The following is a 72089-nucleotide window of genomic DNA, read 5'->3' as shown; positions in this document are numbered from 1 at the left end:
TTCCACTTAGGCCTGCTGCCTGTGAGCCTGTTCACGCCCATTAGCAATGGAGGAAGGACTTCAAATCAGGCCCTGAGCTGGGGTAGCCAGCTGTGGGCTCCTTGTTTCCTCCTGTTGTGGAGTGGTGCAAAAATTAAATTGTGTTCCATACTTGCCCCTCTCTTTTTCACCCCCATCCTGCCCACAGTCTCTTAATTTGAAAGCACTCTGTGTTATGCTATGTTTGGGCAGGGACAATCTCTATATGTTGCCAGCTTGTACTTCCCAAGCACTTAGTACAGTGCTCTGCACACAGTAAGTGCTCAATAAATACGATTGATTGATTGATTGATTGTCCTAGAGACCTGCCTGAATCCCAGCCTGAAAGATGATGTCTGAAACGGGGGACTTCAACCCTTATGGGTCCTCAGCAGAAGCAGCAGTAATATTTGAAATTACTGAGAACTTACTCTGGGTAGAATACTGTATTAGAGGCTTGGGAGCATACAACAGATATGGTGGCCGTCCACAAGGAAGTGTGACCTTGGGCAAGTCGCTTCACTTCTCTGTGCCTCAATTCCCTCATCTGGAAAATAGGAATTAAGACTCTGAGCACCATGTGGGACAGGGATTGTGTCCAACCTGCTTCGCTTCTATTCATTCATTCAATCGTATTTATTGAGCACTTACTGTGTGCAGAGCACTGTATTAAGCGCCTGTAAAGTACAGTTCGGCAACAGATACAAACAGTCCCTACCCAACAACAGGCTTACAGTCTTGTATCTACCCCAGTGTTACTACAATGTCTGGCACATAGTAAGCACTTAACAAATACCACAATTATTATTATTATTACCATTATTATGATAAGGACATTATTAACATCTAAGGGGGAAGATGAGGGGGTCTGACTAATTTTAAATCTTAGAGGTTAAGAGCAAAAGGTACAAGGGACCCAAAAAACCCTCTTAAATGAGCAATCAAATGATCAAATAAAAAGGATAAACAGATATGCCAGTGACTTCCAAGTTGGCTAATGGAGTAGTATGACCAGAAAGATGGGGGTTAGTCAATTAATACTTCCTTATTATCTTTTATCTAAGACCTAAATTATCTTGTATCTACCCCGGGGCTTAGTACAGTGCTTGGTACATAATAAGTGCTTATCAGAGCTAGCAAAAAGCGGAAAAGAGAATGTACAACACTGGATCCTCTAGAATGTAAGCTCCCTGTGGGCAGGAATTGGGTCTACAGAGTAGAATGGTCTAGTGGAAAGAGCATGTCCCTGGGAGTAGAAGGCTCTGGGTTCTAATTCCGCCTCTGCCACATGTCTGCTGTGTGACCTTGGGCAAGCCACTTAACTTCTCTCTGCTTCAGTTCCCTCAAATGTAAAATGGGAATTAAGACCACGAGCCCCATTTGGGACAGGGACTGTGTCCAACCTATTTAACTTTCATCTACCCCAGTGCTTAGAACAGGGCTTGGCACATAGTAAGTGCTAAACAAATACCACAATTATTACTATTATTGCATTGTACTTTTTCAAGTGCCTGTACAGTGCACTGCATTGATTGAATTGATTGACTGATAGATCCCCTAAGAGGCTTGGGCCCCTGTACTAGAGTAGGTTTCCCTCTGCTCCGAGGAATTCAACAAGTTCCTAGGGTGGCAGCGGAGGGGAAGGACAGAAGAGGACATGTTGGGAGCTTAAAAAAAGCCCCCTAAAATAGGCTGTATGTCAATCAGATGACTGTGCTGACATCAGCATTCAGACATGGGAAGGTTGGCGTGGGATGAGAGATGCTTCCTGATGGTGCCATTGGTATATGATTCTGGAAGTATTATTCTTATCTGCGTTGGGCAGTCCTTTTGAACATTATGTGGTGATTAACATTAGATCTGCCCCCCGCAGATTCAGTCTGAAAGATCTTTCTTTAAAGATACACCCATCCTGGGTTTATATAGAGTGAAAGTGAGGCTTTAGGTAGGTTTGATATTTTTACTGGAGAGATCCAAACCCTTTCATGCCCAACCAACTCAGAAGTCCAGCCTCCCAAGAGCAAACAGAAGTTTTTCCCTCTTCACTATGTGGGTCCTGAGTACAGAAATGAAATTTTCTAGGGCACACAGTGACTGGATCTGGAAATGGTTTTGAGAGCTACCAATTGAATGCAGACACTGGTGTTGGAATCTTTCTGTTTCTTTTTCAGGGTACAACCAACTTTGATCAGCGTCAGATGTATGGCTAGACCCTCTCCTTCTCTCCTCTCTCTCTCTCCCCTTCTGATCTACTTGGTCCTCTTATAGGCAATTATTTTGTGCTTATCTGTCCATCCTGTTGAAGAGTAAGTTCTTCATGGCCAGGGATTGTGTCACTTTGTGATTCTTTGCTTCCCAAGTGCCTAGTACAGAGCATGCTACATAGTACACTATTACACTATGCTACTACTTCTTCTTGTCTTATGCTGTCGAGTCGTGTCCGACCCAGAGAGATGACATAGATGCATCTCTCCCAGAATGTGTCGCTTCCATCTGCAATCGTTCTGGTAGTGTATCCATAGAGTTTTCTTGGTAAAAATGTGGAAGTGGTTTACCATTGTCTCTGTCTGTGCAGTAAATGAATCTCTGCCCTTGACTCTCTCCCATGCTGCTGCTGCCCAGCGCAGGTGAGGTTTGACTTGTAGCAGATTGCCTGTCACTCGCCAGCCACTGCCCAAGCCAGGAAAGGAATGGGTATGACTCCGTTTGACTCTCTCTCCTGTAGTTTTGACTGGTAGAGTACTGGAAACTCTCCAGGTGCGACCCTGGGAGGGGACTGTTACTACCACTGCTACTCTAAAGGCTGGTCAATTAATTATTCGATCAAAGTGATTATTGAGTGCTTAATGTGGGCAGAGCACTGTACTAAGCAGTTGGGAAGTGGCAAAGTTGGTAGACACGATCCCTGTCCACAGGGAGTTTACAATTTAGAGGGGAAATCCTGACACCTCTCAAAAAGATGGAACCTTAGAATGGATGGCCTGCCATGGGCAGAATGCTTATCATGGCTCTAAACTGAATTTCATACTTGTCTTTCTCATGGAGGCTGGAACTCATTGTTCCATTCCAGCCCCACAGGGATTTCTAAAGCGATAGTAGAAAGAAGAATGGGCCGGGAGGATGAAATAACAATGCGTGATGAACAAAGGACTCAAGACTTGGGTTTTCCTAATTTCGGCCTTCATCCTCCACAGAATTAGGGCAAGGCATGTGGCCATGGATCAGGTTTCTAACCTGGTGATATCATGTTGACAAACTCATTTTGGGCTTGCCTGAATCTCCTGACATCTGTGTTCTATTACAATTGCTACAATCAGTCTCTGTCCACCAAGCCTGTCTGTGGGCCAGGAGCGAAAGCTTCAAATAACCACTGGGCTATGCAAAAGGGACTTAGGCCACAGTGGAAAATTTTGAGGTATGTTAACATGAGAAACAATTCCTTGGCTTTCCATAGTCCTGCATTTTAATTCCCTCATTTTTTAGTATTAAGAATGTCCATATGGAAACAAGATCTTTGACCTTTAAAAGGAAAAAAAACAGAATGGTTTGGTTAAAAAAAAATAATAATAGAGACCTCAAATGAGTAACAGAATCCATGTGCAGTCTCGAGCCTGACAAACCTTCATTCCACTTGGGTCTAGCAGTGTAAGAGCAGGAGGTCAAGAGTGGAGTCATGCAGAAGCTCAGGAAAAACTCAGATCTTTTACCCGCTGTGAGTGGTGAAAGAAGGACGGGCAAACTTTCACCAACTCCTTAGAAACGGTGGTTGGCAACTTCTTTCACACTGGCTTCTTTCCTTCCCTCCAGAGAAGCAGCAGGGCCTACTGTAGAGAACATGAGTCTGGAAGTCAGAGGGACTGGGTTCTAATTCCTGCTCTCCTACTTGTCTTTTGTGTGACCTTGGTCAGGTCACACAACTTCTGTGTACCTCAGTTACCTCATCTGTAAAATGGGGATTAAGACTGTGAGCCCTATGTGGGACAGGGACTGTGTCCAACCTGATTATCTTGAATCTACCCCAGCACTTAGCGGGTAAGCATAATAAATGCTTAACTGAGACCATAAAAAAAGAATCTGGGTGCATGTATAAATATACATATTCATATATATATATATATTCATAAAGTGGGTATGTGTTAATGCATGTCACCCAATGCATGTAAGTGTGTGTGTGTGTAGACTTCCCTCTCTATTCAATTCCTACACGTTCCACTTTATTCCTTTCTTCCCTAATGGGAAGAGAGATAAAGGGATATTTGGTCAAAGTTCTTTCCTAGGAAGGTGTGTGTCTGTGTGTTTGTTCAACTTGTCTCTATCTTGTTTCTTCTGTAGTGGAAGATTCTTCAGGGCAGAAGTTATTTTCCTGTGGTTATTGTATGCTGGCAACAGTATGTGGAGTATTGAAAAATCATTTGGTAGATTTCCACAATGGGGACAGTCAACCTGGGCCATTCAGGCCAAAAAATACATTCCTCTTTTGCCTCAGTAGTGGCTTTTGGCTAGAAGCATCACTGCTTATTGTGTGTGTGTAGACACGTTCATGTTATTTAAGTAGGGGCTCTTAAGGATAATAGTAATCAAAATAAGACCATCTGTTTTTAACATCATCATTTGGCTGCATTACTATCAAATATTATTTTATTTTACACTTAATCTAGTTGAAGCATGGGCCTGAATTATGTTTTTATACAAGGACTGTGAAGCAGCATGGCCTAGTGGATAGAGCACAAGCCTGGCAGGAAGAAGGACCTGGCTTCTAACCCTGGCTCCTTCATGCGTTTGCTGTGCGACTCTGGGCAAGTCACTTCTTCTCTGTGCCTCAGTTACCTCATCTGTAAAACTGAGATTCAGACTGTGAGCCCCATTTGGGACATGAACTGTGTCCAACCTGATTAGCTTGTGTCTACCCCAGTACTTAGTACAGTGCCTGTCACATAGTGAACACTTAAATACCATAGAAAAGGACTCTGATATGATGTATTAGTCCACATTGAATTTTCCAGAATTTTAGCCACAGACCTGGCATGGGTGCACTTGATGTCCATACTTAACGATTGCTCATGGTGTTCGGGATGTAGAAAATCAGTGTTTTCTTAGGAAGGCCCCTGTTCCTTCTGCCTTCAAGCCTGTTGAAGGAACCCTGATTGGGAGAGGGACTCTGGGAACATTTTAAGCTTTCCAGGACCTTTGCCTCTCCATACCCATCCTGCTGTCATGTTGGGTGGCCTAGGTGATGTCCCTAGAATCTGTGCAGACGCTCACTAGCGTGTGAGGAAGAAGGGCAGGACTGCCAGTACTTCTATGGATCTGTTCCCTCCTACTATAACCCAACCCGCACCTTTCACTCTGTCAACCTTCTCACTGTACCTCCATCTCGTCTATCTTGTCACCAACCGCTTGCCCATGTCCTGCCTCTGGCCTGGAATACCCTCCCTCTTCATCTCCAACACTTCCCTTATTGAAGGCACACCTCCTCCAAGATGCCTTCCCTGATTAAGCCCTCCTTTCCTCTTCTCCCACCTCCTTCTGCATCGTACTGACTTACTCCCTTTATTCATCCCCCTCCCAGCCCCGCAGCACATATGTCCATATCTGTGATTTATTTATTTATAACTGTCTCCCCTTCTAGATTGTAAGCTCACTGTGGGCAGGGAATGTGTCTGTTTATTGTTGTATTGTAGTCTCCCCTGTGCTTAGTACAATGCTCTGCACCCAGTAAGCTCTCAGTAAATATTATTGACAAACTTGGAAGACCAACTTGGAAATCTGAACCAAGATGAACTCCCTCATCTTCTTAAGTCCAGTCTGTCATCAGGAATTGGATCTTGTAGAAGGAGCTTGGGCCTGGGAATCTGAAGATCTGGGTTCCAAACCCAGTTTTGCCAGTGACATGCTGTCTGGCTTGGGGCAAGTCACTCAATCAATCAATCAATCAATCAATCGTATTTATTGAGCGCTTACTGTTTGCAAAGCACTGTACTAAGCACTTGGGAAGTACAAGTTGGCAACATATACAGTCCCTACCCAACAGTGGGCTCACAGTCTAAAAGGGGGAGACAGAGAACAAAACCAAACATACTAACAAAATAAAATAAAGATTGTTCTGGTATTCAGTTTCCGCCATGATAAAATGGCAATAATTCCACCTGTCTCTCCCTTTCTCACAGGGATACTGTGAGGGTAAAACTGGATATGTGATGTGAAATCCCCTTGGAGAAATAAAAGCATCATACAAATTCAGAGTATCATTATTATTATTTTAATTTACAATCTCCAGCGCTATTTGTCTAGAAATTAGTTTAGCTTACTCTGAAGTGCAGCCTTCCATGAGGGTTGTGATACTGGCTGTGTCAATAGTTAAATGCAAAAACACCAGCTGCTCTCTTAATAATGAAGGGGCAACCAGAAAAAACACAAAAAGGCAGCAGCCTGGGTGAATACTTTTTTTTTCCTTTACTGCACCAGCAGTATTGAACACGATAAACAACGAGTGAGTTGGGTTTGAATTCCAAGCAATTTCAAAGTGAATTGCTGGTTTCTTCCCAGAAAGCAGAGTTACCAAGTGGATAGCGCCTGGGCCTGAGAGTCAGAAAGATCTGGGTTCTAATCCCTCTCTGCCACTTATCTGCTGTGTGACCTCAGGCATGTCACTTCACTTCTCTGTGCCTCAGTTACCTCATCTGTAAAATGGGGGTTAAGACTGTGAGCCCCAGGTGGGACAGGGACTGTGCCCAACCTGATTAGCTTGTATCCACCCCAGTGCTAAGAACAGTGCCTGGCACTTAGTAAGTGCTTAACAAATACCATTAAAAAATAACAACCCATAGATGCAGAGGTCTCCAAGTCTAAGAACGGGATTTTCCAGGCCAATTCCCAGTGATTAGGCCTGGACTTTATGTGACTGAACCTCCCTAGACAATCAATCAATTGTTCAATTATAGAGACCTTGTGCTGTGCAAAGCACTATAGTAAGCACTTGGAAGGGAATAGTAGTTAGTAGACGCGATTCTTGCCTTCAAGGGGCATAAAATCTGCAAAGCAGTGGAGAGGGTTATGAAATTACCTAGTAAACATAAGCAGGGTAAGCAGTCAACATGTATATATAAGCCCCCAACTGATTTTTTTTTCAAGTTGTAGGATCTAAATTAGCTAACTACATTTCTCTCTAGTACCAACTAAGCAACCAGTCAAACAACCAGAGAAGCAGCATGGCCTAATGGATAGAGCATGGACTCGGGAGTCAGAAGGACCTGGGTTCTAATTCCCATTCTGACACGTTTGCTGTGTGACCTTGGTCAAGCCACTTCACTTCTCTTTGCCTCAGTTTACTCATCTGTAAAATGGGAATTTGGACTGTGAGCCCCACTTGGGATATGGTCTAAGTCCATCTTGATTACCTTATGTGTACCCCAGCAGTTAGATCAGTGCCTGACGCATAGTAGGTTTTTAACAAACGCTATTAAAAAAAATCAATCAATGGTATTTACTGAATATTTACTGTGTGCAGAGCACTATACTAAGTGCTTGGGAGAGTGAAATGTGACAGAGTTGCTAGACACGTTCCCTGCCCACATAATAATAACAATGATGATGGCATTTGTTAAGCACTTACTATGTGCAAAGCACTGTTCCAAGTGCTGGGGGGGATGCAAGGTGATCAGGTTGTCCCATGTGGGGCTCAGAGTTTTAATCCCCATTTTACAGATGAGGTAACTGAGGCCCAGAGAAGTTAATTGACTTGCCCAAAGCCACACAGCCGACAAGAGATGGAGCTGGGATTAGAACCCATGACCTCTGGCTCCCAAGCCTGGGCTCTTTCCACTGAGCCACGCTGCATCCAGCTTACAGTCTAGGGGGAACTAATAGAACTCTCCTCATCTAAATTTGGTTAGGTAGACTTTCTAATCTGATGATTTTGTATCTGCCCTAGCACTTGGAACAGTGGTTGACACATGCTTAACATGGACTGGGGTTAAGATTGGATGCCTCGAAAGTGCCCAACACATATCCAAGGTGATCCATGGGAAACATGGTTCTCCATTCAGACGAGTTTGAACCTCTTCTACTCAACACTGTCTGCAAACAGCTCAGGCTGGTCCAGTCTTGGAATTCTGGAGAGAGCAGGTGAGAGAGAGAGAGAGAGAGAGAGAGAGACAGAGAGAGAGACAGAGAGAGAGACAGAAAGACAGACAGAGACCGAGAGAGAGAGAAACCACTTCTCCCTAGGGGACTCCCACCAATTTAACAATAGATATCTGGTTTGCTTTGGGTAGAGCAGATCTCTTTCCTCTCCTGTCAGTAATGAACTGCAGGATCAGTTCCAGTCCATCTCCTTCCTATAAATCCTCCAACAGCAGAGACTTCTATGCCCAGCGGCCCTATAGAACTAACACTGTCAGAGAGGCTGTGAGCGCTCAGTCTGCCTCATTGTGTGTTTGCGCAACAAGAGAACAATTCTGCTTACAGAGAGTGGAATACCCAGTGGGCCCATAACCTGAGGACGTCATTAGTGCGCTGTTCCTCCTTTTTACTGTTCTAAAGAAAAGAGTCCGCTCAGCAATAACTCTCCGTGAGCCTGGGACTGAGAAGATTGGGGTTGGGGGGTGGGGGAGCTACAGTATGTGGAGAAAAACTGATTAATTAGAAAACCTGGACAATGTAGCATTAGAGACCTCATTAGAATAATTCTGCATTTTTGGTTTTTCTGCGTGTTGAACATATAAAGAAAATAACACCTTGTTCCTCTGCCTTCTCTGGGCTAAGTGGTTGCCATTCTATCCTCAATGGAAATCAAAGTTTTGCTTCTTTTTCACCCCCTCAAGATGATTCTCTGTTTACTTTTTTCTATTTTCAGTAGTCAAAATAAAGGAAATTGATCAACATTTTCCAAACATGCACAGGCCAGTCTCTCCCCTTAAAAATGCACAGAGACACATTTCAGAAATGAGAGACTCAAAGGAATAACCCTCTCCTGATTTACTGAGATCTGTAGCAGAAACCCAGGAGAGGGCTGGGACATAGGGTGAGTAAGGCTTATGAATATAAAAGGCCAGGGTTTCCAGAACTCCAACTCCCAACAGCCTCTCTTCTTTGTATCAAACCTGTTGAAGAGATTGAGGAATGTGTACATGGGTGGAATAGTGGAAAGTGCATGGATTTGTAGTCCTGGCTCTGCCACTGCCCCACTGGGTGGGAAAATCCCTTAACCTCTCTGGGGCTTAACTATCTTCATCTGCAATATGGGGATAAGGCAGATTGTGAATCCTGTGAGGGAATGTATTGACCCCAGTGCTTAGGATGTAGTAATTCTGTAATAGAGAGAAAACCAGAAGTACTGTTAGTCTCCCTGTGGTTACCTGTTTATAGATCATACATCTTTTAGTCCTGATCTCTAAATGTGTCTGTTTCAGGGAAGTCTATCGTAATTTGTTGTAAAGTATATTTTCTTTGCTGTTTATTGTATAAGAAATATGGCAGAGGGGAGCAAAATGCAATTAGCTGAATGAGGTAGACTTCATTGGTCATTGTAGTGGAACTATTGAAAGAAATGACCCAGCAGGCAATCAATCAATCGATCCATTACATTTATGGAACGCTTACTGTGTGGAGAGCACTGTACTAAGTGCTTGGTAGAGTACAATATAATAGAGTCGGTAGACACATTCCCTGCCCACAGTGATCTCACAGTCTAGAGGGGGAGACAGACATTAATATAAATAAATCATGGATATGGACATAAATGCTGTGGGGTTAATGGAGGGGTGAATAAAGGGAGCAAATCCAAGCATGAGGGTGAAGCAGAAAAGAGTGGGAGGAATTGAGAGCTTAATCAGGGAAGGGCTCTTGGAGGAGTTGTGCCTTCAAGAGACTTTGAAGGTGGGGAGTTTAATTGTCTATCGGATATGAAGAGAAGTGTATTCTAGACCCAGAAGCAGGTTGCGGGCAAGAGGTTAGTGGGGAGATGGATGAGATCAGGGTATAGAGACTAGGTTGTCATTAAAAGAGCAAAGTGTGTGGGCTGAGTTTTAGTAGGAGAGCACTGAGGTAAGGTAGAAGGAGGCAAAATGATTGAGTGCTTTAAAGCAGCAGCTCAGTCATTTGAAAATTTGTGATGGTCAACAAGCAGCATTGGGAAGACAAATAATGAAGAGAGAAAATCAGTGTGGCCCTAGTGGAAAAAGTTGAGGATTGGGTGGCAGGAGATACGATGTCTTAATCCCAGCTCTGCAAGACACTTAGCTTCTGTATGTTTCAGTTTCTTCTGTAAAATGGGATCAAATACATCTCTGAGCCCCATGTGGGAGAGGAATTATAACCAATTGTATTACATTGACATGAAGTGGCACGATAGAGCAAAGGCCTGGGAGTTGGAAAGTCATGGGCTCTAATCTCAGCTCCCCCACTTGTCTGCTATGTGACCTTGGGCAAGTCACTTCACTTCTCTGGGCCTCAGTTAGCTCATCTGTAAAAATGGGATTGAGACTGTGAGCCCCTATGTGAGACAGGGACTCTGTCCAACCTGATTAGCTTGTATACACCCTAGCACTTAGTACAGTGCCTGGCACAAAGTAAGCATTTAACAAATACCATTATTATTATTATTTACCTCAACACTTAGCAAAGTGCTTGGCACCCAGTAAGCAAATTAGAAATACCATACGTTGATCCTCATCTTGCAATAAATACTGCAATATTATTATTATTCTAAAAATATTATTTTTACCAAGAAAACAATATGGATACACTACCAGAATGATTGCAGATGGACATAGGGGCATTCTGGGAGAGAGGTGTCCATGGTGTTGCTATGGGTCAGAAACAACTCGACGGCAAAAAACAAGACAAATATTTATTAGAAGAAGAGGGGGCAGGAAAGAGCAGGGGAATAGGAAGAGTATTTGATTTAGTATAGGGCTTGAACCAGGAAAAACTGGGGACTCAAGGCAAGTCTGACTCAAGGCTAGCCTCTCTGTAAGCTCACTATGGGCAAGGAGTTTATCTGCTAATTCTGTTGTACTCTCTCAAGCACTAAGGACAGTGCTCTGCACGTAGTAAGTGCTCAATAAATACCACGAATGCCCCCTCTTGTTCTCTATGCAATCCTCTTCATCTGCGGCCCCCAGGTGAAATTTCCTGACCTAATCCCCACCTAGGAGAGCAGACTGAAATGCCAAATTGTCATTTTGTCGGCTATTGTGCCCGTGAGGAATCCTGCCAGGAGAAAGCCCCACTGAACCAGAAATGAGCTTAGGGCACGATGACTTAGGGCTCCCTTCTGAAAAGTGCCCTCAGACAGGCATAAGCCATTTCTGGACTGCTGAAACTCAAGCCCCAGTAGCCCAAAATGAGCAATGGAACCCAGAGGACGCAGCACTCTTCAAGTTAGGTAGGGACCATTTCTGATTTGGCCTGGCCTCACTTCTGTATTATTGTGCCTAGTAGTAATAATGTTTATTGTTATTATTATTATTATTGTTCATAATAATAGCAGTATTAATAGTGAACATAATAATAATAATAGTGGCACCCTGTGGGGCTCACAGTCTCAGTAGGAGAGAGAAAAACTTTTTTCTTATGGCATTTGCTAAGTGCTTATTGTGTGCCAGGTACTGTTCTAAGCACTGGGGTAGATACAAGGTAATGAGGTTGAACGCAGTCCATGACCCACATGATAATAATAATTATGGTATTTGTTAACCACTTACCCTGTGCCAGGCACTGTATTAAGCTCTGGGGTGGATACAAGCAAATCGAGTTGGACACAGTCCCTGTCCCACATCGGGCTCACAGTCTCAATCCCCATTTTACAGATGAGGTAACTGAGGCACAGAGAAGTCGAGTGACTTGCCCAAGGTCACATAGCAGAAAAGAGGCCAAGGTGGGTTTAGAACTCTGGTCCTTCTGATGCCCAGGCGCAAACTTTCATGAATCCCCTTTCTACAGAGAAGCAGCATTGCTCAGTGGAAGGGGCACAGGCTTTGGAGTCAGAGGTCATGGGTTCAAATCCCGGCCCCGCCTCTTGTCATCTGGGTGACTTTGGGCAAGTCACTTCTCTGGGCCTCAGTTACCTCATCTGTGAAATGGGGATGAAGACTGTGAGCCCCCCTGTGGGACAACCTGATCATCTTGTAACCACCCCAGCACTTAGAACAGTGCTTTGCACATAGTAAGTGCTTAATAAATGCCATCATTACAGATGATTAAACTGACCACAAGGAAGTTGAGTGACTTGCTGAAGGCCATACTGCTGGTAAGTGGCAGAGCTGGGATTAAAACCCAGATCCTCTGGCTCCTGGGCACAAGTTCTTCCATTAGGACACACTGCTTCTCTAAGCACTTACTGCATGCAGAACACTGTGCTAAGTGCTGTGAAAGAATACAGGGGTGGGAATGAGATACTTGCTGAAGTGGCTTGACCAGGACATGGATTTGGGGCCTGTGGAGGGCTCTTTTCCGCCCTTCGGTGGTTTTATTGGCACATCAAAATGGCTATCAATATCAGCACCAACAGTGTTTTGGACTTAACATTGTAGAAAAAAAACTATACTAGACACTCGGGACCCATGCAGAAGGAACTGAAGGCACAGTAGTACTGCCTGTCCTGCCATCATGGACATTACAATCTAGTGGAGAAGCAGCATGGCTGGATGGATAGAGCACGGGCCTGGGTTCTAATCCCAGCTCCACCACTTGTCTGCTCTGTGACCTCAGGCAAGTCGCTTAACTCTTCTGTGCCTCAGTTACCTCATCTGTAAAATGAGGATTAAGACTGTGAGCATCACGTGGGACAAAAACTCTGTTAATCTGATTAATTTGCATCTACTCCAGTGCCTGGGCACATGGTAAGTAATAATAATAATAATAATGATGGCATTTGTTAAGTGCTTACTATGTGCGGAGCATTGTTCTAAGTGCTGGGGGAGAGGATACAAGGTGATCAGGTTGTCCCACGTGCGGCTCAGTCTTCATCCCCATTTTACAGATGAGGCAACTGAGGCTCAGAGAAGTTAAGTGACTTGCCCAAGGTCACACAACAGGCGTGTGGCGGAGCCAGGATTAGAACGCATGACCTCTGACTCCCAAGCCCGTGCTCTTTCCACTAAGCCACGTTTGACAAAATAAGTGATTAACAAATACCATAAAAAAGGAGAAGGCAAATATAGAGTGAGACGGTAGTTAGAAATAATATACAATTTAAAGATATGTACATATGGAGTTGGAGGTTTGGGGAAATTGGAAGTCCAAAATTCTCTGAGGTATCTTTACCTCCAGCCGAGGATGGATCCCAAACCAGATTAGACCCTCTTGAACTCCAGGAGCTCAAAGCAGAGATACCAACCCCTCCCCTGTCCGCTTTGGCTCTCTTTGAAAATGGGAGGTTTTTGTAATCAGAATATGCCCTTCCAGGGTTATTGTGAGACTTCATTAGTGCTGCTCCTTTAGGGATTAAGCCATTGTGATATTGTGTTTATTTGGGAGGCTGGAGGAGGTTTCCAGGGAAAACTAACTCCTCATTCTTCCTCGAGATTGTTAAATATTTTAGTGAATGGTGCAAGCGACCAACGTCCCCGAGGTTCACTTAACAGGCTGGTTCAATTGAGCTTCTAGAGGCAGGAGTGAGATCAATCCTTTGTGGAGAGAATTGGTTGCCCCTTGGCAACCAGCACTTGGATGTTAGTGTTTTCCTGTACTTTTTCTCCCTGTTTATTCCATTTTCCTATTACACGGACAAAGGGAGTTTTATTCAGATGGGTAAGAGTGAATACAACGGCCTGATTTCCAATTGATGGCCACACACACGTAGATAGGTAGATAATAACCCCCCCGCCCCCAACCCCCACAACTAAGTTAGGAAGCAGCATGGTGTAGTGGATAGAGCACGAGCCTAGAATTCAGAAGGTCATGAGTTCCAATTCTGGCTCCACCACTTGTCTGCTCTGTGGCCTTGGGTAAGTCACTTCACTTCTCTGGGCCTCCGTTACCTCATCTGTAAATTTGAGATTGAGATTGTGAGCCCCATGTGGGACAGGGACTATGTCCGACCTAATTTGCTTGTATTCACCCCAATGCTCAGTAAAGTGCCTGGCACATAGTAAGCACTTAACAAAAACCGCAATTATTATTACTATTATTAATTAATATGGTGTGGCTAAATGGGTCTAGAATGAATCTTATGAACTGTATCATTTGATGGCATGATGTGTCTGGTATTTTGTCAAAGGTTTTTGTTTGTAACTGCTTTTGGCCAATCACACAGTATGGAAATTGAAGAGAAAGAAAAGTGGGGGAAAAAAGAATCAGGCGCCCCAGTAAGTGTTTACTCTTTAATAGGAAGACAGGTGATCAATTGCTAGACCATAATGTGGATCATTGCTATATTGTTCCAGAAATATTACCAAGAGCCATGTTGATTATTTGTCATCCACCAGAGCTGTAAATCAGAGCACACATGAGCATTACTTGCAAGTAGGCATCCTTCTCTCCTGAGGCCAGGATAATTTTCGGTGGGGCAGAGAGGGATCTTTTATTAGGTTGTAGTAATTGGAGGGGCACAAGCTTCTGTCTGGAAATTCTCTTTTAGGACCAAGACATTGAAACAGAAAGGATTTTTGAAACAATGAGAAGAAAATGTTATATATTCCTATGGTTTATCTCACCCTTTCCATTTCACTTCTCTAGACATGATCCCCAAATTCAACCTTCTTTTGATTCTCACTTTTGATTCTCCCATCTCTGTCCCCTTGCTCATGATCTTCTCCCAGCTTGGAACTCCTGACCTCCCTACTTCAGACCCACTACAGCCCCACATGGGGCTCACAATCTCCATCTTCATTTTACAGATGAGGTAACTGAGGCCCAGAGAAGAGAAGTGACTTGCCCATGGTCACACAGCAGGCAAATGGCAGAGCCGGGATTAGAACCCATGTCCTTCCGACTCCCAGGCCTGTGCTCTACTGGGCCATGCTGCCTCCCAATAAGAATTGTTACCTAATGTTTCTTAAACTCCAATCCTATACAATACAGAAAAACATGTTCATTATCTAATTGCTCTGACTTTCCTTTCAGTGACCCTAGTCCCCATCAGTCTAATTTGAGATCCATTTATTTCAACACAAAGAACCCTCCTTACTTCTTAATTCTATATGTCAATGAGCCATATGGTAATGATTTGTTAAGCTCTTACTATGTGTCAAGCACTGTTCCAAGTGCTGAGGAAGATACAAGCTAATCAGGTTAGACACAGTCCATGTCCCATATGGGGCTCACAGTCTTAATCCCTATTTTACAGATGAGGTAACTGAGGCACAGAGAAGTTGTGACTTGCCTAAGGCCTACCAGACAAGTGGGGAGCTGGGATTAGAATCTAGGTCTTTCTGATTCCCAGGCCTGTGCTCTATCCAGTAGGCCATGCTGCCTGTCATCTTTTAGTGAAGTAGTGGGAAAGCTACTTTTGTCCTCTGCTGGACAGGCAAAAAGATGGATGTAGTAGAACTGGAGGGTGGGTGGAAGTTGCCCCAGAAAGGAATTGGAGAGTCCCAGAGGGAAGAGTTTGCAGGCCAGGGAAGGCAGGGGAAGGAACTGGGGAGCTAGTCAGGGCTGAGTTTGGAATGTCGGGGCTGAATCCTGATGGAGTTGGAAGGAAAGAGGGCAAAAACAACTGCCAACAACAACGCACAAATTTGGCTTGTGACTTAAACTTGACGATACCTGACTTTTAGCTAGCAAATGTGAAGAGGTTTGGCTCCTGGTGCTTTCTGGCAGAATTTAGCCCAGAAGAGTTGAGGAGCGGGAGGCAGAGATGGGCAGCCGGTACACTTGCTGAGCAGACATCCTTGTGCGAGCTTCCGAATCTGCTCCACTGGCACCGTTGTATGGGGCTCTTGGCATTCTGCTGCCCCTTGCCCTGGCAAGCAGTCTGCTCTGACTCCCGGGACTTTCCCTGAAGCTACCCCATGGGACAGTGGAAAGGTGGGCAGAGGAGCCATGGAACAGGGGAGGATGCCAGCCAGAAGGAGGGCTGATTTTCTGGGGAGGTTGTGGGTCATGACTCTAAAACAACAGTCTTTGTCTGTACAGTCCTATGCTGTAGGATTAATGCTAGGTGGCATTTGTTAATAATAACTGTGGTATTTGTTAAGCACTTTCTATGTGCTAGGCACCGGCACTACGTGAGGCTCACAGTCTCACTCCCATTTTACAGATGAGGTAACTGAGGCACAGAGAAGTGAAGTAATTTTCCTAAGGTCACACAACCGACAAGTGGAAGAGCCAGAATTGTGGCTAGGTGGGCCATTAGGCTCTGGCTGGACAGGTTTGGATCCTAATCAGTTTTAATAATGCAAAAAGCACACTTGCCCCTTTCAAACTTGGTATCGGTGTGATCCCAGCAGATTTGCTTGTCTTAGAGGCTGATGGGAATAATAATTGCTCTGGGTAACATCCTTCCCCAACTTGGGCAGCAGAAATGCTCATTCTGGGGGAAACTGAGAAGTAACCTGCCCTAGTAGAAAGAGCACAGACCTAGGAGCTAGAGGACCCGTGTTCTAATGCCAGCTCTGACAAATGTTTGCTGTGTAACAGTGGGCAAGTAATTTAACTTCTCACAGCCTCAAGTTCTCTTGTTCTCCCTCCTACTTAGACCGTGAGCCTCATGTGGGACAGGGACTGAATCCAACATAATTCACTGGTAACTACCCCAAAGCCTAGAACAGTGTTTGACACATAGTAAGCACTTAAATACCATTTTTTTTTTTAAAGAAACAAAAAACTGTCCTTTCCAGCACCAGAGCCAGTGACTCACGGGTAAGGAACATGTGACTTTTAGGCATCGGAAATATGACATTGCTAGCCAGTCCAGAAGTCATATTGCTCCAACAGCCAATATAATCCTGGTCATGCACCCTTTTAGGAACATCCCCGGATCTCAGAACATCATTTAATTTCTTTGCCTCAGTTTCCTCATTAGTAAAATGAGGATAATACGAAGCTCTCCATTCCAGCATCCTAGAATGGAATGGATGGATAGAAGAGGTTATGGAGGAAGATAAAGAGGCAATGAGTCTAGAGTATTCTGAGGTAAATGCCATCCATGCTTTTCATTGGAAGACTTTGGAAAAAACCTAGCCCATTGTTCTGATTCTTATTAACCAGTGTGTTGATGCAATAATGTCTCTCTCCGTCTCCGGGTTGAGGGATGCTACTTTAATAATAATTATAATGATAATAATAATAATGCTATTTGTTAAGTGCTTATTACATTCCAGGCACTGTACTAAATACTGGGGTGGATACAAGCAGATTGGGTTGGACACTGACCCTGTTAATGTGGGGCTTACAGTCTCAATCCCCATTTTACAGGTGACGTAACTGAGGCACAGGGAAATGGTGTGGCTTGCCCAACATCACACAGCAGACAAGTGGCAGGGGCAGGATTAGAACTCATAACCTTTTGATTCCCAGGCCCGTGCTCTGTCCACTACACCATACATTCCCTTCTGGCCCCATTGATGAGAAATCACTGTAGAGGATGCAAAATGTTCCAGCACTTAGAACAGTGCTTCACACATAGTACACGCTTAACAAATGTCATCATTATTATTATTATTAAAATGTCATGCCAAGTTAATGACAGTGTTAGGACGGAGGATGCAGCTGAGAGTTGATGGGGAGCCATGAGGAGGTTTTAAAAAGGAACCTTTAAAAAACTGCTATTCTTCAGGTAGTCTTCCTCGACGGTGTAGTCTTCCTAGCCATTTTATATAGGCGAGCTATAAAACCTTTCCTGGAGATGGGAACTGTGAATAGTGAAAATGGCACATCGGTGCTCATCAGCGAGGCCAAGACCTTTATGTCAATGTTCATTTATACTCTGCAGGCTCCTCTGAGCAGCTGCAGAGAAGCAGCATGGCTCAGCGGAAAGAGCACGGGCTTTGGAGTCAGAGGTCATGGGTTCGAATCCTGGCTCTGCCAATTGTCAGCTGTGTGACTTTGGGCAAGTCACTTCACTTCTCTGTGCCTCAGTTACCTCATCTGTAAAATGGGGATTAAGACTGTGAGCCCACATGGAGCAACCCGATCACCTTGTAACCTCCCCAGTGCTTAGAACAGCACTTTGCACATAGTTAGGACTTAATAAATGCCATTATTATTATTAATATTATAAATATCCCTATTGTCCTAATGGGAGGGAGGAAGGCTGTGGCTGGAAACTGCAGACCAATTCAGATAACAGCGCTAGCTGGATATATGCTGGGAACGTTTCTGCTAATTCTGTTGTATTGCACTCCCCCACCCACTTAGTACAGTGCTCGGCACAAAATACGTACTCAATAAATACCATCAATCGATTGATTGATTGGAATTAACAGATCCAACTCATCCATTTGTCATCAGCTCTGAATGATTTTGAAGCCCAGGCCCCCCGGTCACTCTTAAAGTTCAAACACTTGGCGCCTGAGATTTCGTGGCCTTCAACATTAAAAAAAAATTCCACTGGAGACTCCTCCTTCCCAGAGTGGTATAAATGGGGGATGGTAGGAAGGGAGTTATTTTATAAGTTCCCTCATCTGTAAAATGGGGATTAAGACTGGGAGACCCATGTGGGACAGGACTGCATCCAACCTGATTATCTTGTATCTACTCCAGCTCGTGGTACAATGCCTGGCACATAGTAAAAGCTTAAAAAAATCTCCCTGACAAAAAAGGAGTGGTGCAGGGTTGGAAGGATGGTGGGGAGGAGGAATAGAGGCAGAAGGTCATTAACAAGAGCAGTGAGCGATCACTTTCTACAGTGCTCTGCACACAGTAAGTGCTCAGTAAATACCATGGATTAACTGACTGATGGGCTGACTGTATCTCGGCCCTCCAACCTGACTGGTCCCATTTCTGACCCTGAGTTGGTCAGGAATCCCTGACCCAATCATTACTCTCCCCACCAGCCACTCCCACCTTTTTATGGTATTTGTGAGGTGCTTACTATGTGCCGGGCACTGTACTAAGCACTGGGGTAGATACAAGCTAATCAAGTTGGACAGAGTCCATGTCCCAGTTGGGGATCCCATTATTCATCCCCATTTACAGATGAGGGAATAGAAGCACAGAAAAGTGAAGTGACTAACCCAAAGTCACACAGCAGGCAAGTGGCAGAGGCAAGATTAGAACCCATGATCTTGTGACTCCCAGTTCTGTGTTCTACCCATATTGCTTACTCCCCTTACCTTAAAGGGTTGGGAACTGAGCAATTGCCCAGAGCTACTGTTTCATTCTGAAAGGGGGTCTCAGCTGAAATTCTCCAGGCCCCTCCCTCCTACAAAGTCAGACACAGGGAATGCTCATTTAAGATTTGGAGAGGACAGGCTGGATGGACTGTAAGCTGTAATCTAGGTGTCAGCTCACTGTGGTCAGGGAATGTACTCTCCCAAGCACTTAGTACAGTGTTCTGCACACAGTAAGTACTCAATAAATATCACTGACTGAGTGAGGTGGTAACCTCCCAGAGTGGGGTTAATCACCCTGATCTCTTCTCTAGTCCCTCCACGGCCCTCCCCTTCCCCAACAATGACCAAGGCATGAGGAGGCTTGGCAAGTTGGCTGATTCCCTCCCCTAGTGCTTCCTTGCCAAGTGACCCTTAAACACCCCTGGTTTTGGGGGGGCTCAACTGTGAAATGGGAAGAAGTGCCATTTTTGCCCTTCACACTCTCAAGCTCATTACGAAACTGATGAATGATCATCAATACCCTTCCTGGTCAATCATTCAATAAATCATATTTATTGAGAATTTACCATCTGCAGAACACTGCACTGATAACTTGGGAGAGTACAATAGACCAGAGTTGGAAGAAACATTCCCCATCGACAATGAGCTTACAGTCTTATGATCATGCCTGATTTGTGCTCAGTTGGCTCTTTCTCTTTCCTCTTTTTCAGGAACTTTTCAGTATTTTTCATGTATTCCTCATGAGATGAGTGAACACTGCTATCCTCATTAAACCCATGGAAAGAGTAGAGCAGAGAGGTTAATCAACTTTGTCCAAAGCCCCACAGAGGGTGAAGTGGCATGGCTAAGAAAGGCAGATTCTGAAAGGGTCTTTTGCAAGCCCTATTAAGTGCTTAGTGCAGTACTTTGCACACAGTAAGCAGTCAATAAATGTGACAATAAAGAATGGGGCATCTGTGACATCTCCTGCCTATATAAATTATTCTCTTTAACGTTGAGCTCCTTACTTGGTTACCTCTAGCACATAGAACAGTATTCTGCACAGAGTAAGTGCTCATTAAATATGATTTTTAAAACAGATATTTGTTAAGCACCTACTATATGCCAGCACTCTACTAAGTGTTGGGATAGATACAAGCTAATTGGGTTGGACACAGTCCCTGACCCACATGGGGCTCACAGTCTTAATCTACATTGTACAGATGAGGTAACTGAGGCACAGAGAAGTGAAATGAGTTGACTGATAGATAAATTAATTTCCTGTTCCACTACCCCTGCATCTTTTCCAGGCCTTGCTGTGCAGAGCTGTGGAGGGAAGGCTCTGTGGGTAAATTGCTCTACTCCATCTCTGACTCAGCTGCAGGCAATGAGCAGAGTCAGGTGAGTATGGCAGCTGAACTGGGTGCATTTGGGCAGAAGCAGTGTGGCCTAGTGGAAAGAACACAGGCATGGGAGTCAGGAACCCTGGGTTCTGATACCAGACTCATCACTTACTTGCTGTATGAAATGGGACCAGTCTTTTAACTTCTCTGGGCTTCACTTTCCTCTTCTATGTAATTAGGGATCAAATCTTTTCTCCTCAGTCTGTAAGCACCATGTGGGACAGGGACTGTGTCTACCCTAGCACACAGTTGGCCGAGGCCACAGTTATTATTATTGTACTCTCACTTATGTAGAGACTCATCTACATAATCTCTACAATTTGGCAGTATTGCCCCCCAGCAATTCAACTGGGACTACTAGGTTAGGGTAATTGGGGCAGATACTCTGGCCCCATGTGTTTTAGAGGGTCCATTTTTAGAGGTAGGTGGTCCATTTGCACTTTGGTGGTAACCTGTACAGAAGAGGTGTATTTATCCCACTGCCTTGAACAGTGCTTGGTACATGGTAAGTACTTAACAAATACAATTATTATTATCATCCTTGTCCTTATGCTGTTTTAATGTTTTATCATTTCCTGACTCATGATATGTGCATCTCTAATCATCACTCCAACCTATACCTTTAGAATGTGAGTCACTCGGGCTATGGAGTCTAATTCCCACCTGTCTCCTCTTTCACAACATTCAGTAAAGTGCTCTGCACACAGTAAGTGCATAAGTAAGCACTACTGCTACTAATAGCTCTGTCCGAAGCAGTTGCTGAGACGTAAGATGTAAGGGCATTAGGGAGCTTTCTGCCTCCAGTTTCCCAGTTACCGTATATTCATCTGCACGTACTATTTTTGTAGAACACTGATTACAGTATATCACCGCTTTTTCTCAAAAATTTCCAATGGCTCCTCATTGCTTCTCATTTCAAAAAATAACAGCCTCCTAAACCTTCAGGCTTCAAGATGCTTCACCGTTTGACTTCCTCTTATCTATTTCTCTTCTCCCACTTTACTAGCTAGAACTCCTAGTTTTCCTGAAGCACATCCCTTATCTGTCCCTCATTCTTAAGTAAATAATGACAATACTATCTGTTAAGTCTTACTATGTGCTAAGTGTTGGGGTAGATCATCAGAATCGATAGAATTGAGAGCTTACTGTGTGCAGAGCACTATACTAAGAACTTGGGAGAGTACAATGCAATGGAATTGGTAGATATGTTCTCTGCCCACAAATGAGTTTACAATCTAGACTGTGAGCCCACTGTTGGGTAGGGACCATCTCTATATGTTGCCAACTTGTACTTCCCAAGCACTTAATACAGTGCTCTGCACACAGTAAGAGCTCAATAAATACAATTGAATGAATGAATGAATGAATCAAGAAGGGCAGACAGGGAAGTTACACTGGGCAGAGTCCCTGTCTATCATGGAGCTCACCATCTAAGGGAGAGGAAAAACAGGCATTTTAGTCCCATTTTACAGGTGAAAACTGAGGCAAAGAGAAGTTGTGACTTGCCTTTCCCAATTACCTCCCAGTTCCTACCTGGCTCAGTGGAGGTACGTTCCATTTCTCCAGCAGGATGCTTTCCGCTGTTACTACAGCTTTCGTTCTCCAACAATTAACAAGCTGGGAAATATATAGACCATTACAGTCCATCTTATAAAAGATTTAATAAAGGAATAAATGTGTTCAAGGAGCACATCTTGCCCAGTGTCCAATTATAATGATGCTGAATGCAAAGAAACTCCTCTTCAATAAGCACTTGATAACCTGGAATAAATCTGTTTGAGAGAGTAACTGCAGATTTGCCATTCACAATGGTTGCACATTTTTGAGATCTCCACTACGCCTTGAAAAGCTGCGGACATTATGGATGGGATCTTTTGTGTTCTCTTGTGGAGAACTAAGTTTGGATTGTTTTTCTGAATTAATCAGCAGCAGCCGGGAGTTTTCCCCTGATGAGGCGGAAGAGGGAATGACAAGGTCCCTTGGGAAATCAGACCTTTGAACTCTTTGGGAGAGTTTTCTAGTCATGCTGGGTAAGGCCAGGAAGTTAGCCCCTCGGTCCTCCTCACTTCCTGCAGAGTTGTGTTGTGGACAAGGCAGTGCTGAACCGATATCTTAATTATTTTGATCGTTATTATTACTACATCATTATCATTATGCCCCTCTAGACTGTAAGCTCGTAATAGGCAGGGAGCGTGTCTGCTAATTCTATTCTACTGAACTCTCCCAAGCACCTAGAACAGTGCTCTGCACATACTAAGGGCTCAATAATTGATTTATTGATTGATTGATGGAGGGTTAATTTTGGTCCATGTTGGGGAGCGGAGAGGAGGGCAGAGAGACCAGATGGCTTCTGGGTGGGCTCGTAGGCCATTTAGTTCATTAGCAAAGGAACCTGGCTACCTTAGTTATTCAGTCCTATCTCCTGCTCCTCTCTGTCTTTCTTTGACAGGATCCCAGTGGCAGATTGCAGCAGCTATGTAATAGCCATCCAGCCATGCCACACAGCAGTTTAGGGCTGGAAGTGACAAGACTCCCAATCCAACTGGAGAGGGAATACCAGTCAGCAGAAGATGCCATTCCAGACCCATACTCTCTCAAGGAGCCTCTCGAAGCATCTTGGCTTTGGGCCCAGTCAACTGTGAGTCGGGCCTGCTCTTTATGTCTCCTTTGCTTGCCCTCACATTTTTCTCCCTGAAGGCAGCAGAGCACCCCTGTGTCTTTCAAAGATGAAAAGAGGGGGTTACTTCGAAGTTTTGTATGAGTAGGTGTCTTGATTTCTCTCATGGGCTAGCCTCATGCAAAATACATCCATACCACCTTAGGGAAAAGCTGAGCGATTCCCAAATCTATTGGAACCAAGTAAGAATTTTGTTTCTTCCTGCTTTCTGATCTGGGTACTCCAGGTGTGGAATGGGGAGGAGCTGGTATTGGCTGTTGGAGATGGTAAGGAACGCTGAACATGTTCTTTCCAGTGGGCTCTGATAATTTTTTTTAATGATATTTGTTAAGTGCTTACTATCTTTCCAGCACTGTTCCAAGCATTGGGGTAAATACAAGCTAATCAGGCCCTGTCCCACATGGGACTTACAGTATATGTAGGTGGAAGAACAGATATTGAATCTCCATTTTGCGGTTGAGGAAACAAAAGCACACAGAAACTAAGTGACTTGCCCAAGGTCACACAGCAGTGATTAGCACCCAGGTCATCTGAATCCCAAGCTTGTGCTTTAACTAGTAGACCATACCACTTTCCACTGAATAGAGTTTGGGTGTTGTCTCCTCCCTAGGCATGGGAGAAGGTTTGGTGTAAATCAGATGGTCCACAGCCAGGGGTTGCCTTGGGTCGATGTCCTTGGGGAATAACCAAAAGGGCAGTGAGAGAGGAAGAGATGGGGATGGAGAAAGGGGTCCGGAAATGAGGAGTGGGAATTGTTCAATTTAAGTGCCTCGGGGGGTACCAGTCAGCAAAACCAGAAAGTAACACTTGTAAGGCTCCGTCTCTGCTTGGATAAATCTTTTCTTTTCCTCGTCATTATCTGTCTCCCCCTGCAGATTAATTGCTGCTCTTATGTGATGTTTTCCTGCTTCTCCCTAAGAGAGAGAGAGAGCCAAGGAGAGAAAGTGAGCAGTGCAGCCATGCTAATCCAGAGCTTGTACCTGGACAGCTGGTACTTTTCACAGCGCCTTCATTTTAAAGCTATCCATCACGCTCCCACTGTAGCAGTCAGGCCCCAAATCGCAGAACTGGCACCTCGAGGGCTGTTCAGCTGTGAAACCTGGCTTGGCGTGCAGAGCAACTTTGCTGTGCCACATGAAAAGAAAAAAAAAAAGAAACGTTCTGACTTTTTAATTTTATTTTTTGTCAGAGAAGGATGAGGGGGCAAATGGGGAGTCCAGAAGGGACCTCATCCTTCTCAATCCTTTCTTTCCTTTGCCAACCCAAGGGGTCCTAGGAAACACAAAGGTTGCTTTAAGAGCCCAGAGGGTAGGCTGGAGACCCCCTCTGTGGGACTCACTTTGAGGTAGTTTGATACTCTGACATTTAAATGGAGGAGTTGGTCCTTGGGTTTCCCTCATCTCGTAACCAAGGGGCAAATATGTATGGGCCACTGAGATGGTCCCAGATGGTAAAGACTTTCAGTCACACCCATACTTGCTCAAAGACCCACGCTGATCTGTTCTGTCCCGGGAGTCGGTATATGTCAGTGCTCAGTGGGCTGGAGAGCCCCAGGGGATCCTTCTGATTGAAAGGTAAGTTGCTTTTATGATGGCTGCTGCTATTATTTCCGGTCACCAATCCCCAGAGCAATCCCGTTCCCCAATAAAAGCCACTGATTTAATCAGAATTCAGTGTTCAAAACCTTCGCAAGTAGAAGAATAAATAAAACCATTTCAGGAGTTGATCATTTATTTATTAATCTATTTACAATCTACACTTTGCATGTTAATCAAATCTTTCTAGGTGTCAGTTCCTTATTAAGAGCCTATTTTGGGGGAAGGGAGAGCTCTTTTTTCCCTAGATAATATGCAAGAAATTAGATTAGGGATAGATTTATAAATAAATGATCAACTGCTGCCTTGGTTATCCGTTCACATGGAGGTGCTCTTGGGAGAATTAGGTTTTCCTAATGCGCCAATGGCCCGAAGGAGCTCTTGGATTTTACCCCACGGACTTTGGATTTTGGCAGGAAAATCACTGGCTGGCACCCAAGAGTAGACTTGTCAAGGCCTGATTCCAAGATGTCCCTCCCAGAGAGCAGGATGAACCAGAGAATATTCTCTCACATTCTGGGCAGGGCTTCTATGGAGAGAGCCCCTCTGATGGCCTTCCTGGATGGCAAGAAGGGGATTTCAAAAGTGTTCAGTTTGCATAGGTGAGAGCAAGAAGCACAATTCAACAGTGCAAGTAAGAAGTCTACGGTCTGCCTATGCTTGCTGCTTTCACATCTGACAAATCATTGAATCTTTCTGAGCCTTAGTTTTCTCATCTGTAAAATGAGAATAACCCTTGCCTCTTCCCTTTTTACCCTGGCATTAGCGAAGACATAATGAGATAATTGATCAGGAACCTTTTTGAGAAAATTCAAGGGCTCTGCACATTCTAGAAACTGTCTATAATTGTGGACCCTCCTTTTGCTCCTTGTTTCCAGTGATTGCAGTTAGGAAAAGGAGAGGGATAAAAATAATAATTGTGGTACTTGCTAAGCATTTATTCCATGCCAGACACTGTAATAAGAACTGGGGTGGACACAAGTAGGTCAGGTTGGACACAGCCCCTGTCCCACATGGAACTCGCCGTCTTAATCTCCATTTTACAGATGAAGTAACTGAGGCACAGAGAAGTGAAGTGACTTGCCCAAGGCCACACAATAGACAAGTTGTGTAGCCGGGATTGGAATCCAGGTCCGTCTGACTCCCAGGCCCAAGCTCCATCCACTAGACCCCACTGCTCCTTAATTTGGGGGCCTAGAGAAACTAGAAGACTGTAATTTCAAAGACCACGAAAGGCCCTAATTAGGGTTTTGGAGCTTTCCAGGGTGATTGTGTCTTTGAATCCCATCTTGTGTGCGGCTGTGTGACCTCACTGGAAAATAGAGACACTTGGGTGGAGGCGCATATGGGAAATAAAAGCATTTTTTAGTAAAATCTGTTGCGAGTTCTAAATGGATGAAAAAAAATAACAACCTATGAATCAACCCCGCCCCCCCATCTTTCCCCCAATCCCCATGGCTTCCCCTTTCCTTTCATGTGTGATTATAATCTCTGTGGGGAAATTGAGTAAAAGTATTATTATTATTATTTTTAATCATTGGATTGGTATTGCACCTTGGGTGAGCTTCTAAGGCCATCAAGCTTCTTGTGGGAAGGGAATGTGTCTAACCAATTCTGATTTATTGTACTCTTCCAAGCACTTAGTACAGTGCTCTGTGCACAGTAGGCACTCAGTAAATACCATTGGTTAATGATGAATTGATTGATGATGGAAGAGGGCCATACAAAAATGGTTTCTCAGGGTCTTGGGTGCTAATCTTCATCCTGCCTTGAATTCTAAGGGTGTTTGGAGTGGGTCTTAGCCTGTTTCTTCATCTGACACCCCTCCAAAGAGAACCAGAGGCATCTTTCTGCAATTTTAACTATAATATTACTGTGATTTTTCTTTAAATGAGAGCTCTGATTAAATGGCCCCAGAAAATTGATGACAAGATTAATGATGGTATTTAAGTGGTTACTGTGTGCCAGGCATTGTACTAAGCGCTGGGGTGGATACAAGCAAATGGAATTGGACACAATCCCCATTCCATGTGGGTCTCACAGTCTCAATCCCCATTTTACAGGTGAGGAACAGAGGCACAGATAAGTGAACTGAATTGCCTAAGGTCAAACAACAGACAAGTGGCATAGCCAGGATTAGAACCCAGGTCCTTCTGAGACACAGAGCCGTGCTGTATTCATTCATTCAATCATATTTATTGAGCATTTACTGTATGCAGAGCACTGTAAGTGCTTGGAAAGTACAATTCGGCAACAGATAGAGACAATCCCTACCCAACAATGGGCTCACACACCTTGCTACTTCTCTGGTCTCTGTCTTTGTGGTTCCCAGTATGTATTCTCCCGTCTCAGGGAGGGTGGAAGGGGCTTCAGGTGACGAAGGAGGGCTGAGAAATTCTGTTGGTCCAAGGAAGATCTGCTGCTTCAGGGGATTTATGGAGTGTGCACATGTTTCTGGAATGGTTTGGGAATCTGCCCTTTCTGGATCTGTCTTCCCCTGAAGATCCAAGTGGACTCTGTGGAACAGTGGGGTAAGCTGGGTTTCCTGAATGTAACAGTGAAACTTGGGATTTTGTAGGACATAAAAGGTTCCCTCCTAGGAGTGATCATCATGTGGCTGGGTGTACCTCTGTAGCCAGAGTGCACCTCAGAGAAGAAGCGTGGCTCAGTGGAAAGAGCATGGGCTTGGGAGTCAGAGGTCATGGGTTCTAATCCCGGCTTCACCACTTGTCAACTAAAATGGGGATTAAGACTGTGAACCCCATGTGGGACAACCTGATTACCTTGTATGCCTCCCAGTGCTTAGAACAATGCTTGGCACATAGTAAGCACTTAACAAATGCTATTATTATTATTATTATTGTTGTTATTACCAGAGGGACTAGTTAAATGTGACCAGTTTGGAATCTGTCCATACAGAAGTTTTAGAGAGATAATCTCTTACCGTAGCTGGGTCTTCATTCTTTCAAGCCTCTAGAATAAGGGTTCCCAACTGATGGAACTTTGATATTGTGAATGGATAGAGCACAGGCCTGAGAGTCAGAAGATCGTGGGTTCTAATCCCAGCTATACTACCTGTCTGCTGTGTGGCCTTGGGCAAGTCACTTAACTTCTCTGTGCCTCAGTTACCTCATCTGAAAAATGGGGATTAAGACTGTGAGCCCCATGTGGGATAGGGATTGTGTCCAACCCGATTTGCTTGTATCCACTCCAGTGCTAAGTACAGTGCCTGGCACACAGTAAGCGCTTAAAAATATTATTATTATTATTATTATTATTATCATTATTATATGATTTGGAGTCCTCCCAGCATACCTTGAGAATTAAGGATGCCACTATCTTAGATTTTTGCTAGCGGGTCACAGAAATGCCCAAGCTCAAGAATGTTCTCGCCTGTGCTTAATGAAATAAAAAATGGCAGAGGTACTAAAATAGGGTCCTATCCCGACATGAGAAGCATTCCCCTATGAGCTTCTGACAGGGCAGGTGGTTTTCATAGAGGGTTCCTGGGGAGTGTATCATGCCCCCCAAATAGAAAAGGCAGTCTAGGTATTAGATCTAAGCAAAAGAGCTACTCTCAGTGCTCTCTGAAGCTCATATGGTCCTGCCAGAGAAGGTCTTGGGCCTTGAGTTCCGTAGGCTCAGAATGTTCAATGATACCGAATTAGATCACATACTTTTCTGTGTCTTATGAACACTGGACTATATGATGTTTGAGAAATAGTCATCCCTACAGTAACTTTAGGGACTTTTCTGTGTTTCTCTAGGTCTGAATAACTTTTGATGACATTTCTGGACCAATCTTTTTAAAATGTGAAAAAAGTCTGTGAACCCTCTGCGGTCATGAACTGAATATAATAATTATTAAACCACACGCGCACGCACACACACACACACACACACACACACACACACACAGAGTTAAAGATCAAAGTTCTGACTGAAAGCCAGAGAACAAAGACATTCAGAAAAATTCTGGGTCCCAGCCTCACCAGGAAAGAGAAAAAAAATGGATCACTCAAACTTTGTTTAGTCTTTTTCATTATTAAAATTTTATCGTCGTGGCTGTACAGTGACTGATTCTGCTCTAGAAAGTGTTCTTCCTATCTTCCCTATCATCATTTTCCTCTTTAAGAGCTTATCAAGAGCTCTTCAGAATCCAGTAAATAGTTCTCTTGTGGTCATCTACTTCCCACCTCAATTAATACCTTATCAGCAAACACTTCTCCAAAGTTTTAATTGCCTGAATTTTTCTTTTTTTAAAAATTTTCCTCCATGTTTTAACTTCTTTGCCTCTTTTTTAAAATCCCATGACCCTTTGAAATATAGCCCCATGTTTTCCAGCTTCTCAGCTCTTTAGCTTTTTCTCTCCAATTCAGTCTTTCCCCAGAACTCACATTGCTAATGCTAACGAGTCCCCATGTTAATAGTCATACCTCAGAGAAAGTTCTCCTCAAGCATCCACAGTTCTGGTTTCTTCCCTTTCTTCCATTATCTTTCCAATTCTTCCTATCCCCCCTACAATAAATACCAAATGAAAGGCAGTGCGACAAGGTTAATTTTCCCAGACTTCTTACAAGACATCTTTATACTCTTTGAAAGGAACTGTAACCTTTGGGCATTTGATATTCATCCTGCCCTAAAATCCGTGGCACTTATTTACATGTCTTTAATTATATATTATTATTTATTCATATTAAAGCCTGTCTCCTCCTCTAGACTATATGCTTATTGTACGTGTCTGCTAACTTTGTTGTATTTTCCCAAGAGCTAAGTGCTCAATAAATACCATTAATTGATAGATTGATGGATTTTCTCTGTGAGTCAATGTTTATTTCCCAATTAACACAAGTTGTTAGGTTGACAGTTTTATATCTACTCTTCAAACTCCCCCCCATCCAATCTCTCCCATAGTTGGGAATCATTTGGATAATAATAATAATAATGATATGATTATATTTGTTGTTACTATATGCCAAATTCTGTACTAAGCACCGGGGAATACGTGATAATAAGGTCATACACGAGGGTGATCATGTGAAGCGCAGAATCATGATCATAAGTCTGGAAGGGTCTTTGGGAGAACTCCAACTTCAATACTTTCTGCTTTCATTGTTTTGGGACTCAAACCAGAAATGAAAGTGAAAGTGGAAACTAGCTAATTCAGGGTCCAAAATGCCTGTGCTGGAAATACCACTTAAATGAAGGTCCAGCATTATTTTCTTTTGTTCTCATGGCTCAGTGGAAAGAGCGCAAGCTTGGGAGTCAGAGGTCATGGGTTCAAATCCCAACTCGGCCACTTGTCAGCTGTGTGACCTTGGGCAAGTCACTTAATTTCTCTATGCCTTAGTTACCTCATCTATAAAATGGGGATTAAGACTGTGAGCCCCGTGTGGGACAACCTAATTACCTTGTATTACTCCCAGCACTTAGACAACAGTTCTTTGCACATAGTAAGCGCTTAACAAATGCCATCGTCATCATCATTATTATTACCTGGATATAATTGCCTCTATTCTTCACTCCTCTTTGCTAATTTGGACTTGACCATCATGATGGTTCTAATCTGTTTGACCATGACTGCTCTCTGCTGGATAGACCCACCATTACTCAAGAGTAATGTGCCCTAACTGTGTTGCAAAGAAATCTACTTATCTTCCAATTTAAATAGGAGAGAAGAGGTCACTTTAACTACTGAGTAGAAGTACTTTTTTTTTTTCAGTCCCAAATGTTCTGGAGCTGAGGGATTCCCAAAGCCACTGGATTTCTCAGAGGGCTTTTGGCTCGGTTAGCCAATCAATGATATTTATTGAGCACTTACTACATGCAGAGCACTGTACTAAGCACAGAGTTCAATGCAACAGAATTAGCAGACATATTCCCTGCCCAAAACAAGCTTATACCTGAAATGACAAATGGTGAGGTGGAGGGTAACAGTTTTTCAGGTGAGAAAAAATACGTTTATATCTATAATACAAGAACCAACAATATACATTTTAAAATTGCATTTTGCACCCTGCAAACTCTATGAACATATTGATTGGTATTTTTTAAGCATTAACCATGTGCCAGGCACTGTACTAAGTCCAGGGGTAGGTACAAGATAACCAGGTCAGACACAGTCCCTGTCCCACACTGGGCTCACAGTCTTCATCCCCATTTTACAGGTGAGGCAACTGAGGCACAGAGAAGATAAGTGACTTTCTCAAGGTCACACAGCAGATAAATGGCCGAGCTAGGATTAGAACCCATGTCCTCTGACTCCCAGATGCATGCTCTTTTCGCTAAGCCACTCTGCTTCTCTAAGTAATCTATATTTAGTGGTTGTTCCTATCCATCACAGCAGCCAGGGCTTCACTCCCAGTATGGCCCAGAGCACAGTGGGCCATGTGCTCTTCAGCTGATGCTGAAAACGTCTCGGACTTCTCTTTAAGGAGGTCACATGACCCCTCTGGTGACCTGCCACAGCCTTCCGCCCGATTGTGGTTCCCAGGGTCCTCGGTTTCCCCATTATCTGACCTCCCTGCTGATTCCCCGGGTTTCTGCGCCAGTAATAATAATAATGATGGCATTTATTAAGCGCTTACTCTGTGCAAAGCACTGTTCTAAGCACTGGGGAGGTTATGAGGTGATCAGGTTGTCCCACAGGGGGCTCACAGTTTTCATTCCTATTTTACAGATGAGGGAACTGAGGCCCAGAGAAATGAAGTGACTTGCCCAAAGTCACACAGCTGACAATTGGTGGAGCTGGGATTTGAACCCATGACCTCTGACTGCAAAGCCCAGGCTCTTTCCACTGAGCCATGCTGCTTTTACAGCATGCACTAGCCCTCCACATCACTGACGAGCCTCCATCTCACCACGCCAGCGGGAAAGAAAAGCAGGCACATCCTGGCACTGCTTCCTTAAAATCTGAGGAAGACTGGTGGCTGCCACTGTAGTGATGCCTGTGGCTACAGTAGTGACAGTAGACTCTGAACCACCAGGAGCCTGAATCCTCTTTCTCCTCCTGCCACGGCACACTATCAATCTTCATTTTTCTCTTTATGTTGCCTTAGTTGTTGGTTTTTTTTTTTCATCTTTCTTCATGTATCTGACACTGGACCCCACTCCCCTTTAAATAGGTTGAACAGCACTAGATAAAAAAAAAAAAACTAGAAGAAAAAGAAGAGTGATGGTGGCAGAATTATTATTGGTGATATTTTATAAAGATTTCTTTGCTGTGAGGAGAGGGAGGCTTTGGTCTGGGCAAATTCTAGAGGAAGTTCATTGAGTAATAGGGATATTTTCAGACTTTGGTAAAAAAAAAACAACAAAACTTCATGCTTAGTTATAATGTTAACTACAGTGTGAGCGATTAGTACAGTACTCAGCACACAATAAGGGCTCAATAAATACCACTGATTGATTGAGGTTAAGCTTAATATCTTTGGGTTAAGCCCACGTCATCCCCCTGGCCTGGAATGCCCTCCCTCCCAACATCCGCCAAGCTAGCTCTCTTCCTCCCTTCAAGGCCCTACTGAGAACTCACCTCCTCCAGGAGGCCTTCCCACACTGAGCCCTCTCCTTCCTCTCCCCCTCCTTCCCCTCTCCACCCCCCCGCCTTACCTCCTTCCCTTCCCCACAGCACCTGTATATATGTATATATGTTTGTACGTATTTATTACTCTTTATTTATTTATTTTACTTGTACATATCTATTCTATTTTATTTTGTTAATATGTTTTGTTTCGTTGTCTGTCTTCCCCTTCTAGACTGTGAGCCCACTGTTGGGTAGGGACCGTCTCTATATGTTGCCAACTTGTACTTCCCAAGCGCTTAGTACAGTGCTCTGCACACAGTAAGCGCTCAATAAATATGATTGATTGATTGATCTTTGGGCAGGAAAAGGAGAAATTTGCCCATGTCCACAACCACTAGGACTGCACACAGCAACCATGTTGGTGCTACAGGTTCTCCTTAATCTTACCTCTTTACTGCACTCAAAACATACTTGGTTGTGTCCAAGAGGGAATGTGAAATAAGGGGGAAGGCATGTTCCCCAGAGTTTGGAGGAGGGTGGTCTCTGTCCCAAGAGGACTCATGGAGTTTCCACTTGCACTTCCTTGGAATCACCAGAGTATTCATCTGGGCCAGGAGTAGGGCTCTATCTCCTCTTCTAAGAAGGACTGTTTGCTTAGTTACTTCTCACTACGCGTCATCTGGAACAGATGTCCTTGGATTCGTGGCCATGCTCCAAATCTCGGAATGGGAGAGCTACTTTTCCTCCTCCTGTGGCCGACGTGTCTTTTGCTCCCTCAGAGGCTGGGCTAGGGGTGAAGCTGTGAGTAGGTTTTTTTTGCATAAGATATTTCTCCAACTTTGGCTGTTCTCCTTTCTCTTGCTACTTTCCAACTGAATGCTCATTAATCACTGTCAGCTCAGGGTTTTATGGGCTCCCTGTTTATAGGGCCTTCAGGTCTCATAGTCCTCTTCTTTCCTTGTTTCAAGACCCTTTTGCAGCATTTTAGCTCCCATCCTGGGGGATGTGGTTTTTTGTGTGCAGTTGACTGGGGTAATACTAATCTTGCCTCACTTTCACTAGGGACCTCTGATCTTTGGAGACCCTGGGACGATCCTCAGAGAGTCACAAGCATTTTGCAGAAGCAGGTAAAATAATTGCTTTGAGTAATAATAATAATAATGGTATCTGTTGAGTTCTTACTATGTTATTATTATTATTATGGTATTTGTTAAGCACTTATTATGTGCCAAGCACTGTTCTAAACACTGGGGTAGATACAAGGTAATCAGGTTGTCGCACTTGGGGTTCACAGTCTTAATCCCCATTTTCCAGATGAAGTAACTGAGGCACAGAGAAGTGAAGTGGCTTCCCCAAGGTCACACAGCAGACAGGTGGCGGAGCCGGGATTAGAACCCACATCCTCTGACTCCCAAGCCCGTGCTCTTTCCACTAAGCCACATTGCTTCTCTTATGTGTCAAACACTGTTCTAAATCCTGAGGTAGATACGAGATAATCAGGTTGAACACAGTCCCTGTCCCACAAGGGGCTCACGGTCTTAATCGCCATTTTCTAGATGAGGGGTAACTGAGGCACAGAGAAGTGAAGTGACTTGTCCAAGGTCACCCAGCAAACAAGTGGCAGAGCTGGGATTAGAATCCAGGGCCTTCTGACTCCCGGGACTGGGCTAGATCCAACAGGCTTCGAGAGTGGCTGGGTGGCCGGTGATTTCCTGAGTCAAGTGCCTTGCTTGGTATCACTGCCCTCCACACTTCTTCAGGCCAGACAGTGTATCTACTTAATTTGTCTGGCCCAGCACGGAGCCAAGTTTACCAATAGACACTTGGTTTCTGGCGGTGGTGATGACACATGGATGACACTCAGAGAAGCAGCGTGGCTCCATGGAAAGAGCACGGGCTTGGGAGCCAGAGGTCATGGGTTCTAATCCTGGCTCTGCCACTTGTCTGCTGTGTGACTTCGGGCCTCAGTGACCTCATCTGTAAAATGGGGATTAAGACTGTGATCCCCACATGGGACAACCTAATCACCTTGTATTCCCCCCTCCCCAGCACTTAGAACAGTGTTTTGCACATAGTAAGCACTTAAGAAATACCACCATTATTATTATTATTATTACCTGCCAACAGGCTGAAACCAATCTTGTGGTAAGTCACCATTTTAGTCCAGGGGTATCTAGTTATCTAGATTTAATAGAATCCTTGCCTGACTCTGACTTCCCAACTCTCCCTTGGATAAGTAACTTCTAAGTCCATCCTGGATTCACCAGGCTGTAAAGAATTCCATCTACAGAGATCCTGCTTGAGGAGCCTGAAGAATGGGGTCTTTGGTTCCAATTTAAACTCATCCAGGCTCAGAGCAGACCCAGACCTTCCCCTCCCCACTGTGAATCCATCACATGTACCGTTCCTGGCGCTGACCTGGTCTCGTTTGAATACACTATGGCTGTACCCATTTCTGTAGGGGTAGGGACCAAAAGTGTTCAGTTGGTAAGAGGGCCGATTTCTCCCTTCCTCCTCCTCTCTCCTTCTCTCTCCTTCTTCTTCTCTCTCATTCTCTCTCCTCCTCTTTCTCCCTTTCTCTTCTGTCTCCCTCCTCCCCCCTCCGCCATGTTTAGGGATACCTTGGGTGGATTTATCCTTGAGGGAGCTGCTTCTAGACTTTTCTACCTCCATTATCTGGCCGTCAATTTTGATTCCCTTTCTTGCACCACCAAAATTCACTTCAGAAAATCAGGAGGCACAGGTTGTCATCCTAGTTACAATGCTATTTATTTTGTTATGTTGTGCATTAAGCTTTAATTCTATTTGTTCTGACGACTTGACACCTGTCCACGTTTTGTTTTGTTGTATTTCTCCCCCTTCTAGACTGTGAGCCCGTTGTTGGGTAGGGACCATCTCTGTATATTTACCAACTTGTACTTCCCAAGCGCTTAGTACAGTGCTTTGCACGCAGTAAGCGCTCAATAAATATGAATGAATGAATGAATCTACATTCATTCACACTCGGGTTACATTGTTTGACCTGCAAAATTCATTCATTCAATCGTATTTATTGAGCACTTATTGTGTGCAGAGCACTGGACTAAGCGCTTGGAAAGTACAAGTTGGCACCATATAGAGATGGTCCCTACCCAACAACGGGCTCACAGTCTAGAAGGGGGAGACAGACAACGAAACAAAACATGTGGACAGGTGTCAAAATCGTCAGAACAAATAGAATTATAGCTATATGCACTTCATTAGCAAAATAAATAGAATAGTAAATATGTACAAGTAAAATAGAGTAATAAATCTGTACAAATGTATACAAGTGCTGTGTGGAGGGGAAGTCTCCTAGCCCAGATAGGAGACTCAACCATTCCTTATGATTCAGTAACCACATTTGGAGCAGCATGGAAAAGTGGATACTCCACGGGCCTGGGAGTCAAAAGGTCTTGGGTTCTAATTCCGGCTCCACCACTATTCTGCTGTGTGGCCTTGGGCAAGCCACTTCCCTTCTCTGTGCCTCTGTAGAATGGGGATGAAGACTGTGAGTCCTGTGTGGGACAGGAAGTGTGTCCAACCTGATTTGCTTATAGCCACCCAGCGCTTAGTACAGTGCCTGGCGCAAAGTAAGTGCTTAACAAATTCCATAATTATTATTATTAATTATTATCACTTGGAGGCACTTATTTTTCCTCTGCAGCACTCATGCTGATTATACTGCCAGCATCAGTGACCTTTTCCAGCTTTGGCAGGTGTGATCAATCAGTTGGTGTTACTTCTTAAGTATCAAATGTGAGAAGCAGCATGGCTCAGTGGAAAGAGCATGGGCTTTGGAGTCAGAGGTCATGGGTTCAAATCCCATGTCCACCAATTGTCAGCTGTGTGACTTTGGGCAAGTCACTTAACTTCTCTATGCCTCAGTTACCTCATCTATAAAATGGGGATTGAGACTGTGAGTCCCCCGTTGGACAACCTGATCACTTTGTAACCTCCCTAGCACTTAGAACAGTGCTTTGCACATAGTAAGCACTTCATTCATTCAATCGTATTTATTGAGTGCTTACTGTGTGCAGAGCACTGTACTAAGCAGTTGGGAAGTACAAGTTGACTTAATAAATGCCATTAAAAAAAACCCAACAAAGCATGCTTAGGAGGGTGCCTCAGAAATAAGTTCCATTTCCTCTGTCCTCAGGAGCTCATAGTGTAATAGAGGAATTACGATAGTTAATAATGGATGCTTAAGGAAGCAGCATGACCTAGTGGAAAGATTAGGGAGTCCTGAGACCTGGGTTCTAATCCTAACTCTGCCACTTCATGCTGTGTGACCTTGGGCAAGTCACTTAACTTCTCTGTGTCTGTGCCTCAGTTTTCTCATGAAAAATAACCCTAACCCTACAAATGTACGTATATACCCATTCTCCCTCCATTTAGTCTCTTAGGCTCTGTCTGGGATGCTAATGTCTCTCTGGAACATTATTATCTGTCCCTCCCTCTAGACTGTAAGCTTGTTGTGGACAGAAAATGTGTCTGTTATATTGTACACTTCTAAGTGCTTAGTACAGTGCTCTGAGCACACTAAGCTCTCACTAAATATGACTGACTCACTGACAGGGACTTTGGCTCATGGATTCTACACCAATTCTTAGGACAGTCCTTGGCAAATAGTAAGCCCTTAATAAATACATTTGGTATTTGGTATATGGAATGGTGTGTGAGAGTATGTGTGTTTGTATGTGCATATTGTGTAAATATGTATTGCTTGCTTGTTTTATGGTACTTGTTAAGTGCTCAATATGTGTCAAACCCAGTTCTAAGCGCTGGGGTTAGGTATAACTGGATTAGGTTGCAAACAGTCCCTCTCCCACAGGGGGGATTACAGTCTTAAATAGGAGGCAGAACAAGTATTGAATCCCCATTTTATAGTTGAGGAAACTGAGGCACATGGAGGTTAAGTGACTTGCGCAAGGTCATACAGCAAGCAGTTGGCTGAGCAATTGGCAGAGCCAGAATTAGAACCCAGGACTTCGACTCCTGGGCCCATGCTCTTTCCACTATGCCTCACTGCTTTTAAAAATCCATAGCATAAGAACATCACAAGACTGACCTGAAGTGAAATTTGTCCGATGGACTCTAATTTGAATAACACAACTGCTTTCGTCTGGCCTTTTATCATCTCTTGATTCCTGTAGTGGAAGAGGGCCAGGCAAGACAGTGAAGCTCTACCAGTCCCGGCTGCACCATCACAGATCTTGGTAAACATCATAGAGACTGCATAATGCCTGAGCCCCACTGAGAGTGTCGAACACTTGGCTCAAGTACTAAGAATTAGCATTCATAATATCCTAAATCAAAAATGCTTTATCTTCTTGGAAGCTTTTTTCTTTAGCTTTGGTTGAAAATTGGCCTCAGCCTCTCCAGTAGGACAAGGAGACACCCCAGATAATTATCTCTATGCTAGGGTGTGGGTGGATAATAACAACAATAATGTTGGTATTAAGCGCTTACTATGTGCCCAGCACTGTTCTAAGCACTGGGATAGATACAAGGTAATCAGGTTGTCCCACGTGGGGCTCACAGTCTAAATACTCATTTTACAGATGAGGTAACTGAGGCAGAGATGTTAAGTGACTTGCCCAAGGTCACACAGCTGAAAAGTGGCGGAGCCGGGATTCGAACCCATGACCTCTGACTCCCAAGCCTGGGCTCTTTCCACTAAGCCACGCTGGATGTCTGTTTGCGGTTTGTGTGTACGTATTTAGAAAACCCTCGTATGCCATTTTCCAAAGGATGCAAAGCCTAGCACCCCGTGGAGTCATATCAAGGAGAAGCAGCATGACTTAAGGGGCAAGAGAATGGGCTTGGGAGTCAGAAGACATGGATTCTTATCTCAGCTCCTCCACTTACCTGCTGTGTGACCTGGGGAAAGTTGCTTAACTTCTCTGTGCCTGTTACCTCATCTGTAAAATGGGGATTAAGACTGTAAGCCCCATGTGGGACAGGGACTGTGTTCAACCTGATTACCTTGTATGTTCATTCATTCAATCATTTATTGAGCTCTTACTGTGTGGAAAGCACTGTACTAAGTGCTTGGGAGAGTAGAATACAAAAATGAACAGACACAGTCCCTAACCATAATGAGCTCACAGTCAGTGTGACTCAGTGGAAAGAGCACGGGCTTTGGAGTCAGAGGTCATGGGTTCAAATCCCGGCTCCGCCAATTGCCAGCTGTGTGACTTTGAGCAAGTCACTTAACTTCTCTGGGCCTCAGTTACCTCATCTGTAAAATGGGGATTAAGACTGTGAGCCCCCTGTGGGACAACCTAATCACCTTGTAACCTCCCCAGCGCTTGGAACAGTGCTTTGCACATAGTAAGCACTTAATAAATACCATTATTATTATTATCTCCACTAGTCTACATCTCTGAGCCAACAGGGCTCTTTCTTGTCCCATAACTGCCAATTACCAGTGAACCTAGCCAGTAGTCAGTCAATCATATTTATTGAGGGCTTACTGTGTGCAGAGCACTGTACTAAACGCTTGGGAGAATACAATAAAACAATGAACAGACACACTTCCTGCCCACAACACGATTACAGTCTAGATGGGGAGACAGACATTAACATAAATAAATGAATTACAGAAATGTACATAAGGGCTGTGGGGCTTGGAGAGGAGATTAATTCATTCAATCGTATTTATTGAGCGCTTACCATTTGCACAGCAGAGTACTTAGCACTTGGGAAGTACAAGTCAGCAACATATAGAGATGGTCCCTACCCAACAACGGGAGATGAATAAAGGCAGCAAGTCAGGGCGATGCAGAAGGGAGTAGGAGAAGAGGAAAGGAGGAGTTAGGGATGGCCTCTTGGAGGAGATGTGCCTTCAATAAGGCTTTTAAGGAAGGGAGAGCAATTGTCTGCTAGATTTGGGGAGGGAGGGCGTACCAGGCCAGAGGCAGGACATGGGCGAGGAGTCAGCGGTGAGATCAAGTTAATAATAATAATAATTATGTTTTTAAAGTGTTTACTATGTGCTAGGCATTGTACTAAGTGCTGGGGTGGATACAAGCAAATCAGGTAGGACATGGTCCCTGTCCCATGTGGGGCTCATCATCTCAATCCCCACTTTACAGATGAGATAACTGAGGCCTGGAGAAGTAAAGTGACTTGCCCAATGTCACACAGCAGCCAAGTGGTGTAGATGGGATTAGAACCCATGACCTTCTAACTCAGCTCTATGCTCTGTCCACTATGCCATGCTGCTTCTCAGGAGCAAAGTGTGTGCCTGGGCTCACACCTCCAGGGCTTTAGAACTGTTCCTGAGTCCCTGTCATCCATTCTCCCTCCCCATTTATTTCTTAGATTTTGACACCTGGGAGGCCAACTACTCCATCTTAAACTCATCTGTACACACAGCAGGTGTGGAAAAAAAAATTCTACTGCTGTTACTACTACTACTAACTACTACTACTTGCCTAGTGGAAAGGAGACCTTGGTTCTATGATGGCTCTACCAACTTGCCTGCTGTGTGACCTTAGGCTCGTCCCTTGACTTCCCTAGACCTCAATGTCCTCATCTGTTAAATGGGGATCAAATACCAGTTCTTTCCCTCTTAGAATGTGACCCCCATGTGGGACAGGGACTGTGCCAGACCTGATTATCTTCTATCTACTCCAGTGCTTAGTATAGTGCCTGGTACATAGTTTGGTATAGGGCAAACACCATTATTATTATATTATATTTGTTAAGCACTTACTATGTATCAAGAACTGTTCTAAACTCTGGGATAGGTACAGGTTAATCAGGTTGGGCACACTTACTGTACCACATGGGGCTCAGAATTTAAATATTATTATCCAGTTGACAGCGCGAGTTGATCTATGACCTTTATCCCACTTGGACTGTGATCTGGACTCTTAAAGTCAATTGACTAGTGAGACCTGGGCAGATTGATGTGGATTATAATATTACCGATATTACTATGTACCCTTTTGGGTGATTGTCAGGAGAAGCTTGAATATGTCCCCCCACACACATTCCCCTTGTTTGTCCTTTCTTTCAAAAAAAAAAAAATCATGTAGAACCCTCTCTTTGAGATCCCCTACCCCAAGAAAGTGAAAAGAAGGAAAAGAACCCAACAAGCCGCCTGCTGTTTGCTGCCACAGCTACTCCTGATGACATCAGCTAATTTCAGTCTGGAAACATTGTTGACAATGTGATTTCTGAAATGCGAAAGGCGTTATCTCGTCGTGCAATCTGTAGCATGTCTGTGTCAGGGCTTTCACTGCTCCTGCTCCACCCGTCCTCCTTCCCTCCCCCTCCCCACTCCTCCCTCCCTCGCAGGCTCTTTCTCCTGCTCCATCATCATCTCCCAAAACTAATTACTTCAAACTGACAAGAAGGGCTTTTTTTTATTAAAAAATACAGGAAAACACTGAACTTTCTTGCTGATGCAGTTTCCAAGTCAGTTGTGCAATTGGGATTCCAATTTGCCTTTTGGAGTAAAGCATCTTAACTATCTTTTAATTCTAGAAGGGTGATTCTGGCCTTGGAACAAGTAGCCTCAGGCTCTCAGAGCTCCAGGGTCAGCTGGGAATGATGTGCAGGGAAGAGGGTGGCATGAATGAGTTTCCTCAGGCCACTAGGCAATTTTCAGTGCTTGTAAAACTCTCCGGTTCAAACGTGGACACCTCGCCTAGGGGAAAAATCAAGAATGAGTCCAGTGGTCTCAGATGGGCCCCAGGAGGGTTTAGCTCCATTCTCTTTTCTAAAGTCTCCCATGCCGGATGGCAGAGGAAAAACGGTCTGTTCTTGGGCTGGCCAAGGCTTTGAAAAGCATTATATCCAGGGGCATGAGGGCCACCTTCATGGTATTGATGGATGCATCTTCCCCAGCAGGTATTTGAGTTGGATTTGCAGCCTCCTCCTCCCGAGTGTCTAAATCAGAGCTGGAAAGAACGAAAATGGTGGACTTTCTGGCCTGTCATCTCTTTGAAGTTTTGATCTTTAAACATGAGCCCAGCTAGACTCTTCTCCCAGAAGCTGTTTAGGCTGTTGGCAGATGCCAGTTTATTATCCCCATTGTCCAGCTGCCTGCATTCATTCATTCGTTCATGAGGTGCCAGCATTCATTCAGTCATTTGTTCTTTCATTCGTTCATTCACTCAGTGGTGTTTATGAGTACCTACTGAGTTTTCTCTGTGCTTGGAGGAGAACAAGTCCTCAAGGAGAATATATTTGCTTATAAATCTTTCTGCTCCTAGGGGGAACTCTTCTTTGCATTATACAAATAATAAGTGATTGTTTTTGTTTGTTTTACATCACATTTGTAGCTCTGAGGTTCTCACCCTTGTCTGTCCTGAAGGTAAATTCTAATCTGAAGTCAAAAATTTCCCAGGATGCGCTAAACATAGGCAAAAGTTCAAAACAACAGGGGAGCTAGGTGGTAAAAGACATGAAGTTAATTTTATGTTTGAGACTACAGATATGTTTGGGAGCTGCCATCCCAAAGACATTCTGGGATGTATAGAGACAAGGATTACCAAAGAAACCTCTTTTTCTTTCATGATCAGGAGGTTAATAATAATAATGATAAATGTGATATTTGATAAGCAGTTACTATGTACCAGGAACTGTACTCAACTGTGGGGTAGATACAAGATATCACATTGGACACATTACCTGTCCCACACAGGGCTCACAGTTGTAAGGGCTTATTTTACAGGTGAGGTAACTGAGACACAGAGAAGTAAAGTGACTTGTTCAAGGTCCCACAACAGGCAGAGTGGGATTAGAATACAGTTCCTTCTTACTCCCAGATCCATGCTCTATCCACTAGGCTACTCTGCTTCTTTATTATACTTTCTGACCCCTCTTCCTGGTCACTGTCCCTCTGGATCTCTTTTCTTGCAAGAACTACCACCCATCTCCAAAACTCCCAGCACTCATTCTCAGTCAATCAATCAATCAATTAATCAATCAATCAATAGTATTCATTAAGGATTTATTAGTGTAGAGTATTGTACTAAGTGGTTAGGAGAGTACAAAGAGTTAGTCAGCACAATCCCTCTTTCCATGGAGTTTACAATTTAGCTGGAAGGCAAACCCTAAAGTAAATTACAGTTAGTGTTAAAATAATATGGTGGTAGATAGCATATGTACCTAAGAGCTATAGGAACCACTCATGCTTAAATGGTTCACAATTGCTGAAGCAGCAGTTGTGGGGACATAATCTATGGAGTTTAGTGATCAATAGAAGGTCTCTCGGAGGAGATGAGGTTCAGAAGGACTTTGAAGATAGGGAGAGTTGCTTTCTGTCAAATTTGAAGTGGGAGGGAGTTCCAGACAGGGAGAAGGACATGAGTAAGTGGTAATTGAGGGGAGTCACAAGAAGGAAGCATAAAGAGAAGATTATCTTGAGAAGGATGAAGAGCCAGGATGAGGGGAGAGAAAAGAGTAGATAAGAGGAAGAGAGCTGATTAACTGCCTTAAAGCTAATGGTGAGGTGTTTTTGCTTGACGCTGAGAGGAAAGAATTGGTGGCTTTCAAAGGATTGGGATTTGTGTGACTGAATAAAGATTAAGAACAATGACCTGGGCTGCAGAGTGAAGTGTTGATGGGCAAAGGGGAGAAACTGGAGGCAGTGAAGTTAGTGAGGAGACTAACATAGTAGTTGAGTTGGGATATGACAAGTCTCCTAAACCAGTGAGGTGTTTGTTTGGTTCGAGAGGAAGGTGGAGGAGAAAGCAACTGTATCAGTCAACAGAATGAATAAGATTTGAAAGAAATGGGGGAGGAGAGGATAATGCCAAAGTTGCAGATTTCTCTCAAATCAGCCTTTCCTTGGAGACAGATCCCTTTCCTCTGTAACCAATAAACCTGTTCCTACTGTTACCTCTGTTTCTTTAGTGAGTTAAGTGACCTTTCATCCTGTAGCCTCCGTGACATCTAGAAACCCATCACAGGATGTGCTGGGAGTGGAGGCCCTAAATATGGTGTGTTGTCAGGGAGGGAGTCCATCGTGTTGAGTCTCCCAGAAACCCAAATGCTTCAGCATGATCTAGTATAAAGAGTACGGGCTTGGGAGTCAGAGGACCTGGATTCTAATCCCAACTCTCCCACATGTTTGCTGTTTGACCTTGGGCAAATCACTTACCTGTGCCTCAGTTCCTTCATCTGTAAAGTGGAGATTAAGACTGTGAGCCCCATGTGGGACAGGGACTGTGTCCAACCTTGTATCTACCCCAGTGCTTGGGACAGTGCTTGGCACATAGTGCTTAACAAATACCACTATTATTATTATTATTCAACAGAGTAGTTCCCCCAGCCAAAGAGCGATTCTCTGGAAATGCTTAGATAGTGTTATTGTGGTAGAAAGCACTGTTCACAGAATCTTATCCATGTCAATCCAAGAGCATAGCAATGCAGGATGAAGTTACATTCCCTTCTCTGGTCCAGCAAGGGCAATCTCTGTTCTAGGATGAAGCCCCTAGCCCTCAATCAATCATATTTATTGGATGTTTACTGTGTGCAGAGCATTGTACTAAGCACTTCCTAGCCACTACTACAATGTCACTTTGCAACAGGTCAGGAAAGATGAATCTAATGATAATAACGATAATAGTAATAATAATAATTGCGGCATTTAAGTGCTTACTATGTGCCAGACACTCTACTAAGCACTGAGGTAGGTTCAAGCTGATTGGGTTGGACTCAGTCCCAGCCAGCATGAGCCCCACATGGGGTTTATAGTCTTAATCCCCATTTTACAGATGAGGTAACTGAGGCACAGAGAAGTGAAGTGACTTGTCCAAGATCAGAGAGCAGACAAGTGGCAGAGCCAGGATTAGAACCAGGTCTACGCGCTATCCATTAGTCCACACTGCTTCTCTACTAGAGCCCCTCCTCTCTCCAGCCCTGCCCACCCCAACAATTGAATTTGACATCAATTCAGTGACTAACGTTCAGACCTAGGAACAAAACCCAGTACAGTTCAAGGGAAGCATCACGGCCTACTGGAAAGAGCATGGGTCCCGGAGTCGGAGAACTTGGATTCTAATCCCCACTCTGCCACTTACCAGCTGTGTGACCTTGGGCAAGTTACTTCTTTGTGCCTCAGTTCCTTCCTCTGTAAAATAGGGATTAAGACTGTGAGCCCCATGTGGGACAGGGACTGTGTCCAACCTGATTACTCCTATTCCTCCACAGTTCTTAGAACAGTGCCTGACACGTAAAAAACTTTCAACAAATACCATAAAAAAGGGATCTACCTTCCTTGAACCTTTTAATTATTTAAGAAAGAGCAAATGGCTTCTGAAAACAGGAGCATCTGGGGAAAGGAGATTAAACCTGAATATTTGGTATCTGCTCATGCCTATCCTCAATAGCGAGTTGAGTTTGACATACTTAGAACAAATCCACATATTATTTTATGAAAGGAATTTGCAGGCAAAGCTTATGTCTTTCTTTTTTTATGGACCACTTAGAAAATAAGTGGCACTTTAAGTCTCCATTAACTCCCGCTTAACTAATGCTAAATTGCAACCAAGCACCTATGGACACACTTGTGAGAGTGGAATTAATACCAGATGAATTCATTAGGAGCAGCCCTATTACTTCCAATGCTAAATGAATTCATAACGATGGGAAATTTGAAATAAAGTGTTACCAAAAAATAATCGGTTGCACATTAAGTGTCCATTAAGTACAGCTGAATGACACTTGAACGTCTGCGGAAATACAAATGAAATCTATAGCAGTGAGGCGGGAAAAACGAAGAGGCAGAAAGTGACATTTTCTCCTGGAGTGTCTGGGGATGGAGGAAACATAAGCCGGAGTTAAAAAGAGATGTTGGCTTCGGGGACATCCCCTTGTTAATTTTTTCCTGAGAGGGGTTTGAGGAGAGCCTAAGGGAAGGGCAGGAGTCACTCTGAAAAAGAAGAGGGCTGACTTGAGGAAATATTTGAGGCTCTCAGTTTCTGTGATGTGTCCTGAATTTCTTGCTTGCAATATTCTGTAAAGAGGTGGCAGTATATCTACACGCGAGTCTGCTCCCCTGCTCCTCTTTTCCTTGGGCTACTGATCTGAAACATGATCAAATGGAACATCAAAAATGGAAATAAAAGTAATATGGGTCACAGGAATATCCAATTCCTCCCAACTTCAATGCTGATCTTAAAATGTTAGGAGACATCCAAAGAGATTATTTAAAGGCATGGGAATGCACAGCCTCAAGCAGGGTGGTGTGGAGATGGACTACTTGGAGGGGATGTTGACCGTCAGAATAATCAATCAATCAGTGGTATATATTGAGCACTTACTAAGTGCAGAGCACAGTACAAAGCACTTGGGAGAGTACAATATTACAGAGTTTTGGCCCACAGTGAGGTTACAGTCTAGAGAGGGAGACATACATTAATGTAAATAAATTACAGATGTGTACATATCAGTTAATCAACCAATCAACATAATTCTTTTACCCTTACTGGTTGCAGAGTCCTGTATTAGGTTCTTGGGGGAGGAAAATTGAAAGAATGAATGAATAGAATTAACAGACACAATCCCTTCTTTCAAGGAAGTTACAGTCTAGAGGAAGAGATAGAAACTAAACTAATTTATTGATAGGAAGAAAGAAAGAAAGTGAACAGGCCTGGCATGGAACAGTCAAATAGGGATTTCTCTGCTTTTACTTGTAATGCATCACCAACCCCCACCTGAAAATGAAAATGCTTCCCCTACACTCTCCTATCTAATTATGACTACTGATTACCCTCTTCCTCTAGACTGTAAGCTCACTATGGGCAGGGCAAGTGTTGATCAACTGCATTGTATAGCACTCTTCCTAGGGCTTAGTACAGTGCTAGGTTCACAATAAGTACTTAAATATTAATAATAATAATGGCATTTATTAAGCACTTACTATGTGCAAAGCACTGTTCTAAGCACTGGGGAGGTTACAAGGTGATCAGGTTGTCCCATGGAGGGCTTACAGTGTTAATCCCCATTTTACAGATGAGGTAATTGAGGCACAGAGAAGTGACTTGCCCAAAGTCATACAGCTGACAACTGGAGGACCTGGGATTTGAACCCATGACCTCTGACTCCAAAGCCAGTGCTCTTTCCACTGAGTCATGTTGCTTCCCCTACTATTACTATTATTAAAATTAGTCATTTCAATATTGTTATCCTCTTACAGTTTTTGTATTTGCCAGCAATCACCTGTGGGAAGGAAGCCTGCATTCTCTGTGGAAAGTTTCTGCCACTGAATTTAGACTGAAGAATCCCAGCTCCATTTACACAGGCCAGCAGGGGTGGATAATGCTTTTTTTTTTTTATCGCACTTCTTAAGTGTTTACTAAATGCCAGGTAACAGTAAGTGCATAGCAAATACCATAAAAACAAACAAATAAAACAAAATGTGGGTCAGGGACTATATCCAGCCTGATTATCTTGTATCGATCTAGGCTTAGTACAGTGCCTGGCACCTAGTAAGTGCTCAAAAAAAACCATGGAAAAAAAGGGACTTCTTTTATGAATTGATCGTTTCCACTGTACGGATATACGTATATAAGGATTCACTGAGAGAGGGAAAGAGGGACAGCAGCTGAGGTTCAGGCAATAGGAGATGCAGATCTTTAGTTGAGTCTAATTAGGACTCTGTCCCTTTAAGGACAGCTAGATTTGGAATTGCATAACATGCTTCTGACACCACACATGCTGTAGTCCAGCTGGGGAAGGCGTGAGCTGGGACAGAATGACCTATGTGACATTGTTCCCATCCTCACCCCACCTCTTCTGGGAAAGGGGGCAGGGAAGACCCAAAACCTTAGCTGCAAAGATACCTAAAATTGCCAAATTCCACAGCATCATCCTTTAATGGAAAAGAAACTATATGGAATGGTTGTGGCATGAAACTGAGCATCTTCAAAGAATATGCTTCATAGTTCATTTCAGTGTTTCCTATTTTGCAGCCTATTTGTAAATTTGTTTCAGCTTTAGTACTTGAGCTGAGTTCCAAGACCTGCACATTCCCCACAGCCAATAAACAAATTTCCTTCTCCTCAGCTAGTTCTTTCTCTCTGTCTCTCTCTCAATCTTCTTTAGAAAATATGAGTGAGCTTTATGTGAATAGTTCACCAGCCCAGTTTACTTGCTGGTACCATTTTTTATTTTTTAGGAACTTCCCCTTAATATTAATGGTGCTATTGGGTAAGTGCTTATTATCTGTCAAGCACTGTACAGAGTGCTGGGATAGATACAAGATAATCTAGTCGGACATGGTCCGCATCGCACACGGGGAATCAATCAATCAATCAATCATACTTAATGAGCGCTTATCATATGCAGAGCACTGTATTAAGCACTTGGGAGAGAACAATATAACGGAGTTGGTAGACATGTTCCCTGCCCACAAGGAGCTTGCAGTCTAGAGGGGGAGATAGATATTAATGTAAATAAATAAATTCTGGGTATGCATATAAGTACTATGGGGCTGAGGGAGGGGAGAATAAAGGATGCAAATCCAAATGCAAAGATGATGCAGGGGTGGGAGAAAAGGAAATGAGGGTTAGTTTGGGAAGGCTTCCTGGAGGAGATTTGCTTTTAATAAAGCTTTAAAGGTGGGGAGAGTGATCATCTGTAGGATATGAAACTGGATGGCGTTCCAGGCCAGCATCAGGATGTGGGTGAGAGGTCGAAGGTGAGATAAATGAGATCGAGTTCCACTGAGTAAGTTGGCATTAGAAGAGTGAAATGTGCGGGGTGGGTAAGCGCTTAACAAATGCCATCATTATTATTATTAGCAGCAGGAAATTAGGGAGGTGTGGTAGGAGGGGGCAAGATGATTGAGTGCTTTAAAACCAATGTAAGGAGTTTCTGTTTGAGACAGAGCTGGAGGGGCAACCACTGGAGATTCTTGAGGAGTGGGTAGACACAGACTGAACTTTTTATTAGAAAAGTGATCCAGGCATCGAGTGAAGTGTGGCCTGTAATGTGGAAAGATAGGAGACAGAGAGGTCAGCAAGGAAGTCGATGCAGTAATAACGGTGGATTTGGATAAATGCATGGATTAACATGGTAGCAGTTTGGATGGAGGGGAAAGGGTAGATTTTAATGATGTCACGAAGTTTGAACAGATAGGATTTGGTGACAGATTGAATATGTGAGTTGAATGAGACAGCTGAGTCAAGGATAATGCCAAGGTTATGGGGCTTGTGAGACAGGGAGGATGGGAACTTCAAGGGGAGTGCAGGGTTTGGGAGGAAAGAGTTTTGGATATGTTAAGTCTGAGGGGTCAGCAGAACATGCAATTAAAATGCCCTGAAAGTAGGAAGAAATGCATAACTGCAGAGGAGAGAGATCAGGGTTGGAGATGTAGGTTTGGGAATCATCTACATAGAGATGGTAGTTGCAACCCTGGGAGTGAATGAGTTCTCCAAAGGAGTGGGTGTAGATGGAGATTGAAAGGAGAGCCAGAAATGAGCATTGAGGGACTTCCACAGTTAGGGGGAAGGAGGCAGAGGAGGAACCCATGGAAGATTGAAATTAACATCCAGAGAGATGGGAGGAGAAGCAGAGCAAGACAGTGTCAGAGAGCAGGGGTGTTGTATTTGGCCCTGGATTATCAGCTGCTGCTGCTGTAAATACTGGAGGAGGGACACCAGCAAACCTAAATAAATACCTATCCTCCCTCCCTCTTAAATTGGGAACTCCATGTGGGACAGGAACTCTATCCTACCAGATTGACCGGAATCTACTCCAGTCCCCAGTGCTTAGTACAGTGTCTGGCACAGAGTAAGCTCTTAAGGAATACCACAGTTATTATGCAGACAAGTTGAAACAGCAGTACTGGCATATAAACCAGAGGCAAGAGAAATTGTTTGGGGTAAAGTTTCCTGGAGGGTTTGCAAATCTAAGTTTGTGTATTTGCCTAAGATTGTGTTTCCAGGCTCCCCACAAAGAAGTCATATTTTATCTTTGGACTCAATCTCTTACTGTGACAGGAAGGTGAAAAGCTTGGCTATGTCATTCCCTTCCATCTACATGTCTGGGAGCTGGGTTGAAGAAAAGCCTGGATTGAAGAGAGAGGGAGGGAGAGATGGAGTGGTGTCAGTGACACAATTCAGGCATCTGAAAATGAGTCATAATTTATAATAATGGTAATTGTGATGTCTGTTAACTACTAAGCACTGTGTTGAGCTCTGAAGTAGAGAAGCAGTATGGCTTAGTGGATAGAGCATGGAAGTTGGGAGTCAGAAGGACATGAGTTCTTCTCCCGACTCTGCCACATTTCTGCTGTGTGACCTTGGGCAAGTCACTTCACTTCTCTAGGCCTCAGTTCTCTCATCTGTAAAATGGGGATTAAGCCCGTGAGCCCCATTTGGGCCAGGGACTGTGTCCAACATGATTAACTTGTATTTGCCCCAGTGCTTAGAACAGTGCTTGGCACACAATAAGCAGTTAACAAGTACCATAATTATCAGGTAGGTACAAGATAATCTAGTCGGCCATAGTCCCTGTCCCATATAGGGTTCACAGTCTATGAGGGAGGGGGATCAGGTATTTAATTCCCTCTTTATGGATGAGGAAACTGAGGCAAGGGCATTTTAGAGACTTGCCCAAGGTCACAAGTCAAGTTTCATCTAGTTTGAGAGAAATGGTTCCATTTTTATCTGGTCTGTTTCCTGTCTGGTACTGATAAGGCCCCAGGCCCCTTTCTGGGTTGTAGCTTTCCTCCGCCTGGCTCCTCTTGCCAAGTTTCATGGCTCTGAAGTGGCTCCCCTGCTCGCTGGGACACACAAAAGCTCTGGACTCTAAAGCCGAGTGGTATTAGCAATTCCCCTACAGATACACTGTAGGTTTTGGGGATTTTGGTAAGACGTTCTGTATGAGGTCATAATGCTATGTTGCACAACTTACCTACTGCAGGTAACCTGATATTCATTCATCATCATCATCATCATCAATCGTATTTATTGAGCGCTTACTGTGTGCAGAGCACTGTACTAAGCGCTTGGGAAGTACAAGTTGGCAACACATAGAGACAGTCCCTACCCAACAGTGGGCTCACAGTCTAAAAGGGGGAGACAGAGAACAAAACCAAACATACTAACAAAATAAAATCAATAGAATAGATATGTACAAGTAAAATAAATAGAGTAATAAATATGTACAAACATATATACATATATACAGGTGGTGTGGGGAAGGGAAGGAGGTAAGATGGGGGGATGGAGAGGGGGCGAGGGGGAGAGGAAGGAAGGGGCTCAGTCTGGGAAGGCCACCTGGAGGAGGTGAGCTCTCAGTAGGGCCTTGAAGGGAGAAAGAGAGCTAGCTTGGCGGATGGGCAGAGGGAGGGCATTCATCATCGTATTTATTGAGCACTTACTGTGTGCAGAGCACTGTACTAAGCACTTGGGAAGTACAAGCTGGCAACATATACAGACAGTCCCTACCCAACAATGGGCTCACAGTCTAGAAGGGGGAGACAGACAACAAAAAAAAACCATGTAGACAGGTGTCAAAATAGTCAGAACAAATAGAATTAAAGCTATATGCACATCGTTAACAAAATAAATAGAACAGTAAATATGTACAAGTAAAATGAATATATTTGTTATCCATTTGTTCTGAGTTAGTAATGGCATATTTGGTATCTGAGTACCCTCAGCATCTGCCTTAGACTGAATCCAGTAATCCACTCCAGATTGCAAATCCTTTGAGGGCATCTAGCAACTTTGTTGTACTGTACTCTCCCAAGCTCTTACTATAGAGCTCTGCACACAGTAAGCGGTCCACAAATTCCACTGAAGAATTGACTCAAAGCTGTCTACTCCCCCAACTAACTCACCAGTGGCCCTTCTTTTAAGAAGGCTTTTCTCCATTTGGGGGAAAATTCCAGGGGGCTTTATTTCTTTTCAATCTTAAACTGGCATATTATGCTTAATTTTTCTACTTTGGGGAGCAGCGTGACTTTGTGGAAAGAGCACGGGCCTGGGAGCCCCAAGGTCTGGGTTCTAATCCTGGCTTGGCCACTTGCCAGCTCTGTGACCTTGGGCATATCACATAATTTATCTGGGCCTCAGTTTCCTCATCTATTCTTGCTCCTCTCTTAGACTGTGAATCTCACGTGGGGCAGGGACTATATCTGACCTGACTAACATATATCTGCCCCAGTGCTTAGAAAGTGCTTAGCACATGGTAATTGCTTAACAGATATTTATTATAACAGTAATGAATATTATTACATTTATGCTAAGCACTGGGAACCACCTCAACCTCTAAATCCTCATTTCTGAAATTAGCTGTGTCAGACACTCAGTGTGGCTCTGAGCTCTTTCTGGGATCTTCTGATAGAATCAGTTATTTTTTTTTCCCCATTAACATTCCCTTAAATATACCCAGCCAGTTGATAACAGGTGTTCAGGGATCTTTTTTAATATATCGTTTTCATCTTGACAGTTTAATATCACAGAGCTAATGCCAGAGAAACCTTTTAAATGTATTAATTTGTTTCCGCTAACATTGTTATAGAGAGGAAATAACACATCCTGCTAAGAGGCAAAAGCGCTCTGAGTTCAAAATGTAGTTACTATTGAGGTGTGAATACGACTACTACTACTACTACTAATGAAAATAAAAATAAAAGTATTTGTTAAGCACTTACTACATATCAAGCACTGTTCTAAGCTCTGGGGTAGAGGCAAATTAATCAGGTCAGACCCAATCTCCATCTCACTTGGGCTCACAATCCAAATAGGAGGGAGAACAGTTATTGGCGAACAGGTGTGAATGGGAATAGTAGCCTCCTTTAAGCATTTGGGAGATACAAGAATAAAAAGCTCAAAGGATGTAGGGAAAGTTCAGTGACACAAATAACTGACATCAGCCGAATGTACTGCAAACCTAGTAGGAACAGATTTCTGTATTAGGGAGCTGGTAAATGTTCAAAGGTAAAAGAGGTGATCAGGTTCCTGGAAGAGTTGACAATTTTTGCCTTTTAGTGTACTCAGCCATGTTATATATTTTTTTAAATGGTATTTGTTAAGTGCTTACTATGTACCAGGCACTTTTCGAACTGCTAGGGTAGGACACGGACTGTGTCCAACCCAATTTGCTAGTATCCACCCCAGCGCTTAGTCCAGTGCCTGACACATAGTAAGAGCTTAACAAATGCGACAATTATCATTATTATTATTATTAAGTCCAGATGTTAACACAGGAAAATGAGGAAAACATAGGATTCATTTAGTCGTATTTATTTAGCACTTAGTGTGTGCAGAGTGCTGTACTAAGTGCTTGGAAAGTACAATTCAGCAACAAATATAGGCAATCCCTGCCCAACAATGGGCTCACAGTCTAGAAGGGGGGAGACAGATATCAAAACAAGTCAACAGGCACCAGTAGTATCAATATGTATGAATAGAATTATAGATATATGCACATCATTAATACAATAAATAGAATAACAAATATGTACATATATACACAATTGCTGTGGGGTGGGGTAGAGCAGAGGGAGTGAGTTGGAGTGATGGGGAGAGGAGAAGGAGCAGAGGAAAAGAGGGGCTTAGTCTGGGAAGCCCTCCTGGAGGGCTTTGAAGGAAGGGAAGTGTGCTAGTTTGGCAGATGCTAGTTTGCACCCACCTGACACACCATGGTCCAGTTGCAAATCCAGTATAGGAGTCCAGGAATCCAGTCACCTTGGACTCAGATCTTCTCACAGACCCTATTTCTTCCCAGAAAAGAACAGAATGTCTGAGGAACTATTTACTGGATACATCATCAGGAAGAGGATTCTTTTAATGAGATCTCATATGCTTCTATTGACACCTCTTAACCTCTTTTATGTTCATACAAGTGCAATTATAATTAAGGCCAGAACTGAAATTAGGGTGTGCTTTTCTCCATTGTGATGCTTTTTATCCAGACCTAAGTTCTGGGTAATTGCCTAACAATATTTGCTATTGTGATGTGCTGAAATTTACACTTTGCTTTTTGCTTGCTGTATAAATCCTGAATACTGGTACCAGAGTAATTAGCCTAAAGGATAAAAAAGAAAAACAAAACCAGAGGGATAAATATCACAGCAGTAGCTATAGAGTCTGTGGTCTAGAATAGCTGTCCTCTATTTTCGAAGAGGGGGCTGCTGACAGTGAAATCCTCTCCATACTTGCAGATGTGGAAACAGTATGGCTTAGTGAAAAGAACAGTAGCCTGGGAGTCATTGGAACATAATAAGAGCTTAATGAATACCAGGATCACTTATTATTATTATTATTAATAATAATAATAAACACAAACACACACATACGCACACTCAGCAGTGTGGTCTAGTGGATAGAGCACAGGCCTGGGAATCAGAAGAGCCTGGGTTCTAATCCTGGCTCTGTCACTTGTCTGTTGTGTGACCTTTGGCAGGTCACTTCATTTCTCACTGCCTCAGTTACCACATCTGTAAAATGAGAATTAAGACTGTGAGCCCTATGTGGGACAGGGATTGTGTCCAACTCAATTACTTTGTATCCACCTCGGCACTTAGACCAGTGCCTGGCTCAGACTAAACTCTTAAGAAATACCACTAAAAAAAAGAACAAAAGCAAAAAAAAATACACAATGAGACAGAGAAAATGACAGCAAACAAGTTCCATAGTAAGTTAGTGGCAGGACAGGCGCCATGTGGCACAACATCACTGGGCTCTGTCAGACTGGCTTGGTTTTCATCTCTAGGTATTTTGCCACGTTAACAGTTTGCATGTTTCTGCACTCTGGTGTAACAACACTTCCTACTGTCACTTAATATGAAGAAAGCCCATGTGTTTGGCGATGAAGCTCATGATTCTTACTCGACACATTGGATTGGTGCAGTTCTCTACTGCAATGGGCAACCCGACAGTTTTCGAAGTCGTTACCAACCCAGAGAACATTTTGTCATTCATCTCCCTGGCTGCATCCCTCAACACTCTTCCAACTCTCATACAGGTGGTAGACCAGCCCTGGTGTGAAGTGCTAGCTCTACGTTTGAATTAATTACCTACTTGGACACAGTTCTCATTTGATCCATGGTGTAGCCTTTCTGAAGCAACACAAATGTTGATTTCGTAAGCTCTGCAAGCTCCTGACATTGCACTTGTCAAATGGTACTAAACTGGGATGGAACAGGGAGGGTTGGGTTTTCTTCCTGTTGTTCAAAAGCGTTTTTATGCTTTTAGACTGTGAGCCCACTGTTGGACAGGGACTGTCTCTATATGTTGCCAATTTGTACTTCCCAAGCGCTTAGTACAGTGCTCTGCACACAGTAAGCACTCAATAAATACGATTGATGATGATGATGATTTTTATAAATGGAGCACACGACTGAGTGTTTGTGGCCCTCTTTAGACTGAGGTGGAGACATCTGTTAGTGTTTCTGAATGTTCTCGGCCGTTTCTCTTGAAATGGGCCCCTCTGAATCTGCTTGTGGCATCACAAAATTGGTCTCCACGAAATCTCTAAAGTAGATGCTGTTTAACTGGGAATACTTGCTTCTAAATTTATTGGTAAAGTTAGACTGTAAGCTCCTTGGGGACAGGGGAGATGTGTTATGCTTTTTGGGTACACTCCCAAGCAGTTAGTAGGGTATTCTACATTCAGTAGGCGCGAATGATAATAATGCTATGTGCTAAATTCTTCCTCTAGACTGTAAGCTTGTTGTGTCTACCAACTCTACAATATTGTACTCTCCCAAGCACTCAGTACAGTGCTCTGCACACAGTAAGCACTCAATAAATGTAGTTGATTGATTGTTTAATGTTTACTATGTACTAAGCATCGTATTAAATGCAGAGTATTAAATGCACACAATAATTAGGTCAGAAACAATCCCCATTTTACAGATGAGAAGACTAAGGCACAGAGAAGTGTCAGCATGGCCCAGTGGAAAGAGCATGGATGTGGGAACAAGAGGACCAGGGTTCTAATCCTGGGTTCACTACATATCTGCTGTGTGACCTTGGTCAAGTTACTCAATTTTTCTGTGCTTCAGTTACCTCATTTGTGAAATGGAGAGTAAGAATGTCAACCCCAGATGAGACTGTGTCTGACCTGATTAGCTCGTATCTACTCTGCTGCTTAGTATGGTGCCTGGAACATAATAAGCGCTTAAAAAATACCATTTTTTTAAAAGAAATCACACACCCGGAAAGTGGTAGAGCTAAGATTAGAACCTAGATTAGAACCTCCCAGGCCTATGCTCTTTCCATTAGGCCACACTGCTAAATACTGTAAATACCACCAATTACTTGATTTTAAATAGGGTTTATAGCATTAGGTACATCATATGATTTCCAGGAATAAAAGGAAGAAAATGTTTCTTAGGAAACTGTGAACTGTTCTCTGTGTTTTGGAACTTCCAAACTTATCAGCCTTATGCCAGCCTGCAAAAACAGCATGAACCCTGACTGCATTCAAAAAGCGTAACAGTAGAAAACAGAAAGTAAATACATAGACTAAAATAAAGTTTTATTCCTTGTATTCCCCTTGTTTAAAATGTTTAATTTGCTGGAGAACAGAAGGGGGATGTTTCAAAATATTTAATGTTCATCTTGTTCCTTTAAATAATTTCTGTGTAACCAGTTTTTAACTGCCGTCTACTGGAAACCTGCATGTGATGTCATCTCTGTTATGGTTCAAAAAATAGCACTTGGGAGCTATTAAATAGGAGATCTCAGTTTTAGAACTCTGCCTGTTTGTCTTCTTTCCTTTATAAGGATGATTAAGATTTATTTTTACTCAGGTGAAAACAACCTCAATCGATCCATCTCTGCAGAGAACGGCAGGGCCACTCTTAACCCTCTCCTATCCCAGATACAGATACCTGTGTAGTTTTGAAAATGAAAATCCAACACACTAAATGGATACCTCTGTCTTTGTAATTCCTTTAGAGCCGAACAGGGAACAAGATCAAACACTGGTAACAGTTGAACGTGACAGAAAAATAGCTTGTCCCCTCTGTAGGCAGGCAAAATTTCAGACAAAATAGAAGCAGGTGAAATAAAGTCCAAGAGTTAGGGGGCATTCATATTTCCCCTTGTTTGCCCCAGTGGCTTGCAGAAGAAGGAATTATAATGCCAAATCTTCCTATCCTAGAGAGGTATCTGCCACAGGTGTATATCCACTAGATTATAAATTTAACTAGACTGTAATCCCTTTTGGGCAGACTTGTCCTCTCTCAAGTGCTTAGTACAGTGCTCCGTACACAGTAAGCTCTCAATAAATGGATTGATTGTGTATGATGACAGCAGATGATTATTGACAATGACCACGTCTGTGTGTACCTCACTAACTTTTTTTAATGGTAATTGTTAAGTGTTTACTATGTGTCACACACTGTTCTAAGTGCTGGAGTTAATTAGATCGGACACAGTCCCTGTCCAGCACCGAGTCCACAGTCTGTCGGAGGGAGAACAGGTATCTAATCCCCATTTTACAGTTGGGGAAACTAAGGCTCAGAAAAGTTAAGCGATTTGCCCGAGGTCACGCCGCAAACAATTGGCAGAGTCGGAATTAGAACCCAGGTCCTCTGACTTCCAGGTTTGTGTTCTTGCCACTAGGCAGCACTATCACTTTTCTCTATCACTTTTGATCTCAATCCATGGTGCTGGGGGGATGGGACAAGGGTAAACTGATGGCAAACTGGGTAATGAATCAATCAGTCTATTGAGCAATACTATGTATTGTGTGCCTATTGCACAGAAAATGCTGTCCTGAGCAACAATAAAATGAGTAGAGAGGAACATATAGTAGCCAATAATAGCGAGGGTTGCCACAAGCAGGCAATCTTTGTGTTTCAGGAGCACCAGGCTTCTTAGAGAAGCAGCATGGTACAGTGGATAGAACACAGTCCTGCGAGTCAGAAGGTCATGGGTTCTAATCCTGCTCCACCACTTATCTGCTGCGTGACCTAGGGCAAGTCACTTCACTTATTTGTGCCTCAGTTACCTCATCTGTAAAATGGGGATTGAGACCGTGACCCCTGCGTGGGACAGGGACTGTGCTCAGCCTGATTATCTTGTATCCACTCCAGTGCTTAGTACAGTGCCTGGCACATCTTAAGTGCTTAACAAGTACCATAATTACTATTATCTTGCCCTGACATCATGACGTCAGACTGTCCACCTGATGGACACTTGAAATTTTAGTCTTTTCCAATTGGCACGAATCTGTGAATTCCTCAGAATCATCCAAACCCGCAAGAGGTTCCCTCCTACCTCACCTCCCTTCTCTCCTTCTACAGCCCAGCCCACACACTCTGCTCCTCTGCCACTAACCTCCTCACTGTGCCTCATTCTCATCTGTCCCACTGTCGACCCCTGGCCCACCTCCTACTTTTGGCCTGGAATGCCCTCCCTCCTCATATCCTCCAGACTAGCACACTTCCCCCCTTCAAAGCCCTACTGAAAGCTTGCCTCTTCCAGGAGGCCTTCCCAGTCTGAGCCCCACTTTTCCTCTGCTCTTCCCCTCCTCATCACCCCGACTCCTTCCCTCTGCTCTACCCGCATCCCTGCTCCACAGCACTTGTATATCTATGTACATATTTATTATTCTATTAATTTTATTAATGATGTGTGTATCTATAATTCTATCTATTTATATTGATGCTATTGATGCCTGTCTACTTGCTTTATTTTGTTTTGATGTCTGTCTCCCCCCTTCTAGACTGTGAGCCCATTGTTGGGTACGGATTGTCTTTGTTGCCGAATTGTACTTTCCAAGTGCTTAGTACAGTTCTCTGCTCACAGTACGCACTCAATAAATATGACTGACTGAATGAATGAACAGGTGGCCCTGGGGCAGCCTTGACTGGAAATCAGAGTTGATCCAGCTCACTCTGTCCCTCCTCCAAACCTGACTTCTCATCCACCTATCCCACTCCTGCCCTGAAGATTTTGCTTGCCGTTAAAATCTCTTTAAATATGAGATAGGGCCACAGAACATAGTGGTCCCTGGAATCCCCCTTGAAGCTGGAAGCTTCTGAACAGTTTCACGCAGTTCTTTTTGACTCTAGGCTATAGGACGATAGATAAGAGGCTGATCGATTCCCTATCACATACACCATAGCATAATCCTTGATCCTTAGATGAGGAAAGAATGGGGATGTCTCTCCTAACCCTATAAATACACTGCAAATGATTTCTCCGTCTTGTCATACATCATGTCTGTGGAAAGCCTATTTTCTGCAGTGGATGATTCTGTGGGTCTTAACAGCGCTTCTCCCTTTCAACCAGGATGTCTGGAAGCCAAACCGCCGTGTGTTCTCTTAAGCATCTTTTGTCTATTCCCTGTATTTTAGGAAGCATGCACCATTGTCAGTTTCATGCGTTAACAGGAAGCTTTCAGAGTTTCAAGCCCTACCTTTTCAGAGTACCTTTAAATCAGCTCCTAAAATAACAGTTACGGAACTCTGTATTATTATTATCAGAGTATTATTCTGAGAGTTTTAGCATCTTCATATTTCCCCTAGCTCTTTGCATTGTTGTCATCCACCATTAAAAATAGCGAGAGATTAAGTTCATTGTGGGCAGGGAAAGTGTTGACCAACTCTACTACCCTGAACTCTCCCAAGCACTTAATACGGTGCTCTTAACTCAGTAAGTGCTCAATAAATATGAATGATTGATTATTTGATTATATCCTCCCATGTGTGGCTGCTCTGACTTTAGTAGGGACTGTCAAATTCCTAGGGGGAATTGCTAAACTATTTCAAGGAACTGGAATTATGTTTTTGGGTTGACTGTCATAATGGAATCTGGGAGTGCTCTAATCCGATGGCAAAATAGGGGTGATTGGGACCCTACTGCTATTTGATCTGGATTCCCAGATTTGTTTTTTCCTGGTCTTGGACAAGGTCTGTCAGTGGGTCATCCCTTTATAATACAGTGTAGTGGTGCAAACTTCTGAGTAAAAATGGGACTTTTCTTGCTGTGGGCAGGGTATGTGTCCGTTTACTGCTGTATTCTCCCAAGCACTTAATACAGTGCTCTGCACTCAGTAAATGCTCATTAAATCGATTGAATGAATGAATGAATGACTTTGGTTATTGTGTAATTGCAAGGATTTCTAAGTGAGCCGGTTCATAAACTGTATAAAATGGTATTCATATATATAGTAGCAATATGTTTATTAAGTGCTTACTTTATGCAGAGCACTGTACTAAATGCTTGAAAAGAATAAGCAAATGGGAATTAGACATGGTCCCTGTTCTTTGAGGGGCTTACAGTCTATAAATATACACTCTATATTATATACTCTATATTATAGTATATAGTATAGTATATCACACTATAGTATATATATGTATGTGTATATATATATATATATATATAGAGAGAGAGAGAGAGAGAGAGAGAGTGTATATAGAGAGAGTTTATAGTATACTCCAAAGTAGATAAATATATACTCCTCTAAACTGTAAGCTCATATGTGCTGGGAATGTGTGTTAAATTGCTATATTGTCCTCTCCCAAGCACCTAGTAAAGTGCTCTGCACACAGTAAGTGCACAGTAAATACGATTGACTGATTTGCTGATGTATATTTCAAGAAATATACATATATATATTATATATGCACACATACATAGACACACACATATATACATGTTAACACTCTCAGGGTAACACCCTCAGCTCCACAGCACTCATTTACATCTCCATAATTTATTTTCTAGTGTGTTGCCCTCTCTACACTCTAAGTTTCTTGTGGCAGGGATCTTGTCTACCAACTCTAGGTGTATTGTACTCTCCCAAATGCTTAGTATGGTGCTCTGCATGCAGTGAATGCTCAATAAATTCTAGGAAGATAGCTAATTAGATAGCTAAATAGCTAAACAGTTGGATAAATACAAAAGTGTCTTTCAAGTATGAAGACAGAACCACTGTTGATGAAATTCACCCATGGGTGTGTGGCCAAGCCCATCAGTCAATCAATCAATGGTATTTATTCCATGCTTACTGTATGTGGTGCACTGCCCTAGGCACTTGGGAATGTATAATACAACAGAGTTGGTATACGCTATCCCTGCCCACAAGGAGCTTACAGTCTAGAGGGTGAGACAGAACTAAAAATAACTTACAGATGGGTGAAATAATAGAATATTAAGGTAAAATTAGATTACACACTGGTAAAGGACTCACAGTCTCAACGACAGAGAAAATATACAATCATATAAAAAGCAATTATTGACACAGTTACTGTGAAGCTCCTTCACGTGTCTTAAAATAAAATGGAAGTGAGACAATCTGGGCTGCCCTCTCCAAGTGTTCTGACTGGCTCAGAAGCAATTCCAGGTAAACTGATTTACTGATAGGCCTGGCATGTTGGGAATAGCAGGTGGCATTCACACTCCTGCCCCAATCCTCCCATAAAACATTTATGCTTTCCCTGGCATTACCACCTGGAGTAGCAGGACTGTGACCAAAGGGAGAAGGGGGCCTATCAACAGGCAGTCCTAAACCCAACAGCCATGAGAGGGAGATAATAATAATAATAATGATGGCATTTATTAAGCGCTTACTATGTGCAAAGCACTGTTCTAAGCACTGGGGAGATTACAAGGTGATCAGGTTGTCCCACGGGGGGCTCACAGTCTTAATCCCCATTTTTACAGATGGGGTAACTGAGGCCCAGAGAAGTTAGAGAGAGAGAGAGAGAGAGAGAGAGAGAGAGAGAAGAAGGGAACGGGAAGGGAGAAGGGAAGGAATAATAATAATAATAATGGCATTTATTAAGCACTTACTATGTGCAAAGCACTGTTCTAAGCGCTGGGGAGGTTACAAGGTGATCAGGTTGACCCCCGGGGGGCTCACAGTCTTCATCCCCATTTTACAAATGAGGTAACTGAGGCCCAGAGAAGTTAAGTGACTTGCCCAAAGTCACACAGCTGACAAGTGGCAGAGTCGGGATTTGAACCCATGACCTCTGACTCCAAAGCCCAGGCTCCTTCCACTGAGCCGTGCTGCTTGTCTTGAATCACCAAGACAGACATCCTGGAGTTAGTCAGTCAATTGTATATTTACAGAGTGCATACTGTATGCATGGTACTATACTAAGTGCTTGGGAGAGTGCAATGTAATAATATAACAGACACATTCCCTGCCAAAAAAGAGCTTACAGTCCAGAGGGGGAGATAGACACTAATATAAATAAATTATGGATATGTACACAATTTGGACCCTCTCAGGATCATACCTGGGGAGTTTCCAATACTATACTAGAATTGGCTATGAGAGGGAGAGTCAATCAGAGGCCTACCCATTCCATTACTAGCTTGGGTGGTGGCTAACAAGGAAAAGGCAATCTGCTACAAGTCAAAACTCACCTGTGCTGGGCAGCAGCTGCGTGGGAGAGAGTCGGGGGCAGAAACACAATTGACTGCTTGGAAGAAGGCAATGGTAAACCACTTCCATATTTTTACAAAGAAAACTGTATGGACACTACCAGAACGATTGCAAATGGAAGTGGAACATTCTGGGAGAGATGTGTCAGGGGAGTCGCTATGGGCTGGAGACAATGTGACAGTACAAGACAAGACGTAATGTGGGGTAGAGCACAGGTGAGAAGCAGGGACTAAGAAGGTCCACAGGACTACAGTCTGGTGTCACTATTGTCACCGCTGCCTCCACTGCTAGGAGCTGCCTGAATTTCTGACCTCCACTTGCTCAAACTGGTTCTGTTCTGCAAATAGGGGTAGTCATGTTCTACTCCTGGTACTCCTTGGCCTCTGTGCTGCGGATAGTTATCAATGCGTATGTTTCTGAGTGTTTGGTGAATTCATTCATTCACTCATTCAACCAATCAATCGTATTTACTGATCACTTACTGTGTACAGAGCGCGTGAGTTTACACCTGCATGTATTTCCCTGTTTTCTTACTTTTTCCCTTTTATTTTCCTTACTACCACCGGAAGCCAGATGATTCTCCTCTTTTTTTAAAATCGTATTTGTTAAACGCTTACTATGTGCCAGGCTCTATACTAAATGCTGGGGTAGCTATGAGCTAATCGAGTTGGTCACAGTCCCACATGGGCTTGCAGCCTTAATTCCCACTTTAGAGATGAGGTAACTGAGGCACAGAGAATATAAGCGATTTGCCTAAGGTCACACAGCAGAGAAATGGTGGAGGCAGAATTAGAACCCAGGTCCTCCTGACACCCAGGCCCATGCTATATCCACTAGACCACCCTGCCGCTCTGTAAAGATATCAACAAGAATAGAAAGACAAATTCAGGATGTGGGCATGAGTGCCCATCGAAGGATGCAGTTGCTTGGGGATCTATGTGTGTGAGAGGCAATAATGGAGATAAAGAAACCAACTCCCCTGACCTCCAATGCAATCCAGTTGCTATCTGACAAGAGTCTGGACTGTTAAAGCTCATTTTTATATTTTTATTTAGAACCTTCAATGCTGTAACTGATGGCAGAAAATATGCAATAAAACACAGGGAGGCCAGTGGGTAATATCCACGGTAAAGCGTTAATTGCCTATTGAGGCTGCAAACTATGTCAATATGCCTGGATCTCAGTTATTGACAGGCACCTATTTATTCCAGCCTCACAAAGCCGGACTCCTTAGAACTGGGCTCTAATCAGTCATGCTTTACTGATCCTACCAAGAAGCACCAGTCAATAAGTGCATTTGCTGCCTTAACCCTTTGAAGTTTGTGAAACTGGTGGGACTATTACCATTGATCCACAGAGAACTCTTAACAATGGAAGCCCTTGGAAGAAAAAAAAAAGAGGATCCTTTGGTGTAAATGACACCCAAGTTGAATAGGAGCTGGAGGAACTGATGAACTGATCTATACTGTTCAAAGACTGGATTAGCCCAGAAATACCATTTTCCCCCACTCCTTTCTGGAATCTTTCCCCAAAGTGAGAGAATGAGTTGGGTATGATCCCAGATTTGGTCCCTTTTTTTTTTTTTTGCACAGATCAGGAGGACCATGGAAATGTTTTCTTGATTAGACTGGAGTAGAAGATTCAGTGTCTTTCATCCCTTACCATCAAAGCACAACCTAAAATTGATATAGAAATGCAAATCCAACTGACTTTGAACTACAAACACAACAACAACAGAGTCGAGTCTTTCTTTTTTGGTTTCTGGGCTTCTTGTTTCCTGCTGGGACTAGAAGTAGGGAATTTCTGATAACTTGAGGGGAAATCTGTCCTTGCAAGATTTTTCAATCATCGTGGCAGTAGTGATCAGTCTTTTTAAAATTTTAAGATTAAGCTCAAGGACATTTTTTTGGAGGCTGAAGGAAGACCAACTTGTACTTCCCAAGCACTTAGTACAGTGCTCTGCACACAGTAAGTGCTCAATAAATGCGACTGAATGAATGAATGAATGCTTCATGGTCACTGGGGGCAGGAGGAGAAAGAGCTCAATGCTTGACCTTATTTGCCCTTGACCTCAGATCTTTTGGGCATAAAGAACAAAATGGTATATGCATATCTTGATTGTCTAGCATGGTGCTCGGGTGTGTTGCAGTGATGCTGGAGGAAATGGTCTTCTGGCAATCATTCTTAAGTATGAACTTCCAGTCTCGGGGTGTCTTTGAATATGAAGAAGAATGGATATAATGAACACATTTTTAGTAATTGGGAGGTAAGAGGCTGTTGTTTCTGAAGGACAAAAACTCATACCAAAACCTGCCTACTTAAGCTCCTGCTAAAATATTTGAGAGTCATTTGTTCTGATGGGAGTTTGAAGCCTGAAATTCTCCTGGAAAGTCGAGATGCTGAGGTCCTACTGTTATAATCAAGAAAAGGCTTTTGACATGGAGATTGCTACTGGAGAGAACGTATTTGCCAAAAGGACCTTACCCATATTGCTTGGTCTATAATCAATCAATCAGTGGTATTCACTGAGCACTTACTGTGTGCAGAACATTGTACTAAGCACTCTTGAAAAGTACAATAGTGGGTAAACATAAACCCTGCCTAAAATGCTCATAAGATGATGCAATCCTATGAAACAAAGGTCCTCAGTTCTTGAGTTTCTGTTTCAAATAGGATTGAGGTAGGGAGGAGGGGAAGTCACTGCTGTGGTTTAGGTTGCTTTGGATACAACTGCCTGTGTAGTAATAATAATAATAATGATAGCATTTATTAAGCACGTACTATGTGCAAAGCACTGTTCTAAGCACTGGTGAGGTTACAAGGTGATCAGGTTGTCCCACGATGGGCTCACAGTCTTCATCCCCATTTTACAGATGAGGTAACTGAGGCCCAGAGAAGTTAAATGACTTGCTCAAAGTCACACAGCTGGCAATTGGCAGATCTGGGATTTGAACCCATGACCTCTGACTATCCAAAGCCCGTGCTCTTTCCACTGAGCCATGCTGCTTATGTTATTCATTCAGTCAGTCAGTCATATTTATTGAGTGCTTATTGTTTACAAAACACTGTACTAAGCACTTGGAAGAGTACAGTATAACAACAAACGGCCACATTCCTACCCACAATGAGCTTACTAGGCTATAAACGTCTTGAGGGAAGGGATTGGGACTATGAACTTTATTGTATTGTGCTCTCCTGAGTGCTTACTACAGTGCGCTGACACAGAAAGCCCTCAGTGACTACCACTGATTGATTGATTAATAGAAATGTTCCTGCATTGTTCCCTGAGGCCTTGGCTCCTAGTATTATAAATTGAAGCCACTCAAAGGCCTATCTGGTGACTGTACTGAATCCTCTTGGCTCATTCATCTTTCTCACTTCGAAGGATTTCCTATGAACTGCAGCAAGGGGCTCTTCCAAAACATGGATTCATTCATTCAGTCATTTTTATCGAGTGCTTACTGTGTGCAGAACACTGTACTAAGTGCTTGGGAGGGTACAGTATTTTCCTGCTCATTCACAGCTGTTCTCCAGTCTCTAACTAGTTGCACCTGTTTTTTTTTTTTTGGCTTAAGTTTTTCTTCTGGGTTGTACTGATTTTTAATAATCATGTAATTCAGCTTTCTCTTGAAAATGCAAAGCAAAACACAAATCACTTAACTGTGACCTTCAAATGGAGACCCACTTCCTTTTGCCTATAGGCTGTTTTCTGTCAGATGATTGATCTGTACCTCTGACCTAGCTCTCCTGCCTGTAGCCAGCCACATACAAGATTTCTCCTATGTAGCGTTTATTTTTTTTGTCAGCTTAATGCCACATAGTTAGTCCTTCCCAGTTAGTTCATTTTCCTGATTTCCCTAGCCCAATCAACATTATTATCAAGGGAGGAGTCCCTTTAAATTCTTAGTAGTAATGCCATTTATTAAGTACTTATTTTGTGCCACTAGGATAAATACAAAGTAATCAGATTGGATACAGCTCCATCCCCTAAGGGGCTCACTATCTAAGGTGGGGCGGGGGGAAGGAGAACGGATATTTTATCCCCTTTCAGCAGATGAGGAAACTGAGGCACAGAGATGCTAATGATTTGCCCATGGTCTCCCAGCAGGCAAGTAGCCAAGTGAGGACTAGAATCTAGGCTGCCCGATTCCCAGGCTTGGGATCATTCACCTAAGCCATGCTGTTTCTTTGGGTTTTTACAAGAGTTAGAAAGGGAGATCTGGAAATACTTTCTGAAGAATAGGGATTCAGGCCCACTATCTTTTATCTTTCCTCTTGCTCTGAATACATTGATATGCATTGTTGCACAAAAGGGCAGCAATGAACTTTGGAGGACAGGGAGAGGGGCAAAGGGAGTTTTTTTCTGCATTGACTTTTGAAATTTAAGTTAATGAATGGTATTTATTGAGCACTTACCGTTTACAGAGCACTGTACTAGGTGTTTGGGAGAAAACAATAAAACAGAGTTGGGACATATGCACATCTCCACCAGTAGCTTACATGGCATCCCTTATTCTCATGGATGACTTGATTTCTACCTTAGAGGACCTCAGAGTCTATATGCTTACATAGGGATGTTTGTATGTGTGTGTGCGTGTGTAGGAATAGATGTGTGTTGCTGGGTGTGTGTTCTATGATGACAGTCACTATACAGTGGCACAAAGATAAATTACTAGATTCTTGAAGAATGATTTTGGTATTTGATTAATTTGTGATTTATTCATTTGTAAGACAAAACAAAATTGTATATCAAAACCTTTCCACCAGACTAGAAGTTTATTTCTCTGTGAGCCACTGTAGGGTAACTTTTCATCTCAACCAATGTGTCTGGTGGGTGTGAGTGTGTGTGTGTTGGCCTAAATAAATTATTCCCAACCATCACTTTTCCTAACTTTAAATTTTAGGAATTTATCTCCCCACATTCTTTTGAATCCAGGGCAGTAATAAATGCTAATATAAAGCTGGCCAAGCACTGTTATGTTTATCTGTTTCTTTGTGAGACTGTAGAAATAGTCTTCACCTAAGGGATAAAGATTATTTATGAATGTCCTGCACATCAGGTGAGTGTGCTTTTCTTACATTCTTTTTCTTTCAGCACAGATGGTCATTTATGCTAGGATGCAGCAACGAAACACTTAGAGTCCCTATCAGGTTATTGTGCAAGATCGTGGCATGTTATGGGTTGGGAAGCATGTGTTTTGTTACTGTGGTCCTTTCCCCAGCACTCGGGACAATGTGTTGCATTTGGTAGGCATTCAATAAATACAATCTTCCTGAAGGATGGATCACTTCTATTAATCGACGCCTTATCGTGGCAGGACAGTGAGTGTACACGGATGAAGCTTAGAGCTATGCCATATAGGGCTACCCATAATGGACAGGTCTAAGCCAAAGCACGAGGCAAGTCAATTCACCTGTTCAGGGCAGCAGAGGCATGGGAAAGTGTCAAAAGCAGATGATCAAAACGTCGATCAAAGACAACGACAGAGACTCAAGTTTTTACTGCGTGGAAGAAAGCAATGGTAAACCACGTCTGTATCTTTTTGTATCTTGAAGTGCCGCCATTGTACGCACAGGGCAGCATCTGGGTGTGCAACTTCATGTAGCTGTTGTACATGAAGCATCTTGTCCTACGTAAATGCCCTTTTACCTGGTCAAAGTGGATAACTGAGCCCATGACAATTGTATGGATACACATACTAGAACAACTTTATGATAAAAGATGGGATGTTCTGAAGAGGGGGTATCCACGGAGTCGCTATGGGCCGGAAACAACTCAACAGCATTTGAAGAAGAAAAGATGGATGTTCACCAGTCCTCCCCATCAGCCAGCCCCCGGGAACCCTGATGTTATCATCATGATTTGATCTCACAAGTTTCCTATCTTGAAGGCCCGTCCTCTGAGTCAAGGCAGGTAGATGACCGGGTGTAGGATCGGGGAATCAAGACTGCCAACACCCCTACACCTCAGCCGTCAATTTTGTAAAGTCTTGAGCAGTCAAAAAGGATGCTCAAGAAAACCACAGCACGAGCCAGCTGCAGTACCTCTGTAAACCCAAGCAAAGTCTCGAAATTAGCCATGCTCAATTTGGGGAATATTATCAGCTCCCAATCCCCCATCCGTTGGATGGAAAATGAGATTGCGAACACTTAAGTCATTAAGCCATAGATAGCACCCTCCCAGCTGCTTTACTTTTCCGCTTCAAAGCCACTAGGATTTCCTGGTAACTTGCTGGAAACGTACCGTCACATTAGGGGTGGAAATTACAATTTCCATCTGGATGGCATCCAGACACTCAATTGTCACACAGCCTCGATCAGATTGAAATGCCGCAGTTGTATGCACAGGGCAGCATCTGGGTGTGCAACTTCGTGTAGCTGTTGTAAGTGAAACATCTTGTCCTACATAAATGCCCTTTTACCTGGTCAAAGTGGGTAACTGAGCACATGACAACGCGCCTTTTGACCTCCGATGTTCACCTGTGCTCCAGGGGCCCCAGATGACGGGCAACTGCGATCTTAATCCAGTGCCCCCAATCACAAGTCCAATAACATTTTCCCTTGAGATAACCCTCTAGCCACTTACATGTTCTATTAGGGAAAAATGCAAACCCCATTCTCCCCACTCCCACCCCACCATGCCTCCCTCCATCAATTCACCCAACTATTCTGTTACTGTGCTATGAAAAATTCCTTTAAAGGAAGCAGGAACATAGGTCTTTTTGGAAAAAAAAACCCAAACAACAACGAAAAACCAAAAAACAAAACAAAAATGTTTCATGAAGGATCCTGAACGGTTAGAAAAGATTCAGGAAAGAAGAGTCAGATTGAAATTGCTGTGAGAATGTAATCTTCAATACATTTACCTGCTTGTCTTTTTATTGTGGGGGACTTGAGTATATTATCATTTGTTTCACTATAGGCACAGCTTCATATGTCTTTGTAATATGTCCACTAGAGAGCACACTTAACCTAGTAACATGAACTAATTAGTCCGTGGCCTGTTCATTTCCTCCCCCCTCCTCCTCCCCCTGCTTCCCCCCTTCTTCTTTTCTTCTTCCTTCTTCTCCTCTTCCTCCTTCTCCTTCTCTCTTGCTCCTCCCCTCCTCCTCTTCTCCATCCTTCTCCTTCTCTTCTTCTTTCTTTCTCCTCCTCCATCCTCTATTTCCTCCTTCTCCGACCTCCTCCTCCTCTCTAGCCCCAGAAGGCTCTCCTCCCCCCACACTTTAATATATAGATAGAGGGGATTTAGATGGTTCTTAGCTCTGCCTCTGACACTGCGCAATCTTAGGCCTAATTAAAACACCACAGACGGCCTGAACCCCACATTAAAATTTGATGAGGAATTGATCAGCCAAGCAAACAGGAAATTTAGCTGTGAGTGAAGGTAATGTTTGCTCAAATGTGTAATGAGGTCCATAGAGAATATTTATGGGGACCTTGGTGTCGGAGAAAACAGGGCCTTCCCGTAGTTTCATCCTTCCTTGCTCAAATATTCCAAGGGAACTTTAGCCAAGTCTCGGTCAACTTTAGCCAAGGAGTTTAGGCATGGTTTAAAATTGTTCCTTCTCCTAATTTGTACACTTCAAGTCTTTAGAGCCTATATTTGCCGAAGAGTTTGAACTTATCTTTTCTATTTATCGTGCGTGAGGGACAGAATATATCCCACAGTGAACCTACAGGAATAGGGGACGTTATTGGAACAAAGTGTAAGCCAAAACAGAAAGATTAGGTATTTGTCAGTATTACAATTAAATCTGCAGTCATCTCCAGAAAGAAAAAATTCTTACAAGGCTCACTCCTCCTAATGGCTCCAGATATGACCAACATGTGAGGTCAGGAAAAGTGATCATTACTAAAATATTATTATTATTTAATAGGTACATTCCGGGTTGGTTTCACCTTCCTTATAATGGCCTCAGCCCAAATAAAGGGCAGATGCCAGAGTCAGCTATAGGTGACCGGGTACAGCAATATTTTCTGCTTTCATTGGAGTTTTTTTTCCTAAACAATACCCTTCTGATCTTCTTCAGTGATCCTGTGAGCATGTGGTGGGTACTAACAATATTCCTTGTGGTCATAAATTATATTTCACATTTGATTCTTTGGGAAAATCTTCCAGATTAAATACTGTATAACCTGTGCCTGGTTTTTTACCCTCTTCGGAGAAAAAAAACCGAAGCGGTGAGTTCCTTTGCACTCCCATAACACTGCCTCAGCTGAATTCCAGACTGGTTTTCATGGTTCAGTCAATAGTGCTCGGATTTAGGGAACTCATCGGAATGATGCAGTCAAATAATTTAATGTCTAAGGACAGTACTCCTATCAAATGGCCAATATCCTATATCTGTAATATCCTGTTTTGGAGTTTAAAACTATAAATAGTCTGACTCTTCAAACAGACCATCTTACGTAATCAAATCTCTTGGATGTGAATTATATCCTTTAGGTAGATGCACCTCCCAAATCATGACTCTCATTTAAATGGGAAATGTTTATTTTGCAGATCTAGAGGGCTGCCTTCTTTCTTAAGATTCTTTTTCCATATCTACTACCTTTCTGTGCAATAACCGTGATGGTAAATCATATGGCTGTCTCTATCGAGATGCATTTATGGATTAGCAGCTTTGGTGACAGCACAAAGAAAACCCAATATGTGAATGCCATTCTAAGGCACAAGCAAACTGCTGGAAATAGGAAAAAGTAATGATTTATGTCCATAATTGGGTGGCAAATTGTGAACTGTATCATTGGTAATTGTAAATAAGGTACTTGCAAAGAAGCAGGATATACTGTTAAAAAATTTGCCTATTGTGGAGGACTGGTGCTGTATACGTAATATATAGTCTGCTTATTGAAGCTGATATTGGTTAGGGTAAGAGTAGGTGATGAAAAGACCTCTTGTAACCAATAATCATTTGTATCTCGTGGCTACATTGAAGTTGTCCTGGGCTGAAGTGATGTTTGCAATTTGCAACTTTAATTGCTGTTTTAGTTGTTTCTCCTGACTTCTTGTAGACTGTTGCTTCTTTTTTATGGTTATTTGTTAAGCACTCATTATGTGCCAGGCACTGTACTAAGCTCTGAGGTAGATACAAGCTAATCCAATTGGACAGAGTCCATGGCCTGCATGGGCTCCGAGCTTTAGTCCCCATTTTACAGTTGAGATAACTGAGATGCAGAGAAGTGAAGCGACTTGCTGAAGGTCACACAAGGAGACAAGTGGTAGGGTAGGGATTAGAACCCAGGTCCTTCTGATTTCCAGGCCCGTGCTCCACCCACTAGGAAACACTGCTTCTCTCCATGGGCAGGATTCATGACTACCAACTCTGTCATATTGTACTTCCCTATATTCTTAGTACACTGTTCTACAAACAATAAGCACTGATTAAATACCATTAATTGAATAATTGTTTCCCACACACCAGATTGATCTGTCTGCTACCATTAACCCCCTGGCAATTTGGCTGCTGTGCTACATGGTTTTGTTACTTATGTTTTGGCACATAGTAAACGCTTAACAAACACCATTTAAAATACAAAGCAAATAAACAAAACTCTATTGTGCTCTCTTAAGTGCTTAGTTGAGTGCTCAGAACAAAATAAGGGCTCAATAAATATTACTGTTTAACTGATTGAAGTACTTAGCAAGAATCAATCAATCAATCATTTATTGAGTGCTTACCGTGTGCAGAGAACTGTATTAAGCATTTGGGGGGAATGAAGATTTTTGTGGCTGCATTTTGGATGGTCAGGGGTGGAGCTGGGAAAGGTAGGGTGGGAAGTCTGCAATAATCCAGGTGTGAGATGATCAAATTTTGGCCAGAGATTTGGAAGGAGATAATGGCATATTGTAGAGGCTGTGTCAGAATGGTCATGGCCTCAGCTGTTTAAAGGCCCAGATAAAATTGGCTTGTGTAAATTATTATTCCAGGCAACCTAAAGCAAGCACTTTTAGCCTTCCTCTTTGCTACCTCCTTTTGATCCTAGAGAGGGATTTCCACACATTTTTTTGGTGTTCTCTATCTCCAAAAGTTCTTCCATCCATCAAAGGTAATAATAATTGTGGATTTGTAAAGCATTTATCAAGTACCAAGTACTGGGGTAGATACAGGCCTTTCAGAATAGGCCCAATCTCTGTCCCATTTTGGTTTTACAGTCTGAGGGGTGGGAGAACAGGAAGATAGATGAAGAAACTGAGGCCCAGGGAAGTTAAGTGACTTGTCCAATTTTACAAGGCAAGCAGTGGCAGAGCCAGGATTAGAATCAATGTCTCTTGACTCCCAGGCCTGTGTTTTTTCCAGAAGACCACTCTGCTTTTCC

The sequence above is a fragment of the Tachyglossus aculeatus genome, chromosome 8 (genome assembly GCF_015852505.1).
Source record: "Tachyglossus aculeatus isolate mTacAcu1 chromosome 8, mTacAcu1.pri, whole genome shotgun sequence".
In the NCBI taxonomy this organism is placed as follows: Eukaryota; Metazoa; Chordata; class Mammalia; order Monotremata; family Tachyglossidae; genus Tachyglossus; species Tachyglossus aculeatus.
Note: the sequence above shows the minus strand (reverse complement) of the source record.